Source organism: Nicotiana tomentosiformis, chromosome 7, assembly GCF_000390325.3.
Source record: "Nicotiana tomentosiformis chromosome 7, ASM39032v3, whole genome shotgun sequence".
Taxonomy (NCBI): domain Eukaryota; kingdom Viridiplantae; phylum Streptophyta; class Magnoliopsida; order Solanales; family Solanaceae; genus Nicotiana; species Nicotiana tomentosiformis.
The window spans coordinates 115011591-115083679 of record NC_090818.1 but is presented as its reverse complement, the minus strand read 5'-3'; the positions used below and the strand labels follow the sequence as shown (position 1 = coordinate 115083679).

At 37.2% G+C, this 72089-nt stretch overlaps 1 protein-coding gene and 1 long non-coding RNA gene across 3 annotated transcripts; one reads left to right on the top strand and one right to left on the bottom strand.

The window, feature by feature from the left end:
• Positions 1-23890: 23890 nt before the first annotated feature.
• On the bottom strand, positions 23891-37792 carry LOC104108731 (uncharacterized). Of its 2 annotated transcripts, none has more exons than XM_009617837.4 (18): positions 37545-37792; positions 36478-36547; positions 35791-36366; positions 35517-35702; positions 34950-35063; positions 33680-33738; positions 29696-29762; positions 29567-29618; positions 29376-29468; positions 29173-29256; positions 28642-29066; positions 27752-27813; positions 27498-27567; positions 27197-27277; positions 27023-27124; positions 26487-26611; positions 24762-24849; positions 23891-24227 (listed from the first exon to the last, which is right to left on the bottom strand). In XM_009617837.4, the coding sequence occupies exons 1-18, from the start codon at positions 37589-37591 to the stop codon at positions 24126-24128; spliced, it is 2403 nt and encodes an 800-aa protein (XP_009616132.1). In that variant the 5' UTR covers positions 37592-37792; the 3' UTR covers positions 23891-24125. The 2 variants fall into 2 exon arrangements, with proteins under 2 accessions (XP_009616132.1, XP_018630586.1); XM_018775070.3 differs by lacking the exon at positions 37545-37792 and adding an exon at positions 36814-37296.
• Positions 25827-26597, top strand: LOC138896568 (uncharacterized). Its single transcript, XR_011409929.1, has 2 exons — positions 25827-25960; positions 26026-26597. It is a non-coding gene; the product is annotated as an uncharacterized lncRNA (long non-coding RNA).
• Positions 37793-72089: the final 34297 nt, after the last annotated feature.

Below are 72089 nucleotides of genomic sequence, written 5' to 3'. Positions count from 1 at the left end.
CATATCATACTCAAAGTTAAATTAAAATAGAGTGACCCAAAATATTAATGAGAAAAAAAAATAGAAAGAGAAATGAACCTTTGTATTGATGATTGTGGATTTAAATTACAACCACTCAATTTTTTTTTTCAATTCCTTCCTCCCTGTTTTTTCCTTTCTCTCTCTCCCTTTTTTCCCCTCACATTTCTCTTCTATTTATAGAAAAAAATTGGGAATTTTCAGATTTTTGTTTTTTAATTAAAAAGAATTTTCACTTCCCATTTTTCTTATTTCTTTAAAAAAATAATTCCCCACTTTTCTTTACTTTTATTTTTTAATTTCTCACTTTTTTTACTTTTAATATATTTAAAATCCCACTTTTTACTTTTCATTTTTTTATTTTCCACTTATTTTACTTTTCTTTTTTTATTTCCCACTTACTTTTACTTTAAAAAAAAAATCAAATACCCTTACTTTTATTTTTTAATTCCAACTTTATTTTACTTTTTATTTTTTAAATTTCCACATTCTTTTACTTTTATTTTTTTTAATTTTCCACTTTCTTTTACTTTTTTTATTAAACAATTTCTACCTACTTTTCCTTTTACTTTATAATTTTATATTTCTACTTTTTCTATTTTTTAATTCTCATCCGAAATTTGTTTTTATTTTTTTCGGTTTTTAATTCATTTTATTTAAAAATAAAGATAAAATAATAACAAAAATAATACTAATAGTAATAATTGACCTTTTAAATTATTAATAATTTCTATATATATATATATATATATATATATATATATATATATAGTGTAACAAAGCTAAAAAAATATATATTAAATTCTGAAAATATTTACGTAGTAGAAGGTGATAAAAATTCACATATAGTCAAAAATTAGGTGCTCACAGCTGCCCCTCTTTGCTTGGAAACATGAAGAGTTTTCAGGCAAAGACTAGCTGAGCCACATGACTAATTTTTGTCCAAACTATTATTCAAAAGGAAAAGAAATAAAAGATAGGGTGCAACCGAGTCCTGATTTTGGACAACCTACATATCCCCGGTTATAGGGGAATCAGGTCGCGTGTAGTTCAAGGAGAATGGTGGAATGATGAGTTGAGGAGTCAGGTGAGGTTCTGTCGAGGCTCTGGTCCGCTATCCTGCTATTATATCAAAATAAAAAAGAAACTAAACAAGCATATCAGTTATGAGTTACAAGATTCCTATCTATGAGTCTTCTAAAACTTGATCTTGAGTCTTGACTGGTTCTTCATGCAGACTCTGATCTGAACCTTGATGCTCACTAGTTGTGGATTCCAGTTCATTATTCTATAGCTTCTTCTAATCAAAACGGGGCTCCAATGCTCGTGGCTTCAGTCATGTCTTGAGCATTCCACATCTTTTCAATTGCTTTTGCATTTTGGATTCACTTATTTTTTCTTTTTTTTATTCTCAATTGAAACTTCTTCTTTTGGTCATCTCGAACCCTGTTCCTCGAGGTAAAAACCTACTCATACACCAAAACAAACAAACGTCATGTTTTTTTTTGGGATGGTGTTCCTTTATTGTCAAAAGTATGTCTCAACTAAGGATTGGTGTACCTTATGTTGGGAAAATATAGCCAGGGAAAGGGATACCCTATATTGGCAAATATATCAGGGAGTGGTGTACCCTGCATTTAAGATCAAATCAACTACGGAGTGAATACCCTATGTTGGAAAGGAGACTAGGGAGTGGAGACCCTATGTCTAAAATAAAATTAACTAGGGAGTGGAGACCCTATATTGGAAAAGAAGATTAGGGAGTGGAGATGCTATGTCTAAAATAAAAACTAACTAGGGAGTGGAGACCCTATGTTGGAAAGAAGACCAGGGAATGGAGACCATATGTCTAAAATAACATCAACTAGGGAGTTGAGACACTATGTTGGAAAGGCGACTAGAAAGTGGAGACCCTATGTCTAAAATAACATCAACTAGGGAGTGGAGACCCTATGTTGAAAAGGAGACTAGGGAGTGGATACCCTATATCTAAAATAACATCAACTAGGGAGTTGAGACCCTATATTGGAAAAGATACTAGGGAGTGGAGACCCTATGTCTAAAATAACATCAACTAGGGAGTGGAGACCCTATGTTGGAAAAGAGACTAGGAAGTGGATACCCTATGTCTAAAATAACATCAACTAGGGAGTGGAGACCCTATGTTGGAAAAGAGACTAGGGAGTGGAGACCCTATGTCCAAAAATCATCAACTAGGGAGTGGAGACCCTATGTTGGAAAAGTTACTAGGGAGTGGAGACCCTATGTCTAAAAATCATCAACTAGGGAGTGGAGACCCTATGTTGGAAAAACGACTAGGGAGTGGAGACCCTATGTCTAAAAATCATCAACTAAGGAGTGTAGACCCTATGTTGGAAAAGCGACTAGGGAGTGGAGACCCTATGTCTAAAAACAACAACTAGGGAGTGGAGACCCTATGTTGGAAAAGCGACTAGGGAGTAAAAACCTTATGTCTAAAAATCATCAACTAGGGAGTGGAGACCCTATGTTAGAAAATAGACTAGGGAGCGGAGACCCTATGTCTAAAATAATCATCAACTAGGGAGTGGAGACCCTATGTTGCAAAAGCAGACTAGGGAGTGGAAGCCCTATGTCTAAAATATCATCAACTAGGGAGTGGAGACCCTATGTTGGAAAATCATCAACTAGGGAGTGGAGACCCTATGTTGGAAAAGAGACTAAGAAGTGGAGACCCTATGTCTAAAATATCATCAACTAGGGAGTGGAGACCCTATGTTGGAAACTCATCAACTAGGGAGTGGGGACCCTATGTTGGAAAAGAGACTAGGGAGTGGAGACCCTATGTCTAAAATAACTTCAACTAGAGAGTGGAGACCCTATGTTGGAAAATCATCAACTAGGGAGTGGAGACCCTATGTTGGAAAAGAGACTAGGGAGTGGAAACCCTATATTTAAAATAAAATTAATTAGGGAGTGGAGACCCTATGTTGGAAAAATGCAGCTAGGGATTGGAGACCCTATACTAGCATGATTTTGAACTTTTTCTTCTTTTTCCCTTTATTTTCATCATTTTTATTTTATTTTAGAGAATGAGTAAATGCGGGAAATAATTTTTTGGAGAAGACTTCCCTTTTGGAGTGGTTGCTGCAAAACTGTTTCTAGCCTTTGCGCAATTGCTTTTTGGTTGCACCTGCTTCTTGCAAAGTTGCTTTTGGATTGCACTTGTTTCCTGTTTTTTCAAACAAAGAACAATTTTTCAGTTTGAAATGGTGGTTGGTTTTGTGGCATTGATTGTTTCAGTCACTTGATCTCGGCCCTTTCAACTGCAACTGGTTGTTTGTGAATACCGATTGTATTTCTAAACTTGGATAACCTCTAGCTTTTTCAGACTTTGCCATGACGGTCAGTCATGTGGGACTTAACCTTTCCAACTTTATTTTGCCTTTGTGGGCATTTGACTTTGAATTTCCTCTTTCAATAGTTTTTGATTTTGAAGCATCGGCCACCATGGCCAGTCGGAGTCGACTTGATGCCCTTACGGAGGCTGGGTGCCTTTTTTCCATATTGGCTTGTATCAAGTGAGAACCCTATAAATCAGTCTTGCCATCCTTTCTTTGTCATAGTTTCGAAACAGAGTTAGGCCGAAAGGATTCAAAGAAAAGCAAACAATGGAATGGACAAATGAATTTAGACGAGAGGTATCCCTTTCGGGAAAAAGAAAGGACTTATCTGGAGTGTATACAAACTTCAATGAACATGACATGCCTCTTGGACTAGATGCCTGATCTGTGTAAACCGTCCAAATCTCAGAAATTCATCACAACTCTTTCTTTGAGACTGAGAAACTTTCCCCATGACTGTGTCGATGCCAGTGACTGTGAGGATCTTCTTTTCGATCAGTGGCACCCTTTGCGGGTTTTCACCAGCTGGCCTCTCTCATTTCTCTTCTCATCATCGCCTTATAGTAATCTTTGTGATTTTTCACTAACAAGACTCTCTCATTTTTGAATTTCTCTGCTTACCATCGCATTATGGTGCCCGTGAGGTTTTCACCAATAAGACTCTCTCATTTTATTTCTCTCATTTTGTTGTATCAGATCCGAGTAACTGTATCCTCCCATTTTGAATCTCTTTGCCGATTGATCGGAAGGACTTGAAAAGGATTTGGGTAAAAAGAATTTGGATTGAATTATAACTTTGGAACCTTTCAGACAAAACAATCGCCAAACCATTATAACATCTGCCCCAGTTTCACTTTTGAGGGAATTTGGGTTTTTGTTTTGGTGTGACTGAACCCAGAGAGAGGCTGCCTACGTATCCTTTCGGAATCAAGTCAAACGTAGTTCAAGGACGAGAACTTTGATTTTCATTCTCTTTTGTTTTGGTTTTCTTTTCTGTTTTGGTTTCTTCTCTTTCTTTTTCCTTACCTTTTTTCTCTTTTCTTTTTCATTTTTCATTTCATTTTCTTTGTCTTTTCTTCCTTTTTTTGTATATTTCTTTTTCTTCTCTTTTCATTTTTTTTTCATTCATTTTATTTTTCAATAATGACTTTCGGGTTCCAATGAGGGTAATCAAAGAATGGGAGCCGGTTCAAAAGGGTTTGCAAAGGGTTAAATATTTGGATAGTGAGAAATAAAGCCTTCTTCATCCCAACCGGAAAACATTAATGCTATATAGAGGACCCAACATAGTACCTTTTGACTGCACCTGCATGGACAGTTGTTTCAGGGACATTTTCTTCGATGTGTCCCAAGTACACCGCTCTCTTTTGGAAGTACTCTTGTGCAATATATGGACCTTTCCAACCTAAAGCCAATTTTTCTTTAGCTGTTCCGATTCTTTATTTTATTTCCTTAAACCTATCTTCATTGTATTCTGATTCTAGATTCATTATTTCGAAGTCTGACAGCGTTTTAGGATCGGGGCATGAAGTCCGCAAGCATGCCAGGTTATTAAAATATGCATTTAACAAAACTGAAAAAAGAATAAGAGAAGTGACAAAATTAAGAAAAGTGACATTCCTGGACAATGAATTATTAATTTCATTTGATTTTGTTCTTTTTTTTTTTTGATTTCGATTGATTTTTTTTTTTGAATTTTAAAGATAGATGGGTTTACACTGAAAAGTAATACAATAAAGTAAAACATCTGAATCACACTCTGAGATAATTCAGATGCAAAGGATAGCAAGACTAGCTACTGAGACTCCCGTTTGATAGGGAACTTTCAGGCTTGGCGATCGTTTTTGACTTTTCCTCTGTCTCGGCAAGGGCTGTAAGGGCCTTCAGTGCCATATCAAATTCCTCATTTCTCCAATTTCTGTTAATCAGACCCTCTGAACCACTCTGAATGGCATGTGATGTGGCCTTAAAGACAACATGACTCAAGATTTGGCCCGTTTTTAAACCATTTTCGACCATCTCCCCAATTTTGATAGCCTCGGCGAACGGATTACCCATTGCAGACATCATGTTCTGGAAGTAGTTCGCCTCTTTGGCCTGTAGGAAGACCGTAACCATTTATGTTTCGTCCATTGGAGGCTTTCCCTTGGCGGCTTGCTCGCGCCATATGACAGCATATTCACAAAAACATTCCGCAGTTTTCTTTGTCAATCTGGACATAGAGTTCTCTTTTTGGATTTTTCACTCTTGCTTTTTTTCTTTCTTTTTTTTTTTAGTTTTTTTTTTCGCTCTTTGTTTTTTTTTTTTCGCTTTTTTTTTTGGTTATTTTTGTCACTCTTTTCTTTCTTTTTCTTTCTTCTCTTTTTTTTTTCACTCAGCTTATTTGATGTCAAAGATCGAATCCGATGGGGATTGCCTACGTATCATGACGCCGCATGAATAAGATCTTGCGTAGTTCAGAAAGATTAGGAATAAAGTAAATAAACTAACTCTTTTTTTTTCTTCTGGATTTTGATTTTTTTTTTTAATTTTCGAAAGAATTATAAAAAAGAAAGATTTTTTTTATTTCGATTTCTTTTCTTTTTTTTTGAGAATTTTTGAAAAGAAAGAAAATATTATTTTGGATTTTCTTTTTAATATTTTGGGAGAAAGACTTCTAAAAAAGGTAGAATTTTTTTTTGGATTTTGAATTTATTTATTTCTTTTTTCAAATGAAAGACTTCTATAAAGATTTTTTTTTTTTTAGTTTTAAATTTTTTTTATTCGGGATTTTCTAAGGAAAAACTTCTAAAGAATGAATTAAAGAAAAATATTTTTGGATTTTGACTCTTTTTTTTTAATTTCCAAAAGAAAAACTTCTACAAAAGAAGGAAAAGTTTTGGATTTTATGTGTCAAAGAAAAACTTATAAAGAAGGAATCAAAGGAAAATATTTTTGAATTTTTGAAAATTGGGGCCGGAACCGATGAGGTTTGCCTACGTATCTCATATCCGGTGAGAATCAGACCCGCGTATCGGTCAGAAAAGCATGACCTTTTTCTTTGAAAATATTTGGCGTTTTTTGAATTTTTTTTTTCAAAATGTCGACAGAGTTTTGGGATTTTCAAATACCTGAATTTTCAGAAATCGGGTAAATTTCTCTCTCTTGCCTCACTCTTGGTTTTTCTTGATTTTCGTTTCCTATTCTAGAAGTCAGTCAACATGCAAGCCGAAACAAATAAATGTACAAGTAGCACGTAACAATGCATCAAGATGGTCTTTTGATTTGGGTACACCTGTTCTAGACGGACCCAATCCCTGTGTTGAGTCCCCAAAGTCAAATGCAAGTGATGCAAACAAATGTACCTACTAGGGATCCGACATGAGGTTATGTCATTCTAAGTTTAAATCCTGGGTGTATTGTTCTTGACCTGGCTTATCCGAGCGGACAACTCGAGCTCGGAGGGGGGGGGGAAGGGGCAGCATACCGGGAATACAGAAGCTTCACCAGCTTTGCAACTTGTCCGAACCTCGTTCTAAAATTGGGATATGACTCTAACAAAAAAGAAGCCACACGAAACGCACGCTTCCCAGAAGATTCATAAGACTCAGAGAGAAGAGGGTTTCGTACAGTTTATATACAGTTCAAATAATATCAAAGCGATAAAAAGCAGCATTTAGTACATTAGGCTCAAACATGTAAAAATCAGATAATAAACAAAACGGAAGTATAACAGTTACTCTAAGCTCGAATTCTGAACCCTGGACCATAGATTCTGGGTTTTGGTCCCCAGCAGAGTCGTCAGAGCTGTCACACCTCCTTTTTCCCGAGGGGGTAGGGGTAGGAGAGTTTTTCCAATTAAAGTGACGTTATTCGAAATGGGATTATTTATTTATTCAAAGTCGCCACTTGGAATAATTTATGGTGTCCCAAGTCACCGATTTATTTTAGAATCCCAAATCGAGGAAATTTGACTCTTATTTTTGGTCTGCGAATACAGAAGATCGGGTAAGGAATTCTGTTAACCTGGGAGAAGGTGCGAGGCACTCCCGAGTTCCGTGGTTTTAGCACGGTCGCTTAACAATTAATACTTGGCGTAATTATCTGATTTATTACATATTTTAAACCCATTGTGCATTTTTGTCTTTTATCGCTTTTTAATATTTATGGAATTTATTTGAACAAGTCGCGATGTCGCACACTTGTCGTTTTGGTACCCATTGCAAACCGCACCACGTGAAACACACCCGCGATTTACAACATATTTATTATTATTATTATTTAAAGTTATGGTCAAGCCGCGCGAAACGTGCACTTGAATTGGGTTTACGTATCATGACTATGCTACAGGAACCGTACCCATAGTCACGATGATTTATTATTAATCGCGCCTAAATCAAGCTACGGTGTTCGAATATTATTCAATTACTAGTTTTGACATTATTATAAGGTCATGAGATATGTATATTGTTATGGAGGAAATGAAGTAAATTAATTATGGAAAAAGTTGGCTAGCTTGTGAATGTTTATTTGTTTTTGGTCATGTGTAACAATTAGCCCATAAATATGCTAGGAAAGTTCAATTAAAGTCTTACACCAATCATGGCCCAACCTAATCTCTTATAATTTTACTGCTAACCAATATTTAAAATTAGACTAAATTTATGGCAGCAAAAGATAGATACAGGCAGGATCAATTTAGTCACTAAGATAGGAGATCAAAATGAAACTAAAGCAAGCTAAAATGGAAAGCCATTACTTCATTGAATAAACAAGAAAAGTAACGAATTAATACATATTCATCAATAAAATTAACCATATGAACTACTAAAAAGGACAATAAATTAATCTTAACAAAAACTCAACATGAGAACAAATTAATCTTAGCACACTTAGATGCAAACTCGATCATATTATACTCAAAGTTAAATTAAAACAGAGTGACCCAAAACATTAATGAGAAAAAAAAATAAAATAGAAAGAGAAATGAACCTTTGTATTGATGATTGTGGATTTAAATTACAACCACTCAATGATCGGATAGCTCCCAACTGGACCCTTCGGACCACGGAAAACTCGAGCGGCAAATCTCAACTTGCAACCTCAATCGACCTTGCAAAACTGACGATTTAGTAGCTATTTTTGGAGCTTTTTTTGGGGGGGGGGGGGGGGGAGGGGGGGTTAATGATAGCTCAAAAGTTGTCAAGGGCTGGTGGTTTTGAGGTGGTGAAGCTGCTGGATTTTTCGAAAGAAAGCCGAAGAAAGAATGACACGAGTAGAAATTTTCTTGTCCTAGAAGAAGAAAATAATTTTTTCTCAATTCCTTTCTCCCTATTTTTTCTTCTCTCTCTCTCCCTTTTTCCCCTCATATTTCTCTTCTATTTATAGAAAAAAATTCGAAATTTTCAGATTTTTTTTTTAATTAAAAAGAATTTCCACTTCCCATTTTTCTTATTTTTTTAAAAAATAATTCCCCACTTTCCTTTACTTTTATTTTTTAATTTCTCACTTTTTTTACTTTTAATATATTAAAATCCCACTTTTTACTTTTCTTTTTTTATTTCCCACTTATTTTACTTTTTTTTTTATTTCCCACTTACTTTTACTTTTTAAAAAAAAAAATCAAATACCCTTACTTTTATTTTTTAATTCCTACTTTATTTTACTTTTCATTTTTTTTTAATTTCCACATTCTTTTACTCTTTTTTTTTAATTTTCCACTTTCTTTTACTTTTTTTTATTAAATAATTTCTACCTACTTTTACTTTTACTTTTTAATTTTATATTTCTACTTTTCCTATTTTTTAATTCTCATCCGAAATTTGTTTTTAAAAAAAATAATATAATAATAATTAATTTTTGTTTATTTTCGGTTTTTAATTCATTTTATTTAAAAATAAAGATAAAAATAATAATAAAAATAATACTAATAGTAATAATTGACCTTTTAAATTATTAATAATTTTTCTATATATATATATATATATATATATATATATATATATATATATATATATATATATAAGTGTAACAAAGCTAAAAAAAATATATTAAATTCTGAAAATATTTACATAGTAGAAGGTGATAAAAATTCACATATAGTCAAAAATTAGGTGCTCACAGAGGTGAGTGCGGATTGAGTTCGTTATGTTGTGAACGGAGCTATCATATTTCCAAGTCAGGTAAAGGGTAAATTGAAAGAAGTTGGGTCGGTTAGTAATGGATGAATCAGCATAATTGTGGCAAGGATCAGTTCCTTCGTTGTGTGAAGTTATATATATGGTTTGTGGTTGTACGGGCGGGCTTGACAGCCATCATGACCTGATTGATTTGGGATGTATTTGATTCAAATGGCTTTATTGTGTAAATGGATTCCGGAAGAGTTATGACGGTTTAGATCACAATTTGAGGTTGTGTTTTCTGCGGTTTGGGAATTCAGTTGCGTGCCGCATGGGCTCTTCGAAAATAAGCTAAGTGAAAGGTTTCTAGCCTATGAAGTGTTATTCTACTGGTAGTTCAGGGGTTATGATGAATTTGTGTATTCTCGTGTATCGACATGATAGGTGCAGTGAGCGGCATGGGAATTTGAAAGTTGAGGACCAAGGTTGCAGTTCGGTGTTAACAAGAATGTCACGAGCTCAGATGAGCCGGAAAGAATTAGATGTTCAGAGTAAGCTGACAGTATCCTAGTGTCGCCTGGGAATTGTGTCCTGTGGAAGGAGCATTGTGTATTGATTTGCTGATTCTTGATCTTCTTTACAAAATTAGTACAGTTGGTGGTATGGATGTGCGCATTTGGCTACCTGGGTGGAAGGTCGTGGGAGCGTACCCCACAAAGAAATTGTATGAGTGTGACATGCTAGTCACTTGATGGTTAAAGATCGAAACCAAGTATGGAGATTTTTGGTAATATCGTTAATGTGAGGGTTTACGCATGGAAGGCGCTCTATTCCTTTGGTTATGAACTGTGGGGTGTTGTGCCGGATTGAGACAGCTTGATTATTCGCACGTGTGTTGAGGTCCCATGTAGCTTGTGGTGTTATATGAGCAGGATTTCTATCGAGATGCAGGTCATTTATCGCACCTTAGTCGTGCTTGGGTTTTGTGGCATATTGCGCTACCCGTCTCCCCAGAGTTGTAATTTTGCACTCGGCGTGATTGTGGCCGATATTCGGTATTCCGTAGGTAGAGGCATTATGGCTTGAGGGGTATGTCCTTATTTATTATTGTGAGTGGATCGGGTGGCACGCCGCCATGGGTACGTTATTATGAGTTTCTACACGTCTTTTTCGTCGTGGCAGTATTGCGAGATTTGGAACAGGAGTTATATGCGACATGAGATGTATTGTGGGCACCAGATAAGTAAATTTTTAGCTATTATGGTCAGAGGATGTTATTATGGGCAATCGACTTATGTGGTGCATGGTGTGATTACAACATAGGTGCATGATCATGTTTTGGTACAATGCTTGGTGATTGGTACGGTGTTCGTGTGTTAGAATCAGGCCTTGTAAAGAAATTCGAAAGTTGGAACTTGGTTTTAAAGCTTGTTAGCTAAGGTTATAGGGAAAATTTTCAGTCTGGATTGAGCTAATGTGTACAACTGGAATGTGGTGGCACGAGTAGCTGCACAAGCTGTTGTACAATGATTTTGGACAACTCCGGAGCAGTCCTTAGCACGTTCGAAGACAAACGTATGTTTAAGTGGGGAAGAATTTAACGACCCGACCGGTCGATTTGATCTCTAGCACATCATTCGGTGGTTTGAGGCCTTGAGTAGCTTCACTTCATGTAATATGACTTGTACGTGTGGTCGGAATTGAATTTCGGGAAGTTCAGGATTGATTTGGAAAGAAAATTCTAATTTCGAAAGCTTTAAGTTGGAAGAATTGACTAAGGTTTGACTTGTGAGTAAACGACCTTAGAATCGGGATTTGAAGGTTCCAACGAGTTCGTATGATGATTTTGGTCTTAGTAGCTTATCCGGATGTTGATTTGGAGGTCCGTAGGTTATTTCGACGTCAATTGGCGGAAATTGGAAATTGGATGATTTTTAGGAAGTTTGACCGGGAGTGAACTTTTTGATTTCGGGGTCGGAGTTCGATTCCAGAAGTTGGAGTAGGTCCGTAATGCCAATTAGGACTTCTGTACAAAATTTGAGGTCAATCGGACTTGATTTGATAGGTTTCGACGTCGGATGTAGAAGTATGAAGTTTTAAAGTTCATTAAGATGAATCGATGCACGATTCATGTTTTAGCGTTGTTTTATGTTATTTAAAGGCTCGACTAAGTTCGTATGATATTTTAGGACTGGTTGGTATATTTGGTCGAGGTCCCGGGGGCCTTGGGTGGTTTTCGGATGGTTAACAGATCAATTTGGACTTGTGTGAATGGCTGAAGTGCACCAGCTCTGTTAACTAATAAGTGTTGATGTCAACTCCTCGTCACTACTTCTCTGGGGTTAGGCTAGATACTTACTGGGTACGCATTGATTTACGTACTCATACTACACTTGCTGCACTTTTTGTGCAGGTTCATAAATGTCCGGTCGTCTTTCGGCGTAGAGGCGCGGCCATTTCGGGGACTTTACCGTGAGTTGCATTTCATGTTACAACCATCGTACAAAATGAGAACCTTGAGAAGATGCGGCGAACGATTCAACAACTTTCTAGGAACTATGCGGATGAACGAGAAAAAAGAAAGCATGAAGAGAAGATTAGAGATGCACTTAGGAATGACATTGACTCCCTCAAGGCTCAAGTGAACCACTTAATCGGCCTGCCCGCTCTCCGCCAAAAAGCTACATTCATGAAAAGGATGAAAGTGATGGAAATAATATAAATGATGAAGAAGATGAGGGGAAATCCGAAGACGAGGAGTGATTTTATATTTGATTGGATTGTTGTTTAGTTGGATGTTAACTTTGAATGTTATACTTTGAAGTTTGGTTGGATAGTTTTGATGTTTGATGGGATAATTTGGATGTTTGGATAGTTTATAAAGTTTTGTTGTTGTTAGGTTGAGTTTTATTGTGGTTGCATTTTTGTTTCTATTGTAATGTCCTGGCTGGCAGGTCTATTGTAATATTCTAGCTGGCAGGTGGTGCAGCAAAAAATATGCACTCCCTGGCAAAAATGTACCAGATTTACCGAGGGACTTACCGACAGAGTCAGTCGGAACAATTATTTATTTTCAATCCAGAATTCTTAATTAGCGATGGAGTCCGTCGGTACACCTGAATCAAATTTTCAAATTTTGTTGAAAATATATCCATCAGAATATGAATTTATTCATATTTTTAATTTTTAAATTATTAAATTATTTGACGGATATCCATCGGTAAGTAAAATTATTTGACCAACTACTGTCAGAAATGCACCGATGGCTTTCCGATGGGGTCCATCGGTAATTACCGATGGATTCTGTTGATTATTTTACCGAGGAAGGATTTACCTACCAACCACTTACCGACGAACTTCCGTCAGTACAACCTTGTTACCGAGGGACGTCCGTCGGTAAACAGGTGATTTTTAGTAGTGGTGGACATCCAATCCTATGTGGCACTGATATTTGATGAGGTGGATGCCACATGACATGCCACTTCAGCGCCCCCTAATCTATATATAAAAGACTAAAATTTGAAATATAATATTTTTTATGGTAGCGGTAATGGTGGCAATAGTTGTTGGGGGGGAAGAAAATTTTAGTGGTGGAAAAACAAATAGGAGGGGTAAAATGGGTTAGGGGCGCTGAGGTGGCAAGCCATGTGGCATCCGCCTCATCAAATATCAGTGCCACGTAGGATTGGATGTTCACTTCGGACAAACTTAACGGAAAAAGAGTATATTTGAGCCAATAGTATAACGATATGAGTATATTTGGACTCAAAATATAACAGGATGGGTATATTTGGACTCAGAGTATAACAAAGGGTACATTTAAACCTTTTATGGTAGTACAAAGGTATATTTGGTCCTTTTCCGTAACAAATATTGGAAAAGTTTGACTTGACCCTCTTGAAAGTTAAATTATATTTCGTCACACTCAAGGCTACAAGGAATGTCAATAACTCAAACTTGCCCTAAAACAAAAGCTATATTCCTATATAATTATTCACTCGATATTTAATACTGGAGTAAAAACAAATAAAGAAATCTATGAACTACTAAATTACTGAGACGTTCGAGTGTATCTTCGGCTACTTTCATCTTCTTCTTCTTCTTTTTCTTCTTTTTTTGGCTCTTTTTAGATCTATATATTTTTAACAAAAGCAAAATGAATATAAAATTTTACATGCCAAATATTAAACTCTTTTTCCTACAATACGAGCATTCAAAGTACATGAGATGTAATCCAATCCAATCAACTTTTCAAATATATTGCAAAGTACACTGGCAAAGAATTCACATTTGACCGATATAGTGAAATAACTCGAAACAACATGTAGCAATTCTTTATCCTTATAACGTGCAGTATAAAAGACATAAGAAAAATACCACCTTATTCTCATTGCAAAGCACACTGACAAAGAATTCACAATAAAGAGATATGGTGAAATAACTCCAAATCAGCATGGAGTGATTCTTATCCTTATAACGTGCAGTACAAAAGATATAAGAAAAATATTACCTTATTTTTGTGTAATCCCAACTTAAATCATATCATACCTTCTGTGTGAACTCATATGGGTTAATACAAAGTCCAAAGTTGTTAACCTTTGATTAATCCACACTACCTGTTTCTGAAAGACATTACAGTCAGACTACCCAAATTAGATACACATGGAAGCGAAGAATATATTAGAAACAACGTAACTCTAAATCATTAGGAGTAATATATATTCGAAAGTGAATAGCAAAATAGAAATAAGTTATTATAGAATCTTCTTGGAGGTAAAGATCAAGGTTTGTTGGTGTAGGCAAAGCTGGGGAAGATGCATCCGAACGCCTGTAAGAGTTCGTTTAGAGTATGAAATGGTGATTTATACCGACTTTACCTCTAAAAAAGCGAAACTTTTAGCTTATCGATTATGAAACGGCGTTTATTGATTTTAACTTAAATACAAGTAACTGAATAGGATGAAAAGATGCCTTTTTATTTAAATAATACTAAATGATTAATGAGCAAAAAAAATCTAAAAAAGGAGATAATAGAAAAATGCATTTCCTCATCGGTGAGAAGTGCCAATCACCTTCTCTAGCCGTCTTTTTAGTGTTTCAAACTTTGTTTCCGATGGTTGTTTTTTCAAACAAAAAAGCGAATCAAATTTTGTAAATAGAAAGTCTTTGTAACTGTCTTCTCTACTCACATTGGCGGAGGAAATAATAAAATGGTATAGGATTTTATTTTGGTCCTTATTATATATCAAGGGCTCGTTTGGTACGAAGAATAATTGATAATTAATCTAAAATTGTGGTATAATTAATTCCGGAATTAAGATTATAGTATTTTTTTTTATCCTCATAGAAGATAAAAATAACTAATTCTAAAATAACTAATCTCCGATAATTAATCATGTGATAACTTGTTTCCCAACCATACGGCCATGATGTATTCAAAAAGTGTATGGTTTTAGTCCCAACCCTAAAACCTAAACGGTGCAAAGCAAATACACTATTAAACTTAACTTGAAAGAAACTTAACTCCTCTCCCTCTGCTGATTTCTTTCACTGCTTTCTCTCTACTCATCAAATGGCGTCGGATCGACGAGCAACTCACGATTCCGACGGCGATTCCATTTTCGGCTTGATTGAATCGAAGCTCAAACCCGACTCCGTCATCCTCGAAACCTTAAAAATCTTCAAGGCCTCCACTGCCGCCTCCACTTCCGAAACCCTAAACCTCGCCGATGATGGCCTCTCCACCATCCCTTCCCCTCAATTGAAAGAGATGGTTGTTGGTTGTTAAACTTATACCGCATATGGTGATCCGATTAATTGTGCGAAAAATGGAATTTTAGGAGCACGTGTTCCTTGGATTAATGATAGGGTTAGTAATATGCAGAGTTATGCATTATTCATTTTGTTGGTTGAAAAGTATGCTGCTTATGTGAGATTGATACCAAATTGGTATCAAGTTGAATCAATGGAACAATGATTCGAAAATAAGAGAGAATAGAAGAGGAGAGAACCAGAGAAAAGAGATCAGATTTGTATTATGATAATTGAATAAGTTCACTATTACAATCACTCTTATACTAATTGACAATTGAGGGGAATTCAAAAATAACAAATGCATAAAGTGTGACTCGCTTAACTAACTTTCCCGCCAAACTGAAATTTGAAAGAAAAGGCCTAGCTGTCGTTTGAATTCGTCTAATCAGTTGTCCACGCCACTTGCAGTTGATATTAGTGTATCAATAACCCCCCCCCCCCCCAAATGAGAAATGCCCTTGTCCTCAAGAGTGAATGAAGGAAATTTGGTCTTCAAAGCAGCATCAACTTCCCATGTTGCATATGAATTGTCCAGATCCTTTCACTTGACTAAGCATTGAGCAACAACCTTGTTGCCATTCTTGATGAGTCTTTTGGCAAGTATAGCTTCAGGGGATGGACATGAGGGATTGGAAAGATTATGACAGGAGGGTGAATGATTTCAGAAAAAAGTTCATAGCAGAATTTAAGTTGGGAAATATGGAAGGTGAAGTGTATTTGGATTTCTGGAGGTAAGAGCAGTTTGTAGGCAACAGAGCCAACTCTTTCCACATTTGGATAGGGGCCAAAATATCTGGAAGTAAGCTTATGGTATGGAGAAGTAGACAAGGTAGACTACCTGTAGGGTTGGAGCTTAACAACAACCCAATCACCAACAACAAATTGTTTATCAGTTATGTGAGCATTGGCCTGGCTTTGCATCCCCTGTTGTTCTCTAGCCAAATGAAACTTTGCTAGTTGTAATTTAAATTCCCTGATCAAGGCAACTTCTTCAATAGAATCCAAGGAAGAATCCCCAGGAAGATAAGGCAGATGTAATGGAGGAGGATAACCATATAGCAACTTAAAATGGGAAGTTTGAATGGCAGAGTGAGTGCTAGAATTATACCACCATTCTGCTAACCGTAAGAAGGATGACCAATCATAGGGAGTGTCATCACATAAGCATCTTAGATAGGTCTCCAAATATCTATTAAGAACCTCTGTTTGCCCATCAGTTTGAGGATGATAAGCAGTAGAAGTATGCAATGCAACACCATGGTCTGACATGAATTCTTGCCAGAAGGAGCTGATGAAAATAGGATCTCTGTCACCGGTAATTGTGGCAGGAAAGCCATGAAGCTTATAGATGTGATCTAGGAATATAGGCACCAAGGATTGTGCAGAGTAAGGATGAGTAAGGGCAATGAAATGACCATATTTAGTTAGACTATCCACAATGACCCAAATAATAGTTCTGCCCTTGGACTTGGGTAATCCTTCAATGAAGGATATCATTTCTGATTCCTTTCCAATGAAAGTAAGATGGGACCTTTCTGGTGGTAGCATCAATGCTTGAGTGTCCTCCAGCTGGTGTAGAGTGCCATAAGGTCAAGATCTTAGTCCTCAAAGTGTTGTCATTACCAATAACTAGCTTGCCCTTTCTCCTGAGTTGGTTATTAAGCCAAGTGTAATGTTTTTGAGGTGTAGTTTGCAAGGTGCTGATGAGAGCTTGCAGCTCATGATCAGTGTTCCAGCTGTCTTCAATTTCCTTTCATAAATTTTCATGAACTGCAAATATCATCAAGGTCATGAGATCAACACCTGGGACCCTAGATAATGAATCAGCTACCATATTTTCCTTAACCTTTTTATACTGGATTTCAAAGTCAAATGGCAGGAGTTTGACAAGCCATCTGATTTGAGAATCAGTATGTAGCTTCTGCTCCAGGAGATACTTGAGAGATTTTTGATTAGTCCTTACAATAAAATGCTGTCCTAGGAGATAATATGACCACTTAGTCACTGCAAAGACTAAGGCCAACAACTCTCTTTCATAAACCGATAGAATGATATGCCTAGGAGCAAGTCATTTACTAATAAAGGCAATTAGATGATCATTCTGCATAAAGACAACCCCAATACATGTACCACTTGTATTTGTTTCTACTACAAAAGGAATGCCATAGTCAGGTAAAGCCAGTACAGGAGCAGAAGTGAGAGCAATCTTCAGTTCCTTGAAAGCATGTTCTGCAGCTTCAGACCAATGGAAATTATCCTTTTTGAGCAGCTCAGTTAAAGGTCTACTGATGAGTCCATAACCTTTAATAAACTTCCTGTAGTAGCCAGCCAACCCCAGAAAACCTCTCAATTGTTTAACATTGGTAGGAGTAGGTCATTGTTGCACTGCACCAATCTTTTTAGGATCAGTGGAAACACCCTCAACAGAGATGAAATGACCTAAGTATTCCACCCTAGAAACTCCAAAAGCACACTTGGATTGTTTAGCCAACAAGCTGTGTTGCACCATGGTATCAAAGACTTGTTGGAGATGCATAACATGATCTTGCAAGTTGCCACTGTATATCAGAATATCATCAAAGAACACCATGACAAATTTCCTTAAGAAATGCTGAAACAGGTGATTCATTAAGCACTGTAAAGTAGAGGGAGCATTGGTTAGCCCAAAAGGCATTACCAAGTATTCATAGTGGCCCATGTGTGTTTTAAAAGCTGTTTTTGGAATGCCATCCTTCACCATTCTAATCTGGTGATAGCCCGATCTCAAGTCTATTTTAGAGAAAATTATGGCAGCTGCCAATTCATCTAGAAAGTCATCTATGATTGGTATAGGAAATTTATCTTTGATAATACACTGATTCAACTCCTTGTAGTCTATACATAGCCTCCAGGACCCATCTTTTTTGCCTACAAGGACCATAGGGAAAGAAAAGGGACTGTTGCTGTATTGAATGATCCCTCCCTTGTTGTAGCATTTCCTGAACAAGATTTTCTATAATATCTTCTTCTTGGCTGAATACTTGTAGGGCCTAATGTTAACAACTTTAGCTCGTAGTTGCAAGGATATCTGATGATCAAATGGGCCCTGATAGTGGTAGTGAGGTAGGCTCAGCAAAGATCTGAGAGTGCCTTCTAAGTAGGTGCTCGATAGGAGCTGGAATATGATGCTCAATAGCCAAATGAATAGCATTAAGTTGACTACTGTTTGTTGATGTATGCTGAGCTGTGACCACATGTAGCATGAAGAGTTGGACCTCCTCGCCTTTCAGTTTACCTATTGCTTTAGAGTTGAGCACCTTACATTCATCAGTGACACCTTTCAATAAATGGAATTTGCCTTGGTAGTTGAATATCATAGTGAGGTTAGAGTGGTCCATAGTGACAGGCCCCAAGGTCTTCATCCATAAAGCACCCAATACCAAGTCATACTTACCTACTGGAAACACAATCAAATCAGAAGTGAATGTAGTACCCTGCAGGATCCATTCAAATTTCCTCACCACTCTTAAGGTAGCTTCCAAAGTATTATTTCCCAGACTCACATATCCTACCTTAGTAGGGTGAACTGTGCAGCCCAATCTCTTAGCAGACTCTTCATCAATGAAGTTGTGGGTACTTCCACCATCCAATAAAATCTGAATTGGTCGCCTATCACTGTATCCAGTCACATGAATGGTCTGAGCACCCTGCAGCCCATTAAGAGCACACAAGGAAATCATAGGAGTGTCACCTTTAGAATTGGACCATTCTTCTTTAGGTGAGTCACACTCATATTTAGACAAGTCTTCCTCCACCAGTTCTTCCTTAGGGAATTCCTAATTCATAACAAACATTTGCTTGGGAAGATTATATTTATGACCTGGAGTATACTTTTTATCACAGAAATAGCAAAGGCCTTTAGCTCTCCTAGCTTGCATCTCAACAGGAGATATGGTCCTTCTAGTTCTAGGAATGTTGGTAGAGTTTGGTGCTGGTAAGGCTAGTTTGGACATAAGTGCTGGGATAAGGTGGCTAGGTTTTTGTAGAGGTGGTTCATAGGTTGGTTTCCTCACAGGAAAAGAAGAGCCAGCTGAGGGATAGTGTTTGTGAGCTCTGCATTAGCTGCTAAGGTTGCCTCAGCCAACCTAGTTAACCTATAGGTTTTAGAGAGTGTTTGAGGTTCATGCAACTTTACAGGGTTCGCCAATTCTTCCTTCAAACCTCCTAAAAAACAGGAGATAGCTTGACTGACAGATAGATCACATTGAGCAAGCAAACGTGCAAAAGAAAATTGGCATTCCCTCACAGATCTAGTTTGCCTTAATTGTTTCAGTTCTAACATCGGATCTGCAAATTCTTCACCGGATGTTTCCACTAAAGAAGCCAAATATTCTTCCCAATTAAGTGGAAGTACTGAGTCTCTACATTTTAGATATAACTGGTGCCAACCTAATGCCTCATCATCCAAATTCATTGCAACCAAGTCGACCTTTAGGTTATCAAGTGTATTATCAACAATGAAGTATTGTTCATCTCTATACAACCATGTTTTTAGATTTTCCCCATTGAATCGAGGAAATAACAGATTATGCCCACGACCATTGAAATTAGTACGATAAGGGTTAGGACCTAAGATACCTTGTCTCATTTGAGCTACCTGATCTCTATTATTGGAAGTAGATGCACTCTCTCGAGATTGTTGATGTAACTGCACTCCATCAAAGGAGCTTTTGAGTGCACTGACCATCTGAATCATCTCTGTGTGCCTGCGCTTCATATCATCCCTTAAATCCTGTATTTTTTTATCAATTAATACTCGCAAATCCACCTGCTGTGCTGCTAGGCCTTCATACGGCTCTTGTAAATCAGGAATTGGATTCTTAGTGACAACATCTACTGCCTTACGAGGACCCATCGCTTACGCAAGCTCTGATACCAATTGATTCCAAATGGTATCAAGTTGAGTCAATGGAACAGTGGTTCGAAAATAAGAGAGAAAGAGAGAATAGAAGAGGAGAGAACCAGAGAAAGGATATCAGATTTGTATTATGATAATTGCATAAGGTCTCTATTACAATCGCTCTTATTTATACTAATTGACAATTTAGGGGAATTCAAAAATAACAAATGCATAAAGTGTGACTCTCTTAACTAACTTTCCAGCCAAACTGAAATTTGAAAGAAAAAACCTAGCTGTCGTTTGAATTCGTCTAGTCAGCCGCCTAATCAGCTGTCCACGTTACTTGCAGCTGATATTTGTGTATCAGAGGTTGGCTGAAGATCGATTTTATAGACGATTTCCTTGTATACTTGTTAATGTAGAGGGGAAACTAGATGTGGAAACTCAATTGTTTTTGAGGAAGATGAAGATGGAGCTGAATTTGTCTATTTTGGCGTTGGTGGATAGTGATCCACGTGGATTTAAGTATTTTAATGAATCTGACTATTCTGACTAGTTTGAATATCAAATGGCTGGGGATTAGGCCTGGCGATTTGGAAAATATAAGATACGAGAGGAATGTAGGTTTCCTTTGTCTAAACAGGATATTAAGACACTGAAAGAGTTGTTGGATGAGGACTTTGTAAAGAAGAAGTCGGGGTGGGTTGAGGAGTTGAATTTAATGCTAAAGAGTAAGCAAAAGGCCGAGACTGAGGCACTGAGCTCGCGGGGGTTTCAGTTTCTGTCTCAAGTGTATTTGCCTTTGAAGTTGCAAGAGCAAGAGCAGGATTGGCTATGAGGGTTACATTCAAGCACATTGGTTGTTAATGGTAGATGTTATATATTATCTGTAGAATTCCAATGTTGCTGTTTAAGAACTTGAATTTGTCGTGCATAATTTAACTTTTGTGGATACCAAACCTTCATCAAATTAGAGCTTACTTTTTGTTAACCTGGAAATTGGTTGTTTGTAATGGTTGATGTTATATCTTGTCTGGAGTTTGGAATCTTACTGTTAAAAACTTGATTCTGTGGTGCATGATTTAACTCTTTGTGGATCCCAAACCTTCGTCAAATTAGAGCTTAGCTTTTGTTAACATAAAATTTGATCTCATTCTATTGGCATTTTGGTTTATTGTATAGATTAGATCTACCTTGCATCAGTTATGCAACCAACCATATTGGTATGTTATGAAACAACTATGTTGCGCGGACTTTCCAAAATATTGCTGCACCCAGGGGTGGATTTAGGGGGCGGAAGGGGTTCACCCGAACTCCCTTCGCCGAAAAATTACATTGTATATATAAGGCAAAATCTATTTTTTACCTCTATTTATTAACTTTTGAATCCTCTTGACACAACCCAAAAGTGTAGCTTAGTGGTCAAGGGGGTTCAAAACTTTTGTAAGGGCATAGGTTCAACTTCCACTAGCTATAATTGTTTTTAATTTTTTTCTTTTTAAACTCCCTTCGCCGAAATCCTGCCTCCGCCACTGGCTGCAGCTGTGTCTGATCCTCAAAAAATGCAGGATCCAACATGCACCCGGAATCATTTTCGTAGAGTCCGGGCAACATAGTGAAACAAGACAGTGACCTATCATCAACTTTTTACCAAACAGGTCAAAAACTAAAATGTTTATGTCTATTATTGTGCTCTTCATCTCTTCCCTTAATTTATTACACCTGCAAATGTTATGTATATTTTAAACCAGATTGATGTTCTGTTGATTTAACTGAGGATGATATTAGCAAAAGTACTTATTTGAACGCCTGAGCTTTCTAGTCAATACACAACAAGAAGTTTATTTAGAAGAGGATTTGCTTCTGGTAGAAACATGAAGACAATTTTTCATGTTGTGTCATGTTATGGAACAGTTTGTCACATATAGCCACATGAGATATAAAATACTAAATGGTTGCATAAGTTTCCTTCAGTGTGGTGTTGCATTGGATTGTGACAACACAGTTTGTCATTTCTCTTCTCGTATCAAATCTGGTTGTTAAGTAAACTAGTACTACTTTTGGATGCACATTTTCAATTATATAATATGCTGAAGAAAGTAGCCATACCTAAACAAAAGGTATTAGACTTGTGTCATGTAAACAATGTTCAAACATTGAGTCTATTTTATTCAAAGCATGTTAAAGTTGCTTTTGTAGAGGAAAGACGTGTCATGCAAAGCTAAATGAATCGTTATTAAAAGAAGATAAGCTCAAGCTAGAACATTGGAGCCAAGGGACAAAAAAAAAAACTAATTCCGAAAAAGAAAAAACAAAAGATTTTTCTTGTTGTGTAATTCTTGTGTATATGAATGCAAATTCACATTTTGTCTTTCTTTTACGTTTGATATAAAAGATAAGGATAATAATCCCGGAATACAATTTGGAATTGTATATATCCCATATTTAATTGTAGATATTAGTTAATCATGGGATGAATTTTATACTAAGATGGTGGAATTAGTTATTCTATATAAAAAGCGAGATAGCTAATCCCATGAGATATCCTTATTTATCCCTCCATTGTATCAAACGACTCCTAAGATTATACTTGATAAGCATTTTTTGCCTTGTTACTGTTTGTTGATCTCTAACTATGCCCATGTGAGTAGGGGTGGGCATAGTTTGGGCAAACCCGAAATCCGAACCGAAATTCAAATTTTTTGAATTTTTGGATTATGGATTGGAGTTCGGATTTTATTTTTAAAAATTTTGGATTTTGGATTTGGGACTTCAAAATTTCGTATCTCCGAAAATCTCCTTATATTTAGCCTTACCGGTTAGACATTAGCCCATTAAGGCATTACCCATATACATACCTAATACTGATAAGTCTAAATCTCCAATAGTATCATGCTCATTAAACATTAGCCTGTATATTCAGTACAAATTACTAAGTTTAATATGGGATTTTCTACTAAATCAAATATAATATTGGGTTTTCTTTTCTCTCACGCCTCACCCACACAACCACACCGTGCATGCGTTTGTGAACACTGAAGAGTAAGGCTGAAGTTTACTAAAGATTGAATTTTGAGGTCACCTTTCCCAGTTAATCTTTTAATTTATAATAGTATAATTTGAATCAGTGTGATCTATTACATATTCAAGACCTTTTTTCTTTAAGAGGCATTATATAGAGTCAAGAAGATATCAAAAACTAAAGTATCTTTTGATTACCATCTTTCTAGTTCATTTAAATGATTATTTCTGTGTCAAATGTTTTCTATAAACATTTAAGTGATCTATAACTTATAGGCTTAAAAGTCAGAACCGAAAATTCGAAAAATCCAATCCGATTAATTCGAAACCGAACTTAAATAATCCGATCAAATCCGAAATTATTTGGATTGGATTTGAATTGTAATTTCTTCAATCCGAAAACCAAAAATCCAAACCGCAATTTCATATTCAGTCCAAAACGCCCACCCCTACGTGTGAGTTTGGCAAAAACATAGTCAGTCCAAATTTAGATAAAAGATGAGGATTACCATAGGTTGATGACGAATAAAAGGTTAAATGAAGAATACTTTGCGTGCGTAGAATAGAAAAAGATTGGCATGTTGCAAACCTCACTCCTTCTGTTCTTTTCTATTTGCTCATTGAGCCAAATGAAGTATTTTCTTCTGATCTTTTCGAAGGGGACGGGGGGTTCACAATTGAGTAAAATGAAAGCTCACATTTCATAACGGCTACAAAAAGATGTCAAATTTCTTTACATAACTGTACAAAATAATCAAATAACTGTTCATACAAAATTGAGTTGGGAGATACAAATTATACTTCAACAAGACGTCTAAAGGACCTGCTACACATGCTACCAATTGAGGATGCAGTCACCACCTCTTAATGATCAAACTTTCAGTATACACCTTTCACTTAGCAACGTCTTCCCTATCCTTGCTGTCCGTTAGCTTCAGTCTTTGTACTGCTCATTTCTGGTCCTTCGTCTGCAGGTTTAGTTTCATTTGGTGATGGAAGATTGTTCGGCTTCCCCTGTCAAATAATTCACATATTGATCATTCTTAGGTCTATGTTTTCTCTTTCGTTCTTAGGTCTAAGTTGATACAGAAAGTTAAGGCTGGCCCTTAGGAAGAAGGGCCATAATAACCACTAAAACAATCATGCTGTAAAAGAGATGGATCCTCATGCAAAATGTAAAGTTTCATCTTTATGACACACTTCCAATTCATATTGGTAATGTCATCACCTTTTGTACATGATAAGGCATGTCTAGTGCGCCATACTTGTTTTGTGAAGGTTAGGCATTTATGTCCCCCTTCTTGTATGTTCGTATTGGATATAATTTATGCGTAGGGTACTAACCCCCAACCACAATGGTAAGCTTTTGACTAAAAGATACCACTAAAGCAATGTAATTTCACACCACTAATTAATGCATCTTCACTAGTTAAGCCTCCTATAAAAATATTCTGCTTATATTTATCATTGCCAAGAACAGATGCTCTTATTTATCATTTGTACTAATAACAGATATTACCCTATAAGTGAGGGGAATGTCAACAATACCTTGTTCCTATCACGCCAACCAAGGCCGAATGATAGTAGACCTGTCCTTTTTGCTGGTACACCTTGCGGAGAATCCGGTCTTACTGACCTGACAAATACATGGTAACTTTAATTCATCTATACACCAAAATAACAAGAAACAAAACACTTAAAGTGATTTTGAATGAGAAACTCCTTAACACGTACATTCACCATATTTTATTACACAACAATCTCATGGCTTATACAGTGATTCTTTCAGTAACGATGAAAGGTTCTTAAATTAATCTACTCTTCAAAATCTCTGTCAAAGACAGAATACCAACCAACACATTACCAAGACGTTGTTCAACTTTATGAATATTATTGAAAGAACGGATCTCAAACTCTTAACAGCTTAACGACTAAAGCTTAGACTTGTTATGATAGACACAGGAGAGAGTACGGATGCTGAGATGCTCTAAGACTAAGTAAAATGCTCATGCAAGTAGTTTTAACTTTTTCTTTCACCAAATACCAAGTGCTAAAAGTATCATATCGCCAAAAAATAAGGGATCGGCTGAGGGAAACAAATCATAAGTAAATATAATTCTTTTATTTTCCAACACCTGGGGCAACAAGCGTCACCATACACTGTCTGCTGACACTTGGGCTAGGTCTTTTCAGTTTAAAAAAATTAGATGATTGCTTAATCATTTTTGTGCAGGAACTTTTCCTTGTAACAGAAATTAGATAGCAGCTTGTCAAATGAATCTATTTTTGCATCCCAGGTGTGTTTAAAACTACCAAACTACCACCTTCCTTTTCCAGTAACATCTTCCTACCCAGCCACAACCACAGCCATTGAACTTCTATTTTGTGATGCTTTCCACCCTTCATTGACCACCTCATAATCCTATGTATGCTTTCATAATGTACGTATCTAGATTTAAGAATTGTCTTATATGCTTACTTCATCAATTAATTTTTTTTTATTTGCAATAGAGTTGTGCAGCTGGCTAATAGTCATTTACCCAATCCACATTCAACCTATGTTGTTTGGTGATGGTTCCCTGCTTCTTTCTAAGTCAGAGTAAGAGCATATTTGTTACATTAAATAGGTTATTCTCCTCTTTCAAGCTGCGTCCTGGATAAAAGTTAAATTGAGTAAGTGTTGGTGAATCAGAGTGGTTCTTCCGCAGGTTCGTTGCCAACTAACAACCCCTTAGCAGACTGTCTGGGTTGCTGCATTGGTCTATGCGAAATAAATACATTGGCGTATTTCACTAATTATATGAAAGTGTAGTCATGGAACTATTGAGGTGAATCGAAGTTAGCTGCTTGAACAAAACAATATTTTCCTAGAAGGGGCAGATTGGATTTTAAGAAATCTCTTTCAAGTCTCCCAGAAAATCAGATGACTACTTTTGTACATCCCTAGTCCATCTTCTGAAAGCGCTCTTAGCTGTTGGAGTTTCGTTGACAGTGGAGGGGCATCATGGGCAACGCCATGTACAGTCAAGGGATTTTTGCCGGCTTGGGGAGAGAGTCATGTTGGGAGGACTAAGAAATTTTTACAAATGTTACCCAATTGATTATTTTGGTGCATCTGGAAAGGAACACGAAAGCTATTAATGTTCGCATAGTTCACCAGACGTCAGAAAAGGAAAATTGCCATGTTCTACACCTACCTTGGATGCACAAGGACCATTCATAAGAAAAAGAGATGATGTAAAATTTAGGGAATAACTCAGGACTCTCACACACCGTGGGGAAGATAGAGCTTTGACTTGACCAGATTCATACTGCAAGGTAGCTTCAAGCATTGATTCAGCCATGACAACTCTCTTCTCCATCTGAGCAACAGAAGCCATAGCCTTTTCATACTTTTCCTGCATGGAAAGGTTGTTCAGGAAATTTAAGTATCGCGTTATGAATATATTATGCTGAAACTGTAAGCTAAATGCCACTACTGTTGGCTTCACAAGAGAGCTTTTAATTGCAAAACTTAGCTATTTCATTACTTCTCAAAAACTCAATGCATTAAATGACACAAGAATGATTAGTAGTAGTGATGGACTGACAAGCACTGTCTTGGTGCTGGGCCAATTATATTAATGAAGTCTTACTACTTATCAAATAAAAGAATTAGCCATTGAACCACTGGATACCTTCCCAAGCTGCAATTGGCTAGTAGTGGAGTTTTGAGCACTCACCTTGGTAAATGTGCTTACGCATCAAAGAATTGTAATAGTTGCTTCACATAAACAAGTTAAATTGTTCATTGGTAATGGATATCAAACCTGAAGAACATGTACTGCATACTTTTGAGCAGCCACATCCTGCTCGGCAGCAATCCTAGCGTCTTCCGTGACCTTCTGTTCTTGCTCAACCCGCATCAAAACCTACAGGTTATATCTTAAGCATGTAAATATAGCTTTAAGAGCAGATTTACAGGATATACTTCGTTTAACTACCTGAAGCATTGCTTGCTCTTGCTCTTTCTTATCATCAAGGGCTTGTCGCAGTTCAGCCACTTCCTGCTCCAATTGCTCAACCTGCAGATTGTCGACAAAGCATCAGAATAATATGTTGACAACAGAATTTTCTTTGTTTTGGGAAGTCCAGAATAAACTAAGATTTTATGAATAGAGATAATAAAAATTTACTAGAAAAGTCTGTTTCCAAGTGAAATTTTCATCCATGTTTAAAGCGCATATAACTTATAATCAACCAGAAACATGAGTACTAAAATTAAACATATGTAAGAACATATACTCTTGCACTTAATTGTCGTCGGTTATCTTCTTTGACCATCTCCATAAGCGCCGTCTCCAACTCTTCAGCTCTGGAAAAGAAAATTACCATTTTTATATGTTTAGGTTAAAACCTTCCTTTTTCATAGTTTAGCATTGTCAATATCGAAATTTGTGGACACAATCTTCATGATTTAATCACAGAACAAAAATTACTACAGGAGATTCCGCATCAAAATGAACCAAAAGTTGGACTTTTGAAATAAAAATGCAAACCTCAGGGTAGCTGCTCTCTTCTCTTCCAGCATCCTACAGAGCTTAACCTTCAACCAAACAACCTGCACAAGAGCTGTTAATAATTGCACTTTAAAAAGAGATAGTGGTTAATTACTTTAGTTACTAAAACAGACAAGTAATTTTCTTAATCACAGAACACTAACAATTGCCACAGAACTCGGAGGAGTACTGCCCTGGACCTCTACCCTCCTCCCACTTATATGTCAGGATTTAGTCCTCAGCAAGGTTCGAACTCATGCCTCTACACATCATTTTACTTCCTTTACCGTTGGATCAAAGCCCTGGGGGTAATATATTTCAATAATCTACCTATTTGCCAAATTTTTCTTCATGCACTAAACACATCTAATAGAAACCCCAATGCAGTATGCACGGAGTTCTACAAACGAAGACAGTAACAAGACTGACCCAAAAAAAAAATGCAGCAAATTCAACTTTCATTAGAAATTGGTTGGGCATGAAAGTCCCTGCCAACAATGCAAGGAGAAGTTGGAGATTCAGTTGGGTATTTAGCAGATGACAAAGGAATTCCCTCTCAGCATTCATTTTGCCCATACACATAAGATAAACAAAGAATGTATCCACATGTGGTTCCTTGAACTATGAGATAGGTCAACACCAAAAAGACGAAAGAATATATCCTTGGAGATTCTCTCGAGATGTAGGACATCAAAAAACCACAGGTTTTTTAATATCAGGGACAATGTAAAGTTGACAAACATTATTTTTCAAAAAGTGTTAACACTGAATGTACAAATGGAAGTACACAAATCAAAATGTCAGCCTCGGCTGAAAGCCAGGCAAAATAAGGTGAAGAAGCCCAAAAGCGACTTCTTTATTGGATATGCTAGGAGGACTGAACAAGTAACCTGTTCTTGAAGATCTGGAAGGGAATCCACATGTGAATCTATATTCAGGTTGTTGAAATATTCATCCAGACTTGCGGAGTTGGAATTTGAGTCTGATGTTTTATTGCCTATTTTCTTATCACCTTGCCGTTCCTCCGGCTTTGTTTCTTTTATAAATGATTCAGGATCATGCTTAAAACTATACAGCTTGGAGGCAAGACCTTTTGGGTCTTTCCTAACAGGCCCTCCTTGTGGTCTCTCCTCAGTAACTGCAAGAACAGCTGGCCGATGTTTTTCTCTCAGTGCTAGCAATCTATCTTCAGTGACATTTAAGAAACCCATACAAGCTGTCAACACAAGTTGGCTACTATCAAAAGTTGAGCCAGTAAGGGATTGAAATAAGGTGATTGCATCCCCAGCGTCCTTAGTTGTAACTACAGCAGGACCTGCAAGATTTTGTTATGATCGTAATAATTGTCTAAGATAGCCTCAGTTGCTCCAGCTAAACGAGTTTGGCATGTAATGAAGAGTAATCACAATGAAATGTACTACCATACAACTCCATCAAAGCAAGTGCTGTTCGAAAGAGCATGACACGATTTCCCTCAAAGAGAAGCACATCCCAAACTCGAAGAACTGAAAGCAAAATAAACCATCAAGACTAAAAACTAATCAAATAGCTTTCAACAAGAACATGAACTGTTAAAACCAGCTATACGTTTAATGAAATTTCCACATCAGAACAAGAACCTTACCACTTTCCCAGGGAAGCACATTTACGAAAATTGAAAGAAACCAAGGTCCGGAAATCCATGCCACTTGCATTCCCAAGTAATCCAGATGATTGACTGCAGCAAAAGGATCATCTAATAAGAAACAGCAATAGGAGTGTTTTGATGTGGAAAGCAGACAACCAAGATAAAACAGATAAAAGCAATGGACAGACCAAGTTTCGGAAACCTTTCACGCACTAACTCCTCAAACACCAGTTGATCCACCTAATGGGAAAAAAAGATCATTTGTATGAGTAATGATCATCCTGCATAGCCAGAATCAGGTGTATGGTTATGCAAACCTGGGATTCTATCATCTCTTGCGAGTAACAGCCGTCAAAGTATTCATCGATAATACCCACCAATGCCCTGGAGATTCAAAACAACCCGCCTATAACGTTAGTTTAGTTGCATTAATGAAAATAAATATAAAAAAGAAACACCGTTGTTTAGTTACTAAAATAGCATGAATGAAGGTCACCAGATACTGCCAATAAACAAACTCAACCTCAAGAAATGTATAAAATACTTCGGCAATAACCACTACTGTACATAAAAAAATATACATGTATATTTACAAGTCACATGGAAGAAAGCCAATATTCTAGATTGTCCCTAGTAGAGACGTAACAGCTCTAGTCGCTTCTGATGTTCCACCATAATATCAACCTTGCATAAGCAGTCTTCTAGTTGCAATTTTGACAAACTTAACAATGCCCAATTGAAAGAAATCCACAAGGGACGAAGTTGATAAAGAGTAATCCTACTTAAACAAGTAAACATTATAACGCATGAATAAAAAGCGTAAGAATAGAAATGGTATAATCAACCCTATAGAATCTGATATTGAATTGAATCTTCTGTCATTTTAGTGAAGTGTGAAAAAAAAAAGAGAAAAATCTGAGAGATCTACAAGGAAAAGAAGTTTGCAGTGCACTAAGCGATATTATACAAGTCACAAGCATATTTTGTGCAGATGCAAATCATTCTTTATGGATGATATGAAAAAGCTAAAGGCTGTAGTATACTGATTAATGAAAGTTTTAATAGGTTTAAAAGAATGAGTTAGAAAAGCCCAAAGCAATTGTAGAATACCATCCAAGAGCCACAACTCATATACGAATGCATAAAAGGGAGGTAGAGAAGGGGGAGTTCACAAAATTCTGTAGCTTTGCTCTTTCTTTTCTGAAGGGTGTCGGGTGGAGGTTGGAAACAGGTGTATCACCTGTTTATTTTTTAGTTCTTTATCTTGTCTCAAAATGTTTGCTAAATAGAACCCTCCACAATTTAGAAGATTCAAATAAAAAAGGTAAAGCTTAAAATTACCATTAGCAAAGCGAGACTGGCATTTGCTCTACACTAAAGCTAGTTGTCACCAAGAAAAAGATCTTTCTAAGTTAAGCCCAGGTACATGTATCCCTATCTTCCTCACCCCCCTCCCCCAAAAAAAATTAAATTGACTATTAATGGTCATGCTTGACTTGCACAACCTTAAAATGATCTGATTTTTTAATCATGTACTTCATTCAGGATGCAAATATTTTTATGAAATTCACAACACATAAAATCACTTTCTCACTTTCTGAAGAAATGCCAAAGTAGGGTGGAAAACTTCTAGCAATAAATTGAGACAAATAATGGGGTTAAAAACTTTTAGCAATAAATTGAGACAAATAATGGGGTTGTTTTGAAGTCTGTGAGAGAATAGTTTTAAAATGCCAAAATCATGGCAAGATGAACAATGAATTTAGCCATTGTCAACAAAGTGAAATAAATAATTGTTGAAAAAAAAAAGTAACTGCTCCATTGCTGATATAGGAATTAACACTACTGCAATCATTGGAATTGAAACGGTCTTGAGCCAAAGGCAACTAGGTTTAACTTCTCATGACACCGAAACGGAATACAAAATTGACACATGAGCAATCTAATTCAGATGTTTAAATCGATGTGTAACATGAAGTCACACTTGTCTTAGTCAAAACATATCTAGTTTTGGTCTGAAAATTTAGTCCTATCGATATCAAAATGAAGATGAAAGCTTCAGAATGCTATCATCTTTTGTTGTTTATCATCCTTGCTATTCCACCTATATTCCTAGTATCATAGTTCACTTTACATTCGAGGTGTCGCAGCTCATACTATTGTTGTAATCACATCCTCCACCATCAAATCATCTAACAACTTAAGCTAATTTAATATGGTATCAGGGCCTCTATAATCTTGGTAGAGACTCAAATAGTCTCACTACCACTAGGTGGTGCAGGCAAATGTGTGTTGCCCGTCTAACTAATGTTTTTGTTTATAACCATGGTGTCCGGGCCAACTTGCTCGTATCTCGACTAATCCACGGGATACCTGCTACCTCCCACTAGCAACAAGTATCACGTAACTCTATCCACCAAGGCTTGGAGCCTTGGACAGATGGGAAGAAATAACCTAGTGTTTTTGACTCTGCTGGGATTTGAACCTGAGACCTCATGGTTCACAATCACTTCATTGACCACTAGGCTATACCCTTGGGTACCAATGTTTTCTTTTTTCTTTTTCGTCTTCCTTCCTATGTTCAATGTTGCTCCTCTCTCCAACAATCGATAGTGTTGTTGAAGACATAATTGGATAAATAAAAGTATGCTCTCTCTGACAGCTTAAACTTTGTTGAGATGGTCATACACTTTAACATGGTATCATGTTCAAGGTTCGAATATCACCGCCACCCATTTTCGAAAAGAATTTCCACGTTCTTGGTCCATGAAAAAAGGAATCAGGTTCGCACGTGGGGGGTACGTTAAAGATATAAGTATATAAAGGTGTGTTCACTTTAACAGCTTAAACTTTTAGATGAGATGGTTGCACACTTCAACATGTGCTACTCTTCATAAGACTATTCAGGTGTCATTCTGTCTCTCTAGGATCGGTCAAGCACCGTTCATCTCTATGGCTCCCCATTATTCTGCCAATTCAAATCATGTTGATACTATTTGGGAGATTTTCAACACCATATCTCTTTTTGTTAATTGAGAATAAACTCCTTTCCATGTGAAGTGTGTGACACATTTTCTTATGGTGTGCAATTACTAACGACTTCCTACATGAGAGAATTCCAACACCACTTTTCTTTTCTTTTTGGTGACTGTACACTATTCCTGACGAGATTTTGGCAATAATTTTCTATGTTTTCAAAATAAGCAAACTCAAGTTGGATTCCCCACTTAGAGTTTGAGGGAGCATGTCAGAATATCAAGTAAATGTATCTAGATTCATGCACGTCTAGATTCATTGTACTTGAATAAGAAAAATCTTATTGAATATTATATCGGACAGAATATCCTGTATTTAATTTAGAATATTCACCTACCTTATTAGCATAGGGATTCATTACCTATCATATTATAGGTAACTTAAGACAAATAAGGAGCACCTCTTTTACATTATTAATCAAGTCAATAAGAAGCTACTCTATTTTCACATAATTAATTTTAGTAGTCCTTCACAAAACACTGATCAGACAAACGGCAGGACATCTAGCCAGTAATGAAAGTAATTTGAGTCTTAACAAGAACATAGATGCTCTGATACCATGTTGAAAAAGTATAATCTTTAGATGAGATGGTCATCTCAAACTAGAAAAGCTTCTCATTGACTTGTTGAACAATGTACAAAAGATGCTCCTTATATAAGAGCCTTAGGTTATATATATTTAATAGATAATTAATCCATAATAACCAAATATTCTTTAAATAAAATAGAATATACTAAGGTATCCTATAGAATATCTTGTAAGATTTTCCTAACTAAAATACGATGAATCTAGACGTGTATAAACCTAGACATCTATTTACTTGATATTCTAACAATTGCTTTTTGATAGGTATATGCTAACAATTGTTCTCCTTAGTGCTATGAATCTGTGAGCTTGCACCACACTTATTGTTGACTAGCTCTTGATCATTCATCTGTTGAAAACCAACACAATACTCAAGAACTAATGAGCAACTGAACTTCCCTAAACTTGTTGGTGGAGTTATTCACCCTACTCTCCAACTCACATAATAGATGAACCATTCCTAGTGAATATAATTAAACAAATGTTTGATAGAATACTTTTCCAAAAGACTGTAATTGTTACAAACTTTGGACTTACATAAAAAAAAAATTACTACGGAATTAAATAATTAAAGAGAAAAATATAAGCTCCAATTGCATTCGAGTAACATTCTCTCCCGGGGTATAAAACGAGCATTCCATGTGAAAAGAAGATATAAGAAGTTTCACTGAGAACTTACCAAAATGCATTTTCTTCTGGCATCATTAGAAGTAAGATACCAGCAAAAAAATTCATTGCCTGCAAGAAGATAACAGAAAATAAGGACATATGGCTTAGAATGCAGGAGGAACAATCAGAAAATAAAACTCCATGCACGTCAATGGAAAAATGAAAAGAATAAGTACCACCCCAAATGGTAATTGCTTCCATCTAATCTTGTAGCTGTTAAGGAAAATACATCATGCTTAGACAAGGCAACCTTGAATTTTTAAAAATCATTGCAACAATTCCTCTCATTTTATTTCCCTTTTTTATTTTGGAATTTCATGGATTTCTCTTCCATTCATTATTTTATGAAAAATTGAAGGCACACGTGTAGTTTTCATAAGACTACAGATCCTTTTCGAGTAAGCACCTCTCATCTAGCTTAAAATTACCCCCTGCCATACGCAAATGAGCCTATATCAGACTCAAAATTCTCTATTTATTCATCCCACCCCCATGTGATGGGGTTGTAAAACATTGCCAAACGTTTCTCTTCTGCCTCGATCTCAAACAAGTCCCACAATGCACAATCTTAGACCTTTTTTTATCAGGAACACAACCTTCAACCATAATATGGAATGTGTAATAGTTTGTTTACTTAGCTAACAAGTACTCCCTCCATGTCAAACGAACACATCGGCAGAAAGATTAGAACAGAACGAATTGAATAAGATGAGAATTGAGTCCTAGGCTGTTACCAAACAAGTCATAGATGTGTTCAAAACAAATTAAAGTACATACAAAATTAGATTGCTTCTAGAAAAGAGGTCAAATCAAGACCACATATCATAGAGGGTAAAAAACAGAAAGGAGATCCCATATTAAGACCATATTAAGATTAGATTGTTATAGTTGGAATCTTTTAATGTAGAACACTTACGCTAGTAAAGAAAAAGAGCCAGGTAAATTAATTGCTATTAACGAAAATGGGCCACATAAATTGAAACACATAGTGGGACGGTATTCATATATTAATACCCATATAGTTAGTACTTAGTACTATATTCAATCAACAGTTTTATTTCCACAACTCATTGTTTCCACATTTGTCGGTTCTCTCCATTTCTGTACGAATTTTCAAGGTGCTACATTAGCATTTATACTCTTGGAAGATATCCTCATCTAGCATGTCAACTCGACACAACTTATAGTCTCCTTCCTCATAACTAAAAGCAGGATTTTTGAAACCAACATTGAGGAAACGAAAGAAATGGTAAAGGAACACTTCTGCAAAAATGTCACACCTGGCAATACCCTACATCTGGATTGTGTCGAGCATATGCTATAAGTAGACGCCTTAAGGAATTTCGACCATTCTCATCTAGTGCAGGATGTCCAGGAAAGGTTCGAGGAAGATCCTGTAAATATCCAAAGCATTAGCCTGGAGAGTAACCTCTGCTGCATGCAAAGAAAATGCAATCAAATATGAAATGAAAGTGATAATGTACATACAGATATGTGCGGCCAGTTATATGTCAATGAAAGAGCAAGAGAGAAAAGAAAAAGCAAAGAGAAGAATAAAATGTATGAAAGTGGATATTATACACTAGTCAAAGAGGATGAACATCCATTGGCAGCTGGAAATGCATTAGTGAGGAGGATGCTCAAAATAAGCAAAAATTGGTAGAACTTGATTTTGGACAAGTGGAAAAGAGAAACTCAAGAAAGGCTGAAGATGACAAAGATTATTTCAGAAGTATCTGTTACAAACACATTGTTGAATGACCAACCAGAATGGACCCTAAAAAGAAGTAGCACCTACGAATTGAAAAGACTGAACGATAAAGTCCAGGGCCCATGCATCTAATGACCTTCTCAATCTGCTTTCTCAATTTCTCTGGCACGTGAGCGCTTTCTTTACTCCGTTGCTTATTCTCTTCAGCCAATGACGATTCGTCATGCTCCTGACCATCACCAGTCTCACTTTCTGGATCAAGCAAATCCACGTAATATCTCTCCAGCCGACGTGCTTTAACTCCAACAAAAGCTTGCCATACCTGGACAATCAATTGGGCTTAGCTACAAGATTGTTTTTGATGTTAAGTTTCAGCAAACCATTAAACTGGTAGAAATGCCAGGAAATACCTCTCCCCTAAGATCCCTTGGAACTCCTCCACGAACAAGGAACTCTAGCTCTTTCCAAGGAAAGGAAAGATCAGGAGAAACTACACTGCCGGCAGTACCTACTTCTGCAGAGGTATTGGTAGCATCACCCAATTCTTCATTGACAGAACATTCTTCCCCATTTTCTTCTTCTGACTCCTCTGGCTCTTTAATAGTTGCAAGATGATTGTGAATACCAGTTGACAGTTCAGCTTTCACATTTGGTGTCTTCTTCACACGAAAGCTCATCAGATGATCAATGCGACTCAAGGATGCTCTGATTTCGGCCCACGTATAAGCCTGACAGGATTTTGCTGGTAGATAAGCTGGCAACTCGCCTTTAAGATCACTTTCCGTTTTAATGTCTGAGACTGGCTTCTCTCCTGCTGAACCATCACCTTCTTCTTGAGACACGTGCACAGGAACCGTTTGCTGCTCGTTCCTAACTTCAAAATCCACAGTCTGGACGTCCAACTTCTCTGAAGCATGTGGCTGACTTGATTCTTCTTGGTTATCAAGAAAGCTCTTCCACTTCTCTGATCTTTCTTCTTCCTCTTCCTAAAAACATACATATTAAACTGTGTTAGGACTTAGGATTAATCCAGTAAAGATTCAGATGATTCATGCATTTCTATCAGAGCACAGCACAGCCAAACACCTAGCAATTACCCTATATATAGTAGCGTACTCTCTGTATCTTTGAAGATGTTGTGGCCTCACAGTAAATCCATACGCATCCCTGTCAAAACAACAAAAGATTATGCTTTACATTTCAACTAATTTTACTTTCAGATACACATCTCAACAGAAGTTTAATCGCCAAGTACAGAAAACCAAAAGTTTAATCATAGCTTTTGTGGGTGAAAAGTAGCATGAAGGTGGTGCACAAAAAAAAAAACGCAAAAACAGTCGAATCCTGCTAAATTGTACAAACATGCACTTCAATTGAGCAATTTAACCAAATTAATTTGTGAAGGGCCAAATCAATTGCCAAAACACTTATACCTGGCATCAACATCCAAAGAACGCTTACTCAAGAAGGATAACAACATACTTCATCAAAGCCTCCGACCCTACAGCCCATGTCGCTCTTTTTTCACCTCACGCAAACTCAGATCAAAAAAACACATAGACCAATTGACATGAAAGACATTCCTCCCACTAACACATTCCCTCTTTCCACCAAGTTCTCGGATTCGAGAAATTCTTCCCCAAATTCTAATACATATATAATCAAATGCGCCCGAAACCTAATTCTACTTCTTATCCAATAAAAAACAAAATCTAATAATTCAGCCAAAATCTTGAATCTATCTCTATCCCTTAACTCACAACTAAAAGAGGTATATACAAATAGCTACAATTTCACCGATCTTTTTTTAAAAAAAGGTTCTTTATTCTGAATCAATAAGTGATCAACAAATGAGTCATCAATCAATCAAATGAGTTAACTCGCTAACCATTTCATCAGAAAAACTAAAAATTGGCTTTTTCCCTATATTATAATCTAATAGCCAAGTGTAAATTTTCCATGCATAAACATTTCTTGAATGTCGGCCTTAGTTACACCTGTGCAGCTCAAATACACATATACATTGAAAATAATTATAAATTCCCATTTTCTGAAAATTAGACATATTGTTACGTGTTAGATTACACTCGATGCAGATAAAATCCTAAATGTGGATAAATTTGAGCTTATTTTATGTGGAAAGAAAATTTTTAAAAAAATGTACCTTTTTGGTTCAAAATTGGGGAAAAAAGGAGAGCTTTTAACCGTCATTTTTGGAGGAGCTTTGGATCAATGGAGAAGTGGGAATCTAGGGTTTTTCGGATGATCGAATGGCTACTTTTTCATATCGGAATTCAACAGTTTCTCCTTAATCTTCTCCTTTGGCTTCGCTCTCTGTTTCTTTTCTCTGTACTGTAATTGTAATTGTAATTGTAATTGTAATATATGCGGGGGTTGAAATGTAAACTGAAACTCCTTTTGGGGGATCAGTGGGTTTTAAGGTAGGGATCAGTGGGTTATAAACAGGGAGTTACTCCCTTTCTTAAAATAAAATATTACTCCACCAAATATCATATTTAATTTAGTTAAATATAGTTTGGCTTTTTTCCTTTCATATCTGTTCGGTTCGGTAAATTCAATTTGTTCGACTCGAATATTAACGAATGCATAAAGTCATAAACTATAATATTCTTAAGAAAGGTATTCACAAATATAAAATAAAATATTATAATATAGTAGGGAAAAAAAAGATGAAAATCAAAAATAATAAACCTAAACGGGAGAAAGGTCGAAACGTAAGTATGTAACCCAAAAAAAAGAGGAAAAGACAGTTGAAAATAAATGGGGTAAAAGGTTAAAGAGAACTATAAAAATAACGAAAAGTAAAATTTAGAACTTAAATATTTATATTATAATCAATAATATGTGTACGATATTAGTATTTCGGTATTTTATTTTTGAATACCGAATACCATACCTAACACCAATTTTTGTATAAAATTTAAATCAAATACCAAAGTATCGGATATCAAATACCAAAATTTTCGATTTCGATATGGTAATTCGGTATCTACCAAATTATGCACCATCCTAGTTACAAGGGTAACGGAATGTTTTTCTTATTTTATTAAAAACGGAAAGAAAGAGAGATTACACTTTATATACCTTGGGGTATAAATTGATATTTTGTGTTGATTCAACTATTTGTATCAATGTGAATGTGAAGTGTATACTTCGAAAATATACAACGTACATAAGTTTTATAGTGTAGTATTCTAAAAGAGGCAAAATTTGTAAATGGGTACCGAAAAGTAGATATTTTATGCCTCCTGAATAATCATGAAAAAAAACTATTTTTTAATAGTGGTATTCGAGCATGAGCGCATAACATCTATTTCATTGGATGTCTACGTACTACCATACATATATGATATCACTTACTCTTTTTTAGTCTCAGTTAAAATATGAATTGAAATTTCATCTTTTGCAAAAAACAAGTAATTAAATCAAATTCTTAAGCATATTAGCTAAACTATACCATATACGAATTATTTTGGTTTGTATTGATTATTATTGAATTTTTACTATTATTGTCTTTTCTATTTTTGCCTATTATTCTACCAAATACATTTTTCATCGTTTGAATATAATTGTGAAATATATGCATATGAAGACTATAACAGCTTGTTTAAATGGTTGTTATGTATCGTTTCATAATATATCGTATAGTACTATATTGTATTGTCTCGTTTTGATGTGTACAATATTTTGAATAATAGATTGTATTGTTTGTTGTCGTTTCATGATGTCATACACCAACAATATGAATAATAAATTTACAATATTATCAAGAAAAAGTAAGATACGAGGTAGAATCATTATATAAAACAATAGGGTAGATGATAAAATATGATTATATAATAATAATGAAGGGCAAGATGAGAAAAAAAAAATAAGGTAACGACGCGACCATACCAAATTGGTCATTCCATAAAGTGGTACTTTTTGTCGTTACGTAACGATGGATTTAATGATACGATACAATAAAACTTAAGTAACAATCAAAACAAACATTATACTTAAAGTAACAATACAATATAATACAGTACAATATAATACAATACAACTAATGGTAACAAACGTCCAAACAAGCTGTAAATGCATGGTGCACCCAAATATTGGGAAAAAATAAGAATGACGAAAATGAAAATGAAAAAAAAAGAATTACTTGACTGATAGACTAGATTATAGTAGAAATGACACCAAGTAGCCACTCTAAAGAACTGCTATTTAAGAATTAGTCAGTGCGTCATGAATTTCAGTTTTTCAGTTCAATTTTTTAGCACAAAAATGTCATGAGTTGTCTCGAAATTAAAATTTTTAGTTTAAAATTTCAGGACCAAAATAAATACTAGTTAATCCCTAAATAGCATCCCCGAAAATGATCATTTGTGCACTTGCCCCTAGATTATAAGGTTAGAACCCAAATTCTAAATAAAATTCAAAGCCCAAAGGTGGAAAAGATAAACTTCACTATGATTAACGCATATATATATATATATATATATATATATATATATATATATATATATATATATATATATATATATAGTGTATATATATATATATATATATAGTGTATATATTGTGTATTACGGTTGGATTTCGACTTATTCTTTAATATTCAAGTAAATGAAATATAATTGGGTTTATTCTAAATTTAATATCAAATTAAAGAACAATATTGGTTTTTAACAATTTATGTCCTTTTTTCTTTTAGCTTGATACAATATTTCTGCTCCACCCCTACTAGGTGGTAGTTCAAGTGTTTTATTATGAGAATGATCTGCACTTATTTTAGTTGTACTCTGATGTGATATATGTTAAACTTTTGATATTGTCCTTTTCAAAAGACCACATGTTAGTTTTATGTCGGCCAAATATACATATACAAACTCATAAACTTAGCCACAATTTTTTATTTAAACACTTAAACTAAGGGTTGTACTTATTAAACACTTGAATTTAAGTTAAAATATACCTATTAGACACAAATTGTTGACGTGGCATATTATGTGTATTACACTTATTTTGAGCGCGTGAGAAGACTCCACATATTCTTACCTTCGTCTTCTTCATTCTCTCTCTTACCCCACCTCATTGCCCACCATAGCACTGTATCCACCTCACTCCCATCACAGTGGAAATCACCCCAAACAAGCATCTCTTCATTGTGCCTCATCGACTATATAAGCCACTAAATTACAGTCAATAACCCGATTTTTTTCCAAAAAATCTATTATCTATTATCTATTATTATAGAAAAGGAGAGGCAAATCCATGATATTGTGCCAAGTGTCAAAATAAAATATCAATACGTGTCATGTTTTTAAGATAAAATTTTAATAAATTTGGAGATTCAAAAAAATTTAAAAATAGAAAAAACTTACAAAATTTTAAACCATTAATTTGGCCAGTTATTCACATCCCACGATTGGGCAGATCTATTCACACCATGAGTCCCAAGTTTTTTGGGCAGATCTTTTTTAAACCTGAAAATTAAAAAAATATAATTACTCACGACATTTTTTTTAACAGAGAATTTTACATAAAAATATTAATAAAGGAAAAAAAAATACTCCACGATCGTCTATTAAAAAAAATGGACCCCCACGTTTCTTCATTAGTTTTTTAATTTAATTTATTATAAACGTAAATATTCGACTATAAAAATTCTTTACAAATAATTTTACATAGAAATAGGAAGAAAGGAAAAAGAAAAACACTCCACGATCCTCTTCCCAAACGTGGGCATCAAAACCTAACTCCATAACTTAGAAACTGTCTCCTACGTTAATAATGTCTCAAACGGTCTGCTCCTTCTTTTATTTTATTTTACATTCCCTTTTTTCTCTGCTCAAAATACAGAACTTTACAAATATGACTACAACACTTCATGAAATTAGTCAAATTTCAAGCAACTCGATGCAATTGAATCTCAAAGTTAGAGTCGTTCGAATGTGAAAAATCGCGGATCGTTTGAAGCCTGAAATACCATATTCCATTGAGTTGATTTTACAAGATGCAAATGTAACATATTCAACATTACATAGTTCTAAAGTTTCTTTCTTTTATGCTTTTATGGATAAATTTTTCACAATAAACTATACTAATTAAACGATTATGTGTAGTACCAGTGTAGACAATAAATTGCGTCAAGAAAATAAAATCAAAACCGAAAAATATTGTAACAATCGTAATATTTTATTTCAAACAATATGAGTGTACAATCTCTATGAATCCTCTCATTTTACTTTTCAATAGTAAATAAAAGAGCCTTCAAACTTAATCTTTAATTTTATTTTATTTTAATCCAAGCATTTGAGGTATGATCTTGATTTTAATCTTGACGTATTTTAATCCAAGGGCTTGCAGCTTATTCTTGAATCTTCGTTTTGATCTTTTAATCCTTAAAACACTTGAATGCTTGAAGCTTTTAGAGAAATCTGCAGCGTTTGATTCACGAGCTCTCTCTTGCTTCTTATTATAACTTCTGGTGTCTTTTCTAGGTTATGAAGACCCCTATTTATAGTTGTAGAAGGGAAGAGTTACGATAAGAATAAACTTTTCTAACCAATCAAATTGAAGAGTGACAAGGTCGCATTTGATTAGCTAGAACATGTCACTTGCACATGTGGCACGATTTTATTGGCCTTTTAATTTGACTTAGCATCCCTTATCATTTTGACGCGTGGCATGATCCTATTGGCTCTTCCGTTTGACTTGGCGCGCCACGTCATTTGACAAGTGACACCAAACTGAGCCTTTAGGAAGATGACATCTTGGGCTTAATGAAGTGGGCTCATTACCTTAAACATCTTGTTAAGTCACATGTTTTCCTTCCTAGGCACATCTTATTTTCCTTCCGAGGCACATGTTGAATAGTTACGTCACTGAGCTACCTCATTAATTTTTTTGCGTAATCATGATATGGGCGTAGTTCAGGTTTTTTGACCTCGTAACTACCTAAAAGCTGGTTAATCACTAATTGAGAGTTACCAAATACTTGCAATTTGCAACCGCTTCATTTCGACAGCCATTTCAAGCCCAAGTATTAATGCTTGATACTCAGCAACGTTGTTAGAGTGAAGTCGTGTCAACATAAAAGAGTAGGGCAGAACTTCGCCTTGAGAGGTGACAAATACTACGCCAGCACCATCCCCTTCGTGATGTGCAACACCATCAAAGTACATCTTCCATGGAGGTAGTACTTCAACGACTATTGCGTCTTCGTTAGGTAGTTCAACAGTTAGTTCCCAGTTATCAGGTATCGGATGATCTGCAAATGCTTGTCCTTTTATAGCCTTTTGAGGGACGTACACAATCGCGAATTGTTGAAATTGGAGGTACCATGTCGCTAGTCAATCACTAAGAACATGTTTTGACATCACAAACTTGATGTGATTTGGTTTAGAAACAAGACGAACAACATGAGCTTGAAAGTAGTGCTTCAACTTTTGAATTGAGAAAACTAACGCTAAACACAACTTTTCAATTGGTGAATAATTCAGCATGTTTGATGTCATCATCTTGCTCAAGTAGTAAAGAGAGTTCTCTTTCCCCTCACTATTTTCTTGGGCCAACAGTGCTCCAATAGACTTTTTTTGTGCCGCAATGTATAGTATCAATGACTTTCCAGGTATATGGGCTGCTAAAACCGGAGGCTTCATCAAGTAGGATTTAATGCTCTCAAAGGCATTGCTACACACTTGGTCCCACTTGAAAGGGACACCTTTCTTCGTAAGGCGACTGAATGGTTGGCATCTCCCAGATAGATTCGATATGAATATCCTAAAATAAGCTAGCTTTCCTTGCAAGCTTTTCAATTCATGAATATCTCGAGGCTCAGGCATTTTAAAAATTGCATCAACTTCGGCTTGATCAATTTTGATCCCTCGATGCCAAACAATGAAATCCAGGAATTTTTCAGAAGTAACTCCAAATGCACATTTCAATGGATTCATCCGAAGTTGGTACCTCCGAAGCAACTCAAATACCATTCTCAAGTCTTTCAAGTGGTCGCTCCTCTTTCTCGATTTTACCACTAAGTCGTCAACATAGCATTCAACATTCTTGTGGAGAAAGTCATCAAAGATATTCTGCATAGCCCTTTGGTAAGTAGCATCAACGTTCTTTAAGCCAAAAGGCATTACCTTGTAGCAATAAATACCCTTGGGGGTGCGGAATGCAGTAAGCTCTTCATCTTTTGGTGCCATGCAAATTTGGTTATAGCCCAGCGAAACATCCATGAAAAACATTGCCTCATAACCAGTAGTAACATCGATCATCACCTCTGGAATAGGAAACGAGAATTTATCTTTGGGACACGCATTGTTGAGGTCCATGAAGTCAACGCACACTTGAATCTGGCCATTTTTCTTCCTTACAAGGACAATACTTGAGACCCATGTTGGGTATTTAACTTCAAGAATAAAGCCAACTTCAATGAGTTTATTAACTTCACTTTCAATCAAGGGAACCAAATCCGGCCTAAAGCACCTTTGAGCTTGCTTAACAGGACAAGCTCCATTCTTGACTACAAAGTGATGGACTGCTATTTTAGGGTCCAAGCCAGGCATCTCTTTGTAACTTCAAGTAAATACATCTTTAAACCCCTTGAGTAACTCCATATAAGTGCTTTGTTCATTGGCTGCTAGTAAAACCCTTAGATAAGTGGCGGTTCTTCATTAATGCCAAGGTTTACTTCCTTCAAAGCGTCCATTGTTGTCTTTACCCCTTCTTCAAGTTCAGGCGGAGAATCCTTTGCATCTTCATCTTCTTGAGGGTCCCCATCATTGAAAAATATGTGATTACACGGTGTAACATCCTCCACTTCTGCATCATCCTCCATTAGAGATGGAACACCATTCTCGACTTGTACAGTAACATGATAGGAAGAACCCACACTTTCTTCATCTTCGTCACGTTCCTTAGTGAAGACCACAATATATGGCTTTACCTTCAGTACTTCTTTACATAAAACCACAAGTTTTGTTTGTCGCCTCATTATAGAAGGAACCAAACTTTGGAAATCCTTAGAGATCTTTTGGATTCTGGATGAAGCGGATGTTCTTATGCTTTGATAATTTTTCTAGAACTTGTTACCTTTCTTTAATGGACCCAATCTCTCAAATACGAAAGTCCTCACAGTTGATTTTCCAAGCCGATCAAAGACTGAAGGTCTGTTAGAAACGAGAGATTCATCTTCTACAGTGATATAATTATTGCGTGTCCTTCTTATGGAGATGCTAACTGATGATGGTTGCTTGTACCCCAAACCTTTACGTGGTTGCCTTGTAACGACTTCTGATGGGAGCTTCCCTAATTTTGATAGCTCATTGGGATTGTATCCAGCTTTTGCAAATAGCCTGTAAGCATTAGGATCAAAGCCTTCATCTGTACGCTTCGTACGGAGTGCCACATTATGGGAATGATTTTGGGCCACAAACCCTGCAAGTAGTGTCGAGGGAAACTTTACTGGCTCAATTCGTTTTATCGGAAGATTTAACTCCCTTAGCATATTGGTTTGGGGTTTGGTCGATTCTCCATCATCTTTCTTCTTTTTAGGGACATAGTGAAGCACAAAGTTACTTTCTTGCCGTGAGACACAATGTTCCCTTTATGAGATTTATTTGAGCTAGGGTGCACCTCCTCAGCAATATCTTTGGTTTTGTCGGCAACCACCTCAGCTCTCTTAGTCATGGACTCACATTCTTGCCATTCATGACATCATCAGCTTTTAGCTCCTTCACAATGTGGTTCTTAAGGTAGAACTTTGCATCGGCGAAGTGTGGTTCAGTCTCGGTGAATGGCTCATCATTAGCAACTATCCTCTTCTCGACTCCTCCCTCGTAGTACTTTAAACATTGATAGTAGGTAGATAGGACCACTTTATTCTCATGTATCCAAGGCCTTCCAAGCAATATGTTGTATGAAGTCTTTACATCGATCATATGCAGCTATGCACTTGATTGCATATCTTCAATGGTGATTCCCAACCTGATTGCACCTATGGCTCTTTGGCCCCTTGGTTGAATCCTTGAATCATGACACGACTTTCCGAAAGTTCGATCATGGGAATACCAAGTTCTTTCCTAGTACGAATTGCAAGATGTTCACTGAGGATCCTCCATCAACCAAAATTCGATTTACCCTTTCATCGCGCATATAGCCAACCAGGTACAACGGGCGATTATGAGTAGTGTCATCTAATAGAAGATCGTCATTTGTGAACGTAACATTTTTCTCGCAAGCATTAACTTCTTGAGGAATAGACTCGATGAGCTTTTTTGAAGATGGTGCCAATGGTAGGTAATCACTTTTTTCTTCCCCTTTATCAGCATTGCAACAAGAGGCCTCAATACCATCACGGGAAATCTTCATGCGGAACCAACTTGTCAAGAACTCTTCCAAGGTCACTAGATGTTGTGGATTTTGAGGGTGGTGCACCTCCACTTTTGCCTTATTCAGATGCTTAAAGGGATTCCGTTTCCTTGGGGTTTTTACCATCATTTTCCGTGTTAGGTGTTCTATCGATTTTTTATGTGGGCTCCTTTTGTAGCACCTACGACGAGTCACCAACGTCCAACCTTCATCATCATCAGGTTGATCAACTTCAACTTTGTTGTCCTCCAGTAATTCTTCATCTTTACTGTTTTTAAAACTACATAATTCATCTGGACTGAATGAGCTAAAGGTGATAAAGACTTGGTTTACGCTTGTTTTCTCATCTTCAAGAACGATCTTCTTTTCACAAGCCAAGTCCATAACTTTGTCCTTGAAGACAAAGAACTTCTCCAGAGAGGGCTCACAGGTCGATGGTATTTGCAGTAATTTGGGTCATTCATTTTCCCAGCTTCATTTGGCCACTTCATTTCCAGAAGCTCAATGAGATTTAATTCGAGGAGCTCTTCAAAAATTACGGGCACATCAGAATCCATAAATGGGTACTCCTTCTCTTGCATTTATTTTAGAATCAACTTTCCACTTGGCTTATCTTGGGAAAAAGTGGACTTCACACTCTGCTTCTTGCTCACCTTTGTCGTGAACTTCGCAGGTGATGTATTGACACTCATAGCTTCTTTATTTTCAGACTTGGGTACAAACTTGCTCTATTTCCTGACTTCTTGCTTGTCGTTCCCTTTGTGAGGCTCATAGATCGGCAACCTTTCATTTCCAGCGGAGGCCATGCTCAATTCCATGTCATGGGAACGAGTTGGAAGTTCTTCAAATGTGCTAGGCTTGATACCTTGCAAGTTGTAGCGCAGTCCCCAATGCATGCCTTGGATGCACATTTCTATGCTAGAAGCTTCACTAAGCATGTATTTGTATTTGAGGCTTGTATTCCTCCAACGATTGATAAAGTCGATAACTGGTTCTCCCTTCCGTTGACGAGTATTTGTAAGTTCCACCATGCTCACAATGCGTTTTGTGCTATAAAAAAGTTTGAGGAACTCTTGCTATAGTTGATCCCACCTATCAATAGATCCCGCCTCGAGGTCTATATACCAATCAAAAGCATTTCCTTTTAGCGAGCGAACAAACTTCTTGACGCGGTAATCTCCATAAGTCCCAGCGTTGTTGCATGTCTCAACGAAGTGTGCCACGTGTTGCTTTGGATTGACTTTCCCATCAAACTATTGAAACTTTGGAGGTTGATAGCCAGCAGGCATCTTCAATATATCGATCCTCGCAGTATATGACTTTGCGTATGTAAGAGAGGACTTGGTAGCAACTTCGTACTTGTTTTTAATAGTTCCTTAAATGAACTCCTTCAGTTGATCGATTGGAATCATCCCTTCAGATGAGACAAGGATTGCCTTATCGGATGCTACTTGTCTTGGGGAAGTAGTATCCGGGAGCTTGCCAGGTGCATGGGTGGATTCTTCTTCCATCAAGATTCCCACCCTGTCTGTTAGCTTGTCAATTATAGCATCTTGATTTTGCATGCACTTGGTCAAGCCAGTGATTGCTTACGTCAAGTTTTCCAATTGCTCTTCCATAGATGAAGTGTTTGTCACCATGGCTTGCATGATTGTTATGGATGATGGGGAATAGCATGGATTGTCACACAGATTGATTCTCGAATGGCTCACGCTATGCGGCGTAAGTAGGGAAGACCCATTACTTGAACTATCATCATCTTCCTTCATAACAAAGTTCCTAGATCCGGAGAGGTCAAGCAGAGCTAGAGTTTTCTTGATCTTTTCAACAATATCGCTTCCTCCTTCGGATACATTCGTAGAGAATCTTGCTCCTTTTGAGGATGAAGATCCAAAAACAGAGGTTGATACGGACGTCACTTGGAGTGCTTGTTGTCCTAGAGCTTGCTTTGCTCCTCGTAACTGGTCTGAAGCTTCCAAAGGTAACATCGAGGATGCTTTCCACATCAGCATAGAACCTGGAGTTAGCAGCCTTGATGGATGTTGATCTGGAGTTGATTTTTTTTGAAGCCATTTCGACATTCTTGAACTTTGGTGATTAAAAAGTTGAGATGAAAGGTAGAGATTATCTCACTGGGCATGCCAGAATTTGTAGACAATAAGTTGCGTCAAGAAAATAAAATCAAGACCGAAAATTATTGCAACAATCGTAATATTTTATTTCAAACAATATGAGTGCACAATCTCTATGAATCCTCTCATTCTACTTTTTAACAGTAAATAAAAGAGCCTTCAAGCTTAATTTTTAATTTTATTTTATTTTAATCCAAGCGTTTGAGGTCTGATCTTGATTTTAATCTTGACGTATTTTAATCCAAGGGCTTGCAGCTTATTCTTGATTCTTCGTCTTGATCTTTTAATCCTTAAAACACTTGAATGCTTGAAGCTTTTAGAGAAATCTGCAGCGTTTGATCCACAAGCTCTCTCTTGCTTCTTGTTATAACTTCTGATGTATTTTCTGGGTTATAAAGACCCCTATTTATAGTTGTGGAAGGGAAGAGTTATGATAAGAACAAACTTTTCTGATCAATCAAATTGAAGAGTGACAAGGCCGCATTTGATTGGCCAGAACATGACACTTGCACATGTGACGTAATTTTATTGGCCTTTTAATTTGACTTGGCATGCCTTGTCATTTTGACACGTGGCATGATCCTATTGGCTCTTCCATTTGACTTGGCACGCCACATCATTTGACACGTGGCACCAAACTGTGCCTCTAAGAAGATGACATCTTGGGCTTAATGAAGTGAGCTCATTATCTTAGCTCAATTAAATGGGCTAGCCCTATGAATTAATACTTATTTATTTAATCCATATATATTGGACTTATATAATTAATTCAATTATATTAGCCCATAATTTTTTTTGGACCAATATATCTTGAATTTAAAATATAATCCAAATTATTTTATGAATTTAATTTTAATAAAATTTATATTCCTACAACTAATATTCTGTTTTTGTTTCTGAAAATTTATCATCGTAAAGTTTGTTATTAATTTCTTTAGGACGAACTTACGACAATTTTGCTTATTCAACTTTCTCTTCTTTTCTGGTTTAACAGATAAAATTTCCGCAATAAACTTTACTAATTAAATGATTATGCATAGTACAAGTATTCTGTTTCTGTTTCTGAAAGTTTATCATTAGAAAGTTTATTATTACTTTCTTTAGGATGAACATACGGAAATTTTGCTTATATATGAAACGATTATGTGTAGTATGATTATTTCGCTATCTGTTTGTTAAAATTATATTCACAATTGTGTTTCTCAATTGTCTAAGAAAATCGCCAGTAATTCAAATTCTGTATAAAATGTTCTTTAATTGATATGGAACTCACTGGAAAAACTATTATAATTCATTTATACTGAATCTTTGTACGGTTTAACTTCCATTGTGTTCAAAATAAATCTCTGCCAGATTTCAGCTATGCTCGCCTCGGTTAAACTATTATCGGCAAGTTTGTTATTAAGTTTGTTAGGACGAACATAATGAAACTTGGCTCATATATAGATGCTTCTATTTGTTTGTATTATGGTGGAGGGTTGGGTGTGGTGATAGTGTGAATACTTAATCGTGTTTAATCAGTCCCTTATCTATTAATATGGTCCTATTAGTAGAGGTTTTTGAGTTTGTTTTATTTTGCTTTTTTCTTGAACAAGGATAACCAACAGCCACAGCCACAGCCACAGGCGCAGCTGCAGACACACGTGCAGAAGCAGGAACATAAAGAGGTAGATAGTCTTAAAGACGGACTCTCAAGGCTCAACATAAAACAGTTGTATGTCTATGTTGATTATGCAAATCATTGTTTAAAGATATTTAGTACTTGAACATGGTTTAAATTTACATATGTGATTGACTGTTATTTCAGGCGGTTGTTCGGCAGGGACCTTAATGGTTTGGGTTTGAATAAACTATGACTGCTTGAACATCAACTAAATGAAGGACTATTAGCCATAAAGGACAGAAAAGTGTGAAGATTGCTTTGATTATTCAGTTATAAGTGCCACAAGATGTATTTAGATTTTTCCAAAATATATCTATTTTGTTGAATCTTGAAATCCGAGCCATAATATTCTACATTCTAGGAAGAATTGCTGATACAACAACTAGAGAACTCAAGGAGGCAGGTAAACCACATCAGAAAGTTGAAATATTTATATTTTTTATTCTAGAAAGAAAAGATTAGAAGTATAGGATGAGCTTTTCTCATGTTTCTTTTTGGATGATGCATATCCAGGAGGAGAGGGCTGTGTTGGAGAGTAAAACCTTACGCAGACAGGTAAGACAAGCCTTTGTTTTTATTTCTATTGCTTTACAGTCTATAACTCCCCCTTTAGGTTTCTGGTGGTTACTTTCTGACCATAGTTTTTTAGGAGGTAATAACTTTTGTATATATATATATATATATATATATATATATATATACAGTTAAATCAACCCCATGAAGTTAGTTCACAGAAGAGGTACACACCGCTTCTCTGTTTTTTGCACTTCATTTCTTTCCATTCCTTCTTTCTTCAATTAATTCTACCCATGAATGATGAAATTTTCTGGAAACATCGCGTCTTGACTAAAAAAGTTATAACTCTCTGTAGAAGCCTCAAAACTATGATTCGCTTGTGCCGTAAAAAAAACACTTCTAGAACTAAAACATATACAAAAATCAGCTCTAGATTCTTTGTATATTTATAAAGATATACTTTTGAATTTATTTCTGAAATATTAGTATTCTGATTTTCACATCTTTACGTGTCTTCACTAATAAAATCATATCTTTCTGCAGACACGTCAAAACTATGATCTGCTTGTGCCGTTGGAGTTAAAACTTCTGGAGCTACAATATATACTAAAAATAGGTCCACAATCTTTGAATATTTATACAAATAGTCTTTTGATCTCAGTTTTAAATTTTGTCATTATAATTTTACAAATTTGCGCGTCTTGACAAAATAATAATACATCTTGCTGCAGGCACGTCGAAACCATGATCCACTTATGCTGTTGGAAAGAGGACTTCTTCAACTACATTATATATAAAAAATTAGGTTAAGATTCTTTGTAAATTCATACAGATATTCTTTTGAACTCAATTTTGATTTTCTATCATTGTGCTTTTAACAACATTGCGCTTTCTGACAGTAAAAATTATATTGCTGGTGCATCGTCTCTTTTTGATAGCGTAGTATTTTTTTATTTTAACGCTTCTATTTTCTTTCGCTCGCACTTCTAAAGAGTTACATCTTGAGTTTACTATCAAGCTACTATGGTGCACTTGAAATATCAGGAGATTCTATATTGTCACGACCCCAATTTCTCTCAGTAGGATGTCGTGACGGCACCTAATCTCCAAGACTAGGTAAGCCTAACAAGTATGCAGAATAACTGAAATAGTAAGCTAAAACTCAAACGTCAACAACTGTAATAAATAAAAATTACCACTCAAGTATAAACAACTCCCAAAAACCGATAGATATAAGTCACAAGCTCTAAAGAGAAATACTAAATATCCCTATACATCAGAGTCTAATGAGGATAAGGAAACAACATAATAAAAATAGAGGGGGACTCCGAGGTCTGCAGATGCTGGCAGATGTACCTTGAAGTCTCCACGTACAGACTAGCTCACTGATACCTGGTTTGATAGGCAGTACCTGTATCTGCACAAAAGATGTGCAGAAGCGTAGTATGAGTACACCACAACGGTACCCAGTAAGTGCCAAGACTAATATCAGGAGAGTAGTGACGAGGTTAGATCAGAGCCCTACTAAAAATAATAAGAAACAAGATAGAAGATATCATAATTTAATGAAATGACAGAAAAATGAAACAATGAGAATTTACGGAAGGTAATAACACGAAATCAAAGAAGGACAAATACAACATGAAAGGAAAGCAAAAATCTTACAAGTTAAGGAACAACAACAACAACAACAACAATACAACAAATAGATAAAATCAACAGGGGCACTCGCGAGGTACCGTCTCGTAGTCCCAAAAGTAAATATCTCACAATCTTTCCTTATATCATCGCGGGAGCCTTCATATTTTGTTTTGAAAATTATTTTTTCGAAATAGCATCCCGCATTTTAGCCAACATTATCACACCGCATGACTTCTAGTAGTTCCCCTACTAGCCACACATAACAATCCCACCTTATCTCACCATATGCGTTTCAACACCCAGACCTTTTACCACCGCATACGTATCAATAATAACAACCGCACGATATAAACCTCGTGCAACAACCAAATAATTGTCTCAACAATAATCACGAAAACCAAAATATAACAACTGAAACAATGATATTTCAAGGATAGCAATTTCAAGTAAAGAATCCCACAGTTAAATAATGAATATGGAATCAAGAAAGCAGGTAATTCAACTAAGCATGTAGTACAAGTTGCAAATAAGAGACAAGACAAGTAGACATGTGAAATTAGGCTAAACATGATGAATATACATGCTAAAGTAACTTAGTTAAGGCATAAAAAGAAACAACTTAGCTAAAACTGAAATTTTAATATTTAGCCCGTGTATGCACTCGTCACCTCTCATACACGGCCCTCACATATCACAAATTGTCACAACAATACCAAATTCTAAGAGAAATTCCCCCCACAAGGTTAGACAAGTCACTTACCTCAAACCTCACTCAATCAATCAATAAGAAGGTCTTTCTCTCGATTTTCTGATTCGGAATGGTTCAAATATAGCCAAAAACAATTACAAGGTCTTTCCCTCAATTTTCCGACTCCGAACAGCTCAAATCTATCCAAAAATAATTACATACTATAAATATAACTATAGAAAACTAATCTAGATAATGAAATTATGATTTTAGCAAGAATTAAAAAAATCGCCCCAAAAAGTTGACCTAGGCCCACGATTCGGAACCCGACCAAAATTACAAAAATCAAACACTCATTCGATATCGAGTCCAACCATACAAGAATTATCCAAATCTGACCTCATTAAAGAACCCTTTCAAAACCCAAGAATTTGGTCTAAGAACTTTTATACTTTCCCCCCAATTTTCCCACCCCAAATCCTTAATTAGATGAAGAAATCTAAGATGGATTAGTGGAAATTTATCAAAAACAATATCAAGAATCCTTACCCAAAATGTTTTCTCTGAAAATCCCTCAAAATCTCGCCTCAATCCGAGCTCTTAAAGTTCCAAAGTGAACATGAAAACAAATCCTCCATTATGAAATTTTAAGTTCTGATGCCCAGTTTTTCTTCTTCGCGAACGCGGAATTAGCCCCGCGTTCGCGAAATACAAAATGTTACTGCCCCACTTTTCCTCTTACGCGATCGCAGAAAGACATACGCGAACGCAGTGCACTGGTCCCTTATACCTACGATCGCGAATGACCTCACGCAATCGCGATGAACAATCGCATGTGAATCCCCAGCCTTCACTTCCTCTACGTGAACACGGTCTTACCCACACGGTCGCGTTTCACTGCTGCACCAACTAACGTGGTCGCCAACCCAGTCTCGCAAACGAGTAGCACTAAGTTCTAGCTGCAACCAAGAACACTTCGCGAACACGGCCCCACCCTCGCGATCGCGTATAACAACACCAGCACCAGCAAAATCTGCAATCTCCCAAGTTCCGAAATGCGCCGAATATGATCCGAATCATACCCGAGGCCCTCGGGACCTCAGTCAATTATACCAATAAGTACTAAAACATCATACTTAGCCGACCCTTTAAATCACATAAAACAACGCTAAAATCATGAATTGCGCATCGATTCAAGCCTAATGAACCTTTGAACTTCTAACTTTCACATCCGATACCAAAACCTATCAAATCAAGTCCGATTGACCTCAAATTTTACACACAATTAATAATTGACATTACTAACCTACTCCAACTTCCGGAATCGCGATCCGACCCCGATATCAAAAAGTTCACTCTCGGTCAAACTTTTCAAAAATCTTCCAACTTTCCAACTTTCGCCAACTAACGCTGAAATGGCCTACGGATCTCCAAATCAACATCTGGACACGCTTCTAAGATCAAAATCACCATACGGAGCTATTGGAACCGACAAAACTCTATTCCAGAGTCGTCTTCACACAAGTCCAACTACGGTTAACTCCTATAACTTTAACTTTCAATTTAGGGACTATGTGTCCCATTCCACTCCAAAACTCTCCCGAACCCGACACCAAGCACCCTGACAAGTCAAGTAACTACAAAATAAGATATAGGGAGCAATAAATAAGGGATCGGGGCTAGTACTCTCAAAACGACCGACCGCGTCGTTACACATATCATGGAATTGCGGATGATAAAAAGTATCCAATGCCAAAGTTATTCAATTGAAAGTTAATTTTCCAGTGATTGATGGTTTCCCTATAATGAGGTAATCCCTTGAGTCTTTGCTTCACCTTTAAGAATGATTAACAAAGGAGGCATTCAATGTTTTCAAAATTTTCTTTAGTAAGGCTACTAACATGATGGATCTTGCGTATAAATCATCTACTCATGATGAGATAGTTACGTCTGCTAGCCCCAAAGCGAAGATCAATCCCATTAATGTAAGTAATTTGTCAATACTAACATTTTTCATTTTCAGAGGTTTCATGGATGAAAGAAATCATCGCTACAAGCCATGATGAGGTTCATATCTATTGCGTATTTTTTATTAACTTCAAATTAACTATTTTGATATTGTTGATTTTGTACTAAGATTTTAACATATTTTCAGACCTTATGAAGTTAGTTTTTGTTGCTAATCTTGACTAGAAGGATTATTGCAACAATGTGGAAATTTAATTTTTTAATAAAATATTTTTAGTAAATTTTGAGAATATTATTGCAATACTTAATGGTTGGTGCTGACCTGTGTAGTTTTTCTTGCTTGATTGATGAAATTGTTAGTTGATGGGGAATCGACTTAAGAAATAATATAATAACAATCTGCTATAAGTTCATAGACTGCTAACTAATTGAAGAAATATGTTAGTGAAGTTAAGATTTCCATATCAACGTACGTTTCAAAGACTTAATAGCCTGTGATATATATGTTCTGTTATAGATAACTAATAAATTAAAATACTATTACTTTGTAGCTACAATTTGATTGTGTTTGAACATTTTATTTTGTATGGTTGCGCCGGTCCATAGAAACTGTCAGTAATATCTCCGTGCTATTTTAACCACTACATATGGTGACAGAAGACAGACTTGATCTCCTCCATGATTCGGCAAAGCTTGCTTCTATTTTTATACATTCTCCTCCTATTCCTCAATAGTTATAATTGTAGTCAATTTTTGCAGAGTGCGAATTACATTGATATTACTTCTTATTTCTTAAGCAGTTGAGTTGTTCCTGAAGAAGCTTTGCTATTTGTCACACCTTTATATCATTACTTCTCATTTCTCAGGCACTTGAAATATGGTATTGAAATAAAGTTGTACTTCCAATTGAAAACTCAGTTGGTGGGACCATCCATCTTAACTACAATTTACTACTCTGGTCTAAGCTGCATAGTATTGGAGAAGTTCAATTAGTTGTTAACAACTGGCTTTTTTGGATTGCAACGATTCAGGAAAGAGGAACTAAACCGTGTCGTTCGCTACGCTCAGGTAATTGTTTAATTTAATTATTCAGAATTTTTTTTGTCCTCATTAATTGTGAGAAGATACAAAAATATTGCATAAAGTATAGGGGTTGAGTTAGAACTGTAATTTGATGTTTGATGTTCATTTCTTGATGAGTAACTTCTACAGAATTGGTGCTGAATATCCAACTAAGAAAAAAACAAAAGAAAAAAATAGCCTGAGAAATAGAATAAAATGTCTGTCTGCCGTAAAAAGTTTTTAATTATGTCATTTGGTGCTAGAGCATTTGCTAAATTACTACAATGCTAACTTTCTACAGAAAATGGTCTGAATTGTTAGCTAGAGTACTCATAGGAAATAACATAATGATATGTTTTAAATTTTGAATAATGGTTAAATATTTTTTGCAAGTGGTGTATGTGTGATGTATTTGTCTAAACAATGTTAACAACATATGAACATTATAATTTTTCTATTATTTTCCAGATTTTTGCTTGTGATCGCGGGGAAACCCTTAGAGGAGCATTTTATTGGTTCTATTTTTGTTTCACTTTATGATATTTTAATTTTTTGTAGAGATATTGATACTCAGATAGCATCAGTTTTTAAAGAGGAGATAAGTTAATTTTAGGAAATTTTTCCAGTTTAAAAGAACAATGCATAGCTTTTCTCAAATTTTATTAGGACTACTTATGAGCATGTGAATATGAATGTAGGATAATCATTTTTTTCTTGATAATTTATACCTATACATGGAACTATAACACAAAGTTTCTTCCCTACAAGTGTGTTGAAAAATTTATAAAAGGCTTAACAACTACTATTATTATTCTCGATTTCTTTACAGATGATTCAGAGAGAAAATTGAGCAATTGAATGAAGAAGACAATTCTTATGGAAAAACAATATCAAAGTACATTATGACAGTGGGGTGACTTGCCATGGGCTCATATTACGATACTCAGACACCATTTGAGAGACCTATGTGAAAATAGTAAATTGCAGAGACCCTTTGTGGTTGCTATAAGGCTTTGTGATGCAATTCCCTATTCCATATGCATATTGACGATGCATTTACATGTTCTGTATGTGATAAAAACCAGTTAGTCCTTCGTACGAACTGGTTTAAATGGTAATACATTAGATCAGATAAGCGTCTTCGTAGTATCAGGTTGAGGTCCGAAGTCAGGTCACCAAGCTTCGAGCCCGAAGGACCAATGTCGAGCTCAATGTTATTATCAAGATCGAGCCCAAGTCGAGCTATGATGCAAAATAAAGTTATCTAGCTTATGATTCAAAGATCTACCAAACACTAACCCCGAATCAATACAGGGGTCCGAGTCAGAATCGAGCTCGAATCAGGATCGAGAGCTCGAGTCAATATCGAGCTCACAGATCGAGCTCACAGACAAGAGCCGTTGCAATCCCACTAGAGGAGAGAATCCTGGCAGGAATTATGGAAAAACTGATTTGTCATGAGTCTCCCACTATGTATTTTTAATTATATCTAAAAGTATGATCCTCCACTATAAAGAGCATGGCTACATTTCTGTAAAGGACAGTTTTTTGCTTATATTGTAATTCAAGCACCATATTCTCCTATATTCAAGAGTTATTCTTTTAAACTTCATAAATTGATTCATCTTGCTTAGTCCTAAAAATTATCTTCTTTCCAACCTTGTTTATTTTGAATTCTTTGCAATCCATATTTGATATTTCTATCTATCCTTACGATTTGTATTAAGCTATATCACATATCCTTATAACTACGTACAAATTCAACTCTATCTATTTTTCGGATAAACAGTTTGGCGCCCACTGTGGGGCTAAGGATAACAGTGGTTATTTGATACGAATCTGTAGAAACATACCGTTTTGCGCTTGTTTCCAAAAGTATCTTGAATTTCGGATTAACAACGACCAACTATTGATCAAATGGCCTTACCTATCGATAACGAAGCTGGTCTTCAAGATGAGAACAACAACTTGACACCCAGTACCGAAAGACCACTTGTCAACACCGTTGGAACTCGAATCAAAATGCCTATAGACATCAATTCGCATGTGGCCAATAAAGCGAACCTACATTTTGAACCTGAAAATAGCATTCATGGTAGCACTTGGTCTGCAGCTCGAGATACCCATAATGTCGAGGAAAACAGTGCCAGCTTGTGTATGAGTTTCGAAATGTTGCAAGCTCAACAGGCAGCAATAGCTCAGTTGCAGAGTCAAACCCAGATACCAAGTAGACCGGAGCCCAGTCAACCCCGAAAAATTGCCCATACAACGGAACCAGTTATAGTGAAATCAAATGAGCAGAAGTCGGGGACTACTCCCAAAATTTCTAAGATGTTCGAAGAACTGACCAAACGAATAGAATCGGGAGAAAGGAGGATCGAAGCAAACGACAAAAAAATGGAAACATACAACTCTAGGGTTGATCAGATCCCGGGGGCATCACCAATATTGAAGGGCTTAGATTCCAAAAAATTCGTACAAAAGCCTTTCCCCCCAAGTGCGGCTCCTAAACCGATCCCAAAAAAATTCCGCATGCCCGAGATTCCTAAATATAACGGAACTACCGACCCCAATGAACACGTCACCTAATACACATGTGACATCAAAGGGAACGACCTAGAGGATGATGAAATCGAATCCGTATTATTGAAGAAATTAGGTGAAACCCTATCAAAGGGAGCAATGATATGGTATCATAATTTACCATCTAATTCTATCGATTCTTTTGCTATGCTTGCAGATTCCTTCGTAAAAGTACACACCGGGGCCATAAAAGTCGAGACCAGGTAGTCGGACCTATTCAAGGTAAGACAAAAGGATAACGAGATGCTAAGGGAGTTCGTATCTCGTTTTCAAATGGAACGAATAGATCTGCACCAGTCACAGACGATTGGGCTGTTCAGGATTTCACTCAAGGTTTGAACGAATGAAGTTCGACGACTTCATGGCGGTTGAAGCATAACCTGATCGAGTACCCAGCTATCACTTGGGCCGACATGCACAATCAGTACCAATCAAAAATTAGAGTAGAAAATGATCAGTTGGGGTCTGAACCCGCTGCTCGAAGGAATATCAATCGAGAACAAGGTCCGATCAGGGACCAATACCGACCGTATAGTGGAAACCACAGAATCAATGAATCGAGACGTAACTACGGACAAAGCAACAAAAGAAATGATCGAGGTCAAGGGTCTTGGGGGCTGATGAACAGAAGTGGGTTCGACAGGCCTACCAGATCTAAGGAAGCACCACGGTTATCAGAGTGTAACTTCAGTATTGATGCATCCGCCATCGTGTCGGCTATCGGACGCATCAAAGACACTAAATGGCCTGGACCCATGCAGACCGATCCTCTCCAAAGGAATCCCAATCAAATGTGCGAATATCATGGCACCCATGGCCACAGAACAGAAGATTGCAGGAAACTAAGAGAAGAGGTAGCCCGGTTATTCAATAAAGGGCACCTTCGAGAATGTTTAAGCGACATGGAGAAGAACCATTTCAAAAATAGGAATTTAGGCAAACAAAACAAACCAGAAGAACCATAACACATCATCCACATGATCATCGGCGGCGTCGATACCCCTCAAGGGCCGGTGCTTAAACGCACTAAGACATCGATTGTGAGAGAAAAGCGATCTCGAACTCAGGATTACGCACCCATAATAGCTTTGTCCTTCAATGATGAAGATGCAGAAGGAGTCATACAACCTCATAACGATGCACTGGTAATATTCGTACTTATGAATAAAACTAAAGTTAAGCGTGTGTTAATTGATCCAAGTAGCTCGGCCAATATCATTAGATCGAAGGTTGTAGAACAGCTCGGTCTACAGGACCAGGTCGTACCCGTAACCCTGGTTCTAAACAGATTCAATATGGCATGTGAAACTACCAAAGGCGAGATAGTTCTGCCAATAAACGTGGCCGGTACCATCCAGGAAACAAAGTTCCACGTAATCGAAGGCGACATGAGGTACAACGCCCTTTTTGGAAGGCCATGGATCCACAACATGAGAGTTGTACCTTCGACCTAACACCAGGTTCTTAAATTCCCAACATCAGGGGGAGTCAAAATAGTGTACGGAGAACAACCGTCCACGAGAGAAATATTTGCCGTCGAAGAAGCAATTCCGATATCCTCACCCTCATCAACAAAGGGATCAGACTCAAAAAGGGAACAAGATGCCAAATAGCAATCACAGACGTCAACTTCAACCCAACCAGAAAATCAGAAGATCGAGGTAGATGATGATCAAAGGATCCCTCGATCCTTCGTGGTTCCCGATGATTTTGACGCTACCCAATCACCGATTGAAGAATTGGAGTAAGTCGTACTAATCGAGTATTTGCCCGAATGAAAGGTATACCTGGGAACGGGATTAACTCTCGAACTCAGGAAAAGGCTTATTCAATTTCTTATCGATAACATAGACTGTTTTGCTTGGTCCCATTTAGATATAATAGGGATCCCACCGGATATAAAGACGCATCGGCTAAGCCTGAACTTTAAGTTCAAACCGGTGAAGCAAAAGAGAAGACCTCAGCCCGAGGTAAAACACGCATTCATAAAGGATGGGGTAACTAAACTTCTCAAAATAGGGTCCATTCGGGAGGTAAAATATCCCGAATGGCTAGCCAATATAGTTGTAGTCCCTAAAAAAGGGAACAAACTTAGAATGTGTGTAGATTATATGGATTTAAACAAGGCATGCCCCAAAGATTCTTTTCCACTGCCTAACATCGATCGCATGATCGATGCCACGACCGACCATGAGGTCCTTACTTTTCTCGATGCCTATTCCGGGTATAATCAAATCTAAATGAACCCGGAAGACCAGGAAAAGACTTCATTTGTCACCAAGTATGGAACATATTGTTATAATGTGATGCCCTTCGGGCTAAAAAATGCAGGAGCCACTTACCAACACCTAATAAATAAAATGTTCGAGGAACAAATAGGTAAATCAATGGAAGTTTATATTGATGACATGCTAGTTAAGTCCCTGCGTGCAGAGGACCATTTGACTCATTTGCAGGAAACATTCGAGATTTTAAGGAAATACAACATGAAGCTCTACCCCGAGAAATGTGCTTTCGAGGTTGGTTCGGGCAAGTTACTCGGCTTCATGGTATCAAATAGGGGGATCGAGATTAACACCGATAAAATCAAGGCCATAGAAGACATCGCCATTGTGGACAGCGTAAAAGTCGTGCAGAGGCTAACAGGACGGATTGCTGCCTTAGGCCGATTCATTTCAAGGTCGTCAGATCGAAGTCACAAATTTTTCTCTCTACTCAGAAAGAAGAACGATTTTGCTTGGACCCCAGAATGCCAACATGCATTAGAGGAATTAAAATGATATCTATCGAGCCCACCACTGCTTCATACTCCAAAAACAGACGAAAAACTTTGCTTGTACTTGGCGGTATCGGAAATCGCGGTAAGTGGTGTCCTAGTTCGAGAGGAGCAAGGTATGCAATTTCCCGTTTATTATATAAGTCGAACCTTAGGAGAAGCAGAAACTAGATATCCACACTTAGAAAAATTGGCACTTGCACTGATAAGCGCCTCTAGAAAGTTAAGACTGTACTTTCATTGTCACCCCGTATGCGTATTGACCACTTACCCACTCCGTAATATTTTGCATAAGCCCGAATTATCAGGCCAATTGGCCAAATGGGCCTTCGAACTCAGTGGGTACGATATCAAATATCAACCCCGTACGGCCATCAAGTCTCAAATTTTAGCGAACTTCGTGGCCGATTTCACGCCGACCCTCGTACCCGAAGTTGAAAAAGAACTCTTATGGAAATCGGGTACGTCATCGAGGGTATGGACCCTTTTTACGGATGGTGCTTCAAATGTGAAAGGGTCCGGGCTAGGCATCGTTTTAAAGCCACCCACGGGTAACACTATCAGACAATCTATCAAAACTACTAGGTTGACTAACAACGAGGCCGATTGTGAGTCCATGATTGCAGGTCTCGAGGTAGCTAAAAGCTTGGAAGCAGAAGTCATTGAAGCCAAGTGTGACTCTTTGCTGGTGGTAAATCAAGTAAATAAAACTTTCGAAGTTCGAGAAGATAGAATGCAAAGGTATTTGGACAAACTGCAGGTCACTTTGCACCATTTCGAAGAATGGACTTTACAGCATGTTCCACGAGAGCAAAATAGTTAGGCTGATGCACTTGCAAATTTGGGATCATCGGTCGAGGAAGGCGAGATAAGCTCGGGGACTGTCGTTCAACTCTCGAGATCCGTGATCGAAGAAGGTCATGCCGAGATAAATTCTACAAGCTTAACCTAGGATTGGAGGAATAAGTATATTGAATACTTAAAGAATGGAAAGCTCCCATCGGACACTAAAACTTCGAGGGCCCTACGAACCAAAGCTGCTCGATTCACATTAACTGCAGATGGAATGTTATACCAAAGGACATTCGATGGACCATTGGCAGTATGCTTAGGTCCAGGAGACACTGACTACGTCCTACGTGAGGTGCACAAGGTCACTTGTGGAAATCACTCCGGTGCCGATTTATTAGTCCGAAAAATAATCAGGGCAGGGTACTACTGGATCAATATGGACTAAGACGCAAAGAAGTTTGTTCGAAAATATGACAAATGTCAAAGTTTTGCACCAATGATCCATCAGCCCGGAGAGTAACTTCACTCAGTCCTATCCCCATGGCCATTCATGAAATGGGGAATGGATATCGTCGGCCCTCTACCATCGACCCCAGGTAAAGCTAAGTTCATTTTATTTATGACTGACTATTTATCTAAATGGGTTGAAGCACAGGCATTCGTGAAAATAAGAGAGAAAGAGGTTATAGACTTTATCTGGGATCATATCGTATGTCGATTCGGGATACCCGCCGAAATAGTGTTTGACAATGGGAAACAGTTTGTCGGCAGCAAAGTGACAAAATTCCTCGAAGAATACAAAATAAAAAGGATAGTATCAATACCGTATCACCCCAGTGGGAACGGACAGGACGAATCAACGAACAAAACTATCATTCAAAACCTAAAGAAGAGGCTGAACGATGCTAAGGAAAAATGGAGAGAAATCCTACCCAAAGTTCTTTGGGCATATCGAACAATATCAAAATCTAGTACGGGGACAACCCCGTTCTCCTTAGTATATGGCTCCAAAGCTTTGATTCCAGTCGAAGTCGGGGAACCCAGTGCCAGGTTCCGATATACAACAGAAGAGTCGAATAACGAGGCTATGAACACTAGCCTCGAATTATCGGATGAAAAATGAGAAGCTGTTCTCGTCCAATTGGCCGCCCAAAAGCAACGAATCGAACGATACTATAATCGAAGAACCAAGCTTCGCCATTTTAAACTCAGGGACTTAGTTCTAAGGAAAGTCACCTTTAGTACCTGAAATCCAAACGAAGGAAAACTAGGACCGAACTAGGAAGGACCGTATCAGGTTCTCAAAAACGTCGGAAAAGGATCATACAAGCTCGGTATTATAAACGACAAACAACTATCAAGCAATTGGAATGTGTCGCACCTAAAACGATACTACTTCTAAGGTATGACCCTCCCATATTCGTTTATATTTCGAAACTAACCCCTGCAGGAGTCCGATCAGGAGCTAGGATGGATCCTTTAATACGAAGCCCTAGGTCTGAAAGCGCGCGTTGCAATCTTTTTCCCTTAGACCGGTTTTATCCAAAATGGGTTTTTCGGCAAGATTTTTAATGAGGCAACCATTGATCGTGCTAACTTAGAACAATTCAACAGTATCCGAGGCCTCTTCACATTCGACCTCGAATACTGGAGGGGCATTACCCCTCAAATATATCATGTTCGATGCAAGAAAGTTACTTTATAACAACAGGGTTCTAATTAGAAAAATTGTAAGAGCCAAATGGTCAAAACGAACCATGCTCATGTAGTTGGCCCAAGCCCTGACACAAAACACGAACATATGTATAATGACTTACAAAGAAAACTTTCTTCTTTACCGATATTTTATATCCAAGAAAAATTCCTCTATTTTGAGATTTATTATGCAAACAGGCTTAAGGGCCGACCATTACCCCTTAAATCGGGGACTGCCAACCAAAAATCAACGAAGCCCAAGGGCTATACCAACTCGAGTTCAAACAACTATTCTCACTCGGGGACTATTTACGAAAGCCCTAGGGCTACCCTATTTCGAGTTCAAGCAAGCACTCACTCGACCATCAAGCCTACGGGCTACATCATTTCGAGTTCGATTCACTCACTCGACTACTAAGCCTATGGGCTACTCTTATTTTGAGTTCGAGAAATCACTCACTCAACCATTAAGCCTACGGGCTATATTACTTCGAGTTCGAAATCACTCACTCGACTATTAAGCCTACGGGCTACATTACTTAGAGTTCGAAATCACTCACTCAACTATTAAGCCTATGGGATACATTACTTCGAGTTCGAGCAAGGCACTCACTAGAATACTAAGCCTACAACCTACTCTTATCTTGAGTTCGAGAAATCACTCACTCAATCATTACGCCTACGGGCTACGTTACTTCGAGTTCGAGCGAGGCACTCACTTAAATACTAAGCCTATGGGTTACTCTTATCTTGAGATCGTGAAATCACTCACTCAATCATTAAGCCTACGAGCTACATTACTTCGAGATCGAAATCACTCACTCGACTACTAAGCCTACGAGCTACATTACTTCTAGTTCAAAATCACTCACTCGACTATTAAGCCTACGGGTTATATTACTTCGAGTTCAAAATCACTCACTCGACTACTAAGCCTACGGGCTATATTACTTCGAGTTCGAAATCACTCACTCGACTATTAAGCTTACGGGCTACATTACTTCGAGTTTGAAATCACTCATTCGACTATTAGGCCTACAGGCTACATTACTTCGAGTTCAAGCAAGGCACTCACTCGAATACTAAGCCTACGGGCTACTCTTACCTTGAGTTCGAGAAATCACTTACTCAATCATTAAGCCTACGGGCTACTCTTATCTTGAGTTTGAGAAATCACTCACTCAATCATTAAGCCTATGGGCTACATTACGTCGAGTTCAAAATCACTCACTCAACTACTAAGCCTACGAGCTACATTATTTCGAGTTCGAAATCACTCACTCGACTATTAAGCCTACGGGCTACATTACTTCGAGTTTGAAATCACTCACTCGACTACTAAGCCTAAAGGCTATATTACTTCGAGTTCGAAATCCGTCACTAGACTATTAAGCCTACAGGCTACTTTACTTCGAGTTCGAAATCACCCACTCGACTATTAAGCCTACGGTCTACGTTACTTCGAGTTCGAGCGAGGCACTCACTCGAATACTAAGCCTACGTGCTAACCTTATCTTAAGTTCGAGAAATCACTCACTCAATCATTAAGTCTATGGGCTACATTGCTTCGAGTTCGAAATCACTCACTCGACTACTAATCCTACAGGCTACATTACTTCGAGTTCGAAATCTCACTCTACTATTAAGCCTACGGGCTACATTACTTCGAGTTCGAAATCACTCACTTGACTATTAAGCCTACGAGCTACATTACTTCAAGTTCGAAATCACTAAGCCTTTGGGCTACATTACTCCGAGTTCGAAAATGCTTACTCAGATATAAAGGCTACAAAGTCTGAATTTGATCAAATTGCCTAAAGCCTTATGAAAACATTCATAAGGCATTAGTAAAACGAAATCTTCACAAGACAAAAAATAAAACAGAGGCAAGACGGGAAAAGAAACGATATTTGTATATATTTACAAGATTATTTATATGATTATTTGCAATATCCGAAATAGAAACTAAGGGACTAAGTTTCTTGGTTATCCCCGGGGGCAGTCTCTTCTCCATCGGGCTCCTCCCCGTTCTCGGACCTGCTCTTGCTCCCATCATCGTCATCATCATCATCATCATTGGAAACCAAGGCTTCAGCATCGGCTTTGATATCTTTAGCCCTTTTTATCTCTTCAGTGAGGTCGAAACCTCGAGCATAGATCTCCTCGAGGGTCTCCCTCCGAGATCGGCATTTAGCAAGCACAGCAACCCAATGCGCTTGAGTATTGGCGATCTCAGCTGCCTCTTTTGCTTGTATCTGAGTAGCTTTAACATCGGCCCGATAAATGACCACGAATGCATCCGCACCGGCCTTTGACTTTTCGGCGTCAGATTCAGCCTTAGCAAGTTCAGAGGCCAACCGAGCCTCGAGCTCCTCTATTCTTCTTACTTGAACTGAGCTTTTCTACTTCATACTTTGAAGCTGGTTTTCAACCGATGATAATTGGGCTCGAGCAGCATCTTTCTCTGCAGCAAAGCGGTCCATACCATATTTCCACTTCAAGGACTCCACTTGTATCACATCGACCTCCTCACGGAGTTTCCCGATCATCTCAATTTTTTACTACAGCTGTGAGACCGAAAAATTAGCCATCGTTCTGGTATCAAGCCCATAGGCTTTTAAAAGTATCATTACCTGCTCAGACAGATCAGTCTGATCTTGGTGAGCCTTGGCCAACTCAGCTTGGAGATCTTTGATTTCCTCTCCCCTTTACCCTAAGAGGATTTTAAGGGAGTTCCTCTCCTCTGTGACCCGTTTAAGATCGGTCTCGAACTGATGCAGCTAAGCTCGAGACCGAGAACATGCTTCTCGATGAACCACCACGGCCTGCGAAGAAAGAAGAAAAAAAGTTAGGAAAGAGTAGTAAAACATAAAAAATAAAGAGAGTTGAGAGCTTACCCGATCCAGAGCTAGCTGCACTTCACAGAGAAAGCCCGACACATCACTAGGGCCAGCAACGTCATCGACCCTCGTAAACAGATCATGGAAAGGGTCCTCCCTTTCGTGAGAGCGGCTCATCTCGAGGCCCCCCAAAGCTTGGGCTTTCCGAATAGCCCCTTCGGAAAAGGAAGGGAGAGTGGGCGAATCTCCGATTACTATTGCCCCAGGTGACGCTTGGGGCGTTCTCCTCAGTTCGGAGAGCTTCAGGACCGGCCCCTTTTGATGTAACCACCATTTGTTGACTTCGGTAGGAAGCATCCTCGATTTTTAATGACTCGGGGACTTTGCCTGAACCTTCCTCCGATATATCCTTGGTCTGAGGCAGAGCCTTGTGAATCACCATCGATTCAGCCGCCTCTGGGGCACCAATGCTTTTCTTTCGGGCTGCCAGCACGGACTCATCATTTTCTTCTTCTTCTTCTTCGTCTTCATCCCTTAGACACATAACTGATTCTATAGTCAAAGGAATGGTATTCTTCTTTGGCTTATGAGCCGTCCTCTTCTTCGGTTTTTGATCTTCGGGAATGGAGGCCCCTTTCCTCTTATTTTCTTTCACCGGCTTTGGAACAGAGGTTGAAGCCTCTTCCTTGACTGACGAGGGCCTCAAAACTGCATATTTTCCCACACCTACATACGGGAAAATTTATTAAAAGTATATGGAAAACATCTCGTTCGAACTACCAAAAAATACGAGAAAGGGGCTTAGCATAATTCTTGGCCTCCCATCAGCCCTTTGACAAGTCACGCCATGAGCGCTCGGCATATGTGGAGTCGAAGCCAGATCCCGTACCTAGTTCTTGAGATCGAGAACTGCACCGGGCATCCAGGAAACCGCTGCATCACAAAAAGGGGGATATCGGTGAGAAAATAAATGAAAAGGAAAAGTAGTAGGAGATAGCAGTAGAATTACACTTACGCTTCATGTTTCACTACTCGGGAAAAGGCATCTTTTCAGTCAGAATCAGGTCCGAAGTCCTTACTCAGACGAACTTGCCCATCCAGCCTCGATCCCTGTCCTCGTCTATTCTCGAGAACATAGCCTTGGTAGCTCGACGTTGAAGATTTATTAACCCTCCTCGAAAAAGGAGAGGACGGTATAATCGGATGAGATGATCGAGGGTGAAAGACATCCCCTCGATTTTGTTCACGAAGTATCGGATCAAAATAACAATCCGCCAAAAAGAAGGATGAATCTGTCCTAGGGTTATTAGGTATTTACGACAAAAATCTATGATAATAGGGTCGAGGGGACCTAACGTGAAAGGGTAAGTATACACACTTAAAAAACCCTTTCATGTGAGTAGTAATATCCTCTTTGGGAGACGGTACTACCACTTCTTTGTTCCGCCAGTTACAATCTTTTTTTATCTGCTCGATATACCCCCCGGTTATCGAACAAATATATCTCGATACGGGCTCACATCAGCCGGGAACCGGCAAACCTTTATCGAGTTTGAAATTGGAAGTAAGAACACACACCGCCGGAACGCACTCCTCAGGCCGTGGATCCACCGGTGTTTTATCGGCGGCAAATTGGAAAGAAGAAACTTTTTCTTTTTGGGGGACTGTTTTTGATGTCTTCACCATTTTTGGATTTAAAGAAGGTGATAAAGATTTGGTGGTTTTTAAGGAAAGAATTACAAATCTACGAATGAACTCAAAAGAGAAGAAAAGGAGCTTAGAAAATTTGGAAGATTGAAGACGTAAAAGTGATAAGTGGTGAAAGGAAGGGCTATTTATAGATTGAAGCAATGGCGGTTCAATATCAGCGGTGGCCGACCACCTTCTGACATGCATTAAATGCCTTGGGAAGCTAATGTGAACATCAACTTATATTTGTTCGAGCCGTTGTGAAATCATGTCGTTCCTCGCTACATCCTTCTCGAGAAATGAGAGGACTATCTATATGCAGTAAAAACCAGTTAGTCCTTCATACGAACTGGTTTAAATGGTAATACATTGGATCGGAGAAGCGTCTTCGTAGTATCAGGTTGAGGTCCGAAGTCAAGTCACCAAGCTTCGAGCCCGAAGGACGAACGTCGAGCTCAATATTATTATCAAGATCGAGCCCAAGTCGAGCTATGATGCAAAATAAAGTTATCTAGCTTATAATTCAGAGACCGACCAAACACTGACCCCGAATCAATATAGGGGTCCGAGTCAGAATCGAGCTCGAATCAGGATCGAGAGATCGAGTCAATATCAAGCTCACAGATCGAGCTCACAGACAAGAGCTGTTGCAATTCCACTAGAGGAGAGAATCCTGGCAAGAATTATGGAAAAGTTGATTTGTCATGGGTCTCCCACTATGTATTTTTAATTATATCTAAAAGTAGGATTCTCCACTATAAAGAGCATGGCTACATTTCTGTAAAGGACAGTTTTTTGCTTATATTGTAATTCAAGCACCATATTCTCCTATATTCAAGAGTTATTCTTTTAAGCTTCATAAATTGATTCATATTGCTTAGTCCTAAAAATCATCTTCTTTTCAACCTTGTTTATTCTGCATTCTTTGCAATCCATATTTGATATTTCTATCTATCCTTACGATTTGTATTAAGCTATATCACATATCCTTATAACTACGTACAAATTCAACTCTATCCGTTTTTCGGGTAAACATGTTCATACAATAATAGTATTACCCACATAGAGAAAGAAAAATAAAGGAAAAGAGCATCGGTCTTCAACCATGATCTCATTTGCCCTCTTCACCTTTCCTTCTCTTTCCATTGTTCTTTTTCATCACATACAAAACACATACAACAAAATCAATACCTATGAAAAATAATGTTTTAGGTTCAACCATAAGTTATTGCACCAGTTTTTTAATTAGCTCTGCAACCATGTTCGGTCAAGCTATGTGCCTATGGAATTATCGAACAATTAATCTTTTTCTTGGTATTCAGCATTTTCCCTTGAAGAACAATTTTGTCCCGATTTGATGAGTTTTTCTACAATGATTTTAGTGGTGAATCAGCAATATGTCAAAATAACACCTTTTTATGAAATAGGGTAGTGGACTTGTGGTGGTAAATGAAGAAAATGGCGAAGGGTTGTTGTGATTATAGAGGTTAATAATGGTTGAAAAATGAATAAAATGGTGGACTGTGGTGGTGGGTCCTGTGTTGAGTGAAGCGAAGCATACAAAGCGGAGGGTAAGAAACAATTGCATGATATGGAGAACTTCTTTTGTATTAAATGCCAAATGTCATCTTGTAATTCGCTTTCTTTCCATGTCATAGTGTGTGTGAATCACTCACTGTGTTTCGGGGTGAGATTGTTAGTTTTGTGTCTAGGAACAATTTGATTGGAGTTGAAATGTTCAATATGTATTATCCTTGGTTCAGGTGTCTAAATAAAAAAAACAAGTTTAAGGGGCCGCTTATATATTTGGCCATTTTATGTCACTTGTTTGCTTATAAATATAGTTATTTTCATTCTTCCTAGTAGGGACGTCAATGGTTTGGTTCGATCGATTTTTTTATAAAATTTGTACCATATCAATTTTTCGGATATTTTATGATGTATAACCAAAATTAGACTTTTAAAAATCATACCAATCATGTCGGTTTCTCTTCGGTATCAGTACAATTCGGTTAATTTTCGGTATTATTTTAAATGTAATTTAAAAGTCAATAGTAGAAGCATAATGCAATAACATACCTACTTTGATAGGACTTATCAAAACTTTCTAGACAATTTTACTATTTAAAAGGCGATGAACTAAGAAAACATGAAAGATGACCAGAGTATAGATCCATCAACTATTCTATAGCAGTGTAAAAGAGACTATGCAAACACAAAGAAAATATAAATCACACGCTTAGAAAGATATTAAGCAAACTGAGACTCAAGAATAAAGTCTATAGAAGATTAAATATTTAAAAATATAAATTTAAATCATACGAAAAATTCAATACATGTAGTTTGCTACTCATAATCGCTAGATTACCTTGTGTCTTGCTAGTGAATATGCTGAAAATAATTTAGTTTCAATAGGAATAGTATAATAGGTTTGGAAATTAGAATTTTGAATTTAATTAATTGTTGGCTTGTAACCGTTTTTATAATTTCAAGGCCCAAGGAAAAAATTAATGCTTTATTATTTTTAATATTAATACATAAATATATTTTTTCCATGTAAATTTATTTAGTACGGTTCGGTATTTTTCAGTTTATTTTCATAAAATAAAAAACCCACCCTAATTATCGGTACGATTATAGAGTTATATAAAAACTTATGGTTTTATTAAAAGAAACCTAAAAATCGGCTCAGTTCAGTATAGTTCTGTCGGTTTAGTATGTTTTTAAATATCCATTGACACCCCTACTTCCTAGTACCACGTTGGAGCAAACACAAAGACTACGGAACTTGATTGCCTTAATGGAAAAAGGTTAAAATTACCCTATTATTTGGTAAATAGTTTAAAATTATCGTCTGTCCATCTTTTGGTCCAAAAATATCCTCATCATTATTTCAAGTGCTAAAATTACCCCTAGATTTAATGGTAGCAGACGTGAGCCCCATTTTAAATATATTATATATTTATTATATGCAATTATACACATATAGTACATAAATTGTGCATACATGTGTAACGACCTGGCCGGTCATTTTGAGTGTTGTAGTCATGTTCCCCTATTTACTGCTTATTCTATGCTCAATTATTGTTATGTGACTTGCCGGGGTAGTTAGTTCGGTTCTGGGGATGTTTCGGAATGAGTTGAGACACTTAGTCTTAAGATTGGAAGCTTAAGTTGAAAATGTTGACCAGATGTTGACTTATGTGTAAATCACTCCGGAATAGAGTTTTGATGGTTCCGATAGCTCCGCTGGATGATTCTGAACTTAGGGGTGTGTTCGGATAGTGATTTGGAGGTCCGTAGTTGATTTTGTCTTGAAATGGCAGAAGTTGGAAAATTAGAAGTTTTAGAGATTGAGAAGTTTGACCAAGAGTTGACTTTGTGGTTACCGGGGTCGGATTTTGGTTTTGGAAGTTGGAACATGTCCGTTGTGTCATTTATGCCTTGTGTGCTAAATTTGAGGTCAATCAGACTTGATTTGATAAGTGTTAGTTTACAAATAAGTATAGTGTAGTCTTATCCCACATTGGAAGAGGAGTAATATCTCTTTGCAATGTATAGCTACAAATAGGGACCTCTTGTATTGTATTTATCATCCAATATCAATAACATATTTTCTCCCATGCTTTCTCACATGGTATCAGAGCATTAGTGAGAAACCCATCGCTGTGCATCATTCCAGCGACTTCCGAGAAGAAAGACCTCTTCGCCGTACAATTTTTCGGCGACTTAGAAGGCTGTCCGTAAGCAAATCACTTTCTGTTGGTGTTGTGCAAAAACCAACACCACAACAAGACTCCTCAGGCTCCGGCGACCAAACCCTATATAGTGACTTGCGCAATCTGCACACACAACCATTAAAGTCCCCCTGAGCAACAAAACAGGCGGTTGCTCCATATAAACTTCTTACTCAAGATCACCGTGGAGAAAATCATTCTTAATGTCTTACTGATAAAAAGACCAATGACGTATACCAACCATGGACAAAAAAAGACGAACGAATGCTACTTTAGCCACGGGAGAGAAAGTATCACTATAATCAAGCCCAAAAATCCGAGTATATCCTTTTGCAACAAGACGAGCCTTAAGCCGATCAACCTGGCCATCTGGGCTGACTTTGACTGCACAAACCCCAGTCAACCTCACCAGAAAACACACGTCCACGCGCCCTCACGCGCCTGGAAAAGAAAAATTTTTCGGCAAGAACTGATCCACGCGCCGGCGCGTGAGCATTGATCCGACCAGATTTTGAAAAAGTTCTAGTTGAACAGTAGGATCGCC

What these genes read in the sequence shown, in the direction of transcription:
- LOC104108731 (XM_009617837.4), bottom strand. Translation starts at nt 37,591, where the DNA reads ATGACGGTTAAAAGCTCTCCTTTTTTCCCCAATTTTGAACCAAAAAG. An exon ending in TGCTTTGATGGAGTTGTATG is followed by an intron (nt 29,067 to 29,172) that starts GTAGTACATTTC and finishes AAAATCTTGCAG; the next exon opens with GTCCTGCTGTAGTTACAACT. An exon ending in GACGACAATTAAGTGCAAGA is followed by an intron (nt 27,278 to 27,497) that starts GTATATGTTCTT and finishes GACAATCTGCAG; the next exon opens with GTTGAGCAATTGGAGCAGGA.